Here is a 72,089-nt window from a genome sequence, read left to right as displayed (position 1 = left end):
GGGCAGATAAGGAGCCAGTTCTAGCCTGGCTTAGTAGGTGTTATGATACAGGTGCTCCAGCTCTAACAGTTGGAGACAAGTCAGCAGCTCAGTTAGGAACTCTCTCGAGTGATAATGGAATAGATAGACATCTAGGCAGGGCCCTCGGTAAGGTTAATCTGTGGATACTCCTTTTAATGGCGGTTGCCCTGAGATACCCTTCCCGAGATGTCTGGAAAAATTGAGAATTGCATGAGAGAGTTAAAGGATGAATTTAGAAATTCCATATCCCAATTGGCACAAAGGGATAATTTCAATTCTTCCTCCAGGTGGGTACAAGTTTCATCTGTGAGGAATGCACGTCCTCCAAGGAGATCATTCGAAAACAGACCAAATCAAAACAGACCACCAAGGCAATCACGTAGAACTATTTGGATAACTCTGCGTGATCAGTTTGGTGAGAACATGAACCGCTGGGATGGCCAACCAACTTCTAGTCTTTTCAGGAGACTGAGGGAATTGCAAAATGGCAGAACCCAAGGTAGCAATACCAGAAGGGTAGCTGTTACTTCCACAGTTCCCCAGAACGACTCTTGTGGCTCCAACAGTGGCTCCAGTTATAACATGCAAAGTTATAACCCTGCAAACTATGTGCAATGCACATGTGGGCATGTTCCCCATAACTAGGGGTGCCCTGCCTCCCGCCAGGGGGAGGATAGGGATAACAGAGATAATAGAATCTGTTGGGATGTGTACATCCAGTGGCCTGGCACTTCACAATTTCGGAAGTACAGGGCCTTGGTTGACACAGGAGCTCAGTGCACCATAATGCCAACAAATTATCAGGGATCAGAGTCCATAACTATTCTGGGACTTACTGGTGGATCTCAAGAGTGAAGTAAGGTAGAGGTTAATATAAGTATAACTGGTAAACAATGGAGGAAGCATACAGTTGTGGCCAGACCTGACGCACCTTGTATTTTGGGAATTGATTTTCTGAGAGAAGGGCGTTTCAAAGACCCTAGAGGTTACAAATGGGCTTTTGGAGTAGCTTCAATAGAAATTGATGGACAAAAATTGAAGCTATCTGCCAGACCTGAGCTTTCTGATGAATCTGCAGTTGTGGGACAACACAAGATACAGGACATTAAATTGCCGGTTGCTTCTCAGACTCTGCATCACAGACAATACAGAACCGACTCTTTGTTGCCCATTCATAATCTGTTTTGTCAGTTGGAGAGTCAGAAAGTCGTCAGCAAAACTCATTCACCTTTCAACAGTCCAGTGTGGCCTGTGCGGAAGCAGAATGGAGACTGGCGTCTGACGGTAGACTACCGAGCCCTGAATGAAGTAACACCACCTATGAGTGCAGCAGTACCAGACATGATGGAACTAGAGTATGAGCTGGAATCCAAAGAGGCCAAATGGTATGCTACCATAGACATTATTAATGCATTTTTCTCTATTCCCATAGCAGAGGAATGCAGGCCTCAGTTTGCTTTCACCTGGAGAGGAATCCAGTACACTTTCAACAGATTGCCAATGGGCTGGATCCACAGCTCAAGCATCTGTCATGCAGTGATCCAAGATGCTCTGGAGAAAGGCGGTGCTCCAGAACACATCCAATTCATCAATGATATCATCGTCTGGGGTAAAACTGCTGAGGAAGTCTTCGAGAAAGGTAACAAAATCATTGACATTCTTCTGAATGCAGGTTTTGCCATCAAGCGAGACAAGGTGAAAGGACCTGCCACAGAGATTCAGTTTCTGGGAGTGCGGTGGCAGAATGGACGCCGACACATTCCGGTGGATGTGGTAAATAGAGCCTCTACCATGGCAAATCCCACCAACAAGCAAGAGACCTTGCGTTTCTTGGGGATAGTGGGATTTTGGAGACTGCACATTCCTGGATACAGTCAGATTGTGAAAGCACTGTATGATGTGACTTGAAAGAGAAACCATTTCCACTGGGGACCTGAACAACAAGCAGCCTTTGACCAGATAAAGCAAGAGGTAGTTCAAGCAATGGGTCTGGGACCTGTCCGAGATGGTCCAGACATTAAGAACATTTTGTACACGGCTGCAAGTGACAATGGTCCAACCTGGTGCTTGTGGCAAAAAGTTCCAGGTGAGACACGTGGACGACCTCTTGGTTTCTGGAGTCGAGGTTACAGAGGTTCAGAGGCTAATTATACTCCAACAGAGAAAGAAATTTTAGCTGCCTATGAAGGAGTAAAAGCATCGTCTGAAGTGATTGGAACTGAATCACAACTTCTCTTAGCTCCCAGATTACCAGTTTTGAATTGGATGTTCAAAGGCAAAGGCTCCACACCACATCATGCCACAGACTCAACATGATCTAAGTGGATGGCTCTGATAACACAGAGAGCTCGAATGGGAAATCTTGAAAGACCTGGTCTAGTGGAGGTGATCTCAAGTTAGCCTGAAAGTATCAACTGTGCTAAACCTCCAGAGGAGAAAGTAACTCATGCTGAGGAAGCTCCTCCTTACAATGACCTTTCTGATGATGAAAAGAAATATGCTTTGTTCACAGACGGTTCCTGTCGTCTTGTTGGAAACAAGCGAAGGTGGAAGTCTGCAGTGTGGAGTCCAACATGCCGAGTTGCAGAGGTGAAAGGTGGAGAAGGAGAATCCAGTCAGTTCGCAGAGGTAAAAGCTTTCCAGCTAGCTCTAGACGTGGCTGAACATGAGAGATGGCCAAAGCTTTATCTCTACACCGACTCATAGATGGTGGCCAATGCTCTATGGGGTTGGCTAAAGAACTGGAAGAAGAGTGGTTGGCAGAGGAAAGGAAAACCCATTTGGGCAGCAGACCTGTGGCAGGACATTGCTGATCGAGTCGAGAGAATTCCAGTGAAAGTGAGACACATTGATGCTCACATTCCTAAGAGCAAAGCTACTGAGGAACAGCAACACAACCATCAGGCAGATCTTGCTGCAAGAGTTTCTCAAGTAGACATGGACTCTAATCTTGATCTCGACTGGAAACACCAAGGTGAGATATTCTTAACTCAGTGGGCTCATGATTCGTCAGGACATCAAGGCAGAGATGCAACATACCAATGGGCTCGTGACAGATCCATAGACATTTCCATGGATGCTATCAGACAAGTCATCCATGACTGTGACTTTTGTGCTGCTATTAAGCAGGCAAAACGACTTAAGCCCTTGTGGTATGGTGACAGATAGTCCAAGTACAAGTATGGTGAAGCTTGGCAGATTGACTACATCACTCTACCACGTTCTCGTTCTGGTAAGCAAGATGTGCTTACTATGGTAGAGGCAAACACTGGATGGTTGGAAACTTATCCAGTTCCACATGCAACTGCACGCAACACCATTCTCGGTCTGGAGAGACAAATCCTGTGGAGACACGTAACTCCAGAGAGGATTGAGTCAGACAAGGGAACTCATTTCAAGAACAACCTTGTAAAGAGCTGGGCAAAAGAGCACGGTATTGAGTGGATATTCCACATTCCCTACTATGCACCAGCTTCAGGGAAGATTGAACGCTCCAATGGTTTGTTGAAGACCACTCTTAAAGCCATGGGGGGTGGATCTTTGAAAAACTGGGAAAAACATTTAGCACAAGCAACCTGGCTGGTAAATAGTAGAGGTTCAGTGAACCGAGCTGGACCTGCACATTCAGATTTGCTATGGAAAGTAGAAGGTGATAGAGTTCCTGTTGTTAGAGAAAAGAATCTGTTAGGTAAAACTGTTTGGGTATTTTCACCCTCAGGAGAGGCTAAACCTGTCCAAAGGGGTGGTTTCAGCTGAAGGTCCGGGTCACACTTATTGGGTAATGCAAGAGTATGGTGAAATTCAGTGTATTCCTCAAAGAAATTTATCTCTAGCTGGAAGAGGTTAATTTCGAACTGCTGTACAGCTACATTGCATCCAAAGGAAGAATCAACGAGGAAACCTACGGTGCACGAACCCTGAGATCCCTGAGAGCCCTGAGTCGACTAAGAGACCCTGAGATTCCCTGTTTCCCTTTTCTTCGCTTCGTCGGCAAAGAAATGAACTGTTTTCAATTTTTCTCAGTTTCTGATTTTCTTGGACTTTTGAATCATCTACATCTGGGCATAGCCGGAATGGACTGTGAACTTTACTCACGAAATGTAAATATCATTTTGGATTGGATGGACAGTATGAACAGCCAATGAAATTGTTTAGAAGGGGTGGACTGTGACCGTTTGAGGCTGTGCCTTTAAGAAAGGGAATATGGTGGACAGAAGTTGGTAAACAGAAAGAAAGATCTAAACTAATTTCATTGGTAGAGTGGGAGGAAGCACCTTCTGAACTGGGAGTGCAGGAGGGTATCCTGGGCATTCCGGCACTTTATCTTCAGTCTTTCTTCTGCTTCTCCTTCGGGCAGCAGCTTGCAGCTCCTGTGCTTTCAGCCAAGGCTTTGGCCTTGAAAACTGATAAGGCCTGTATTAACTGCTTTCCAATTAACACAACTGCTTCTAACTTTTTTTTTCCTCTTTCTCTCTCTTTCTAACCCGCTCTGGGGAAAAGGGGGAGAGAGGGGGAGAGCGGAGGTGGGGAACCCCCTCAGCAGAGGGGGGAACTCTCATTTCTGTGCTACTCTGTTGTATATCTTTGTATATATTGTAAATATTGTAATTTTGTATATATTTCCCTGCATATCCTATATTGCTTTGTAAATATACAGCACCCCTTGCTTTGCTAATTCAGCTGTGAGTTTTTTTCTTTCCCTTCAATTTTCTTTCCCTTTACTTTCCAGCGGGGAGGGAGAAGGCTTTTTGGCCTTACCCTTCCAACCCTCGAGAAATGGGAACAATTTTACTCAGACATATTGATGGGACAGTTATAATGCTGAGTTTACTTTGTTAGGCAAAATTCATGGAAGCATGAACAGCAAATGCAAAAATATCACAAACAATACACTATTCATGTTCATCAGTAGACTGAAAGAAAGACTTGTTTTTTTGTGGGATTGTCTGTGATAAAAATTAAGACCTACCAACTTGGTGAGAAATTTATGATTACAATTTAAAATCAATGATTGTCACCTGCAGGTTAACCGCACGCTTGTGAAAGGTGGCTTGAACAGGCACACAGCACTTTATTTCAGAATGTGAACTATGTAAGAGCTACATGAAATTTGTAATCTAACACTTGTAGGTTGTCTCTTACCCAGACTATCAATGCATTTTATAATTATTAAATTGAACTGAAGGTTGTACCCAAGTATAACTTCATTTAGCACTGAGATGAAGCACAGTTTCTATTAGCAGCATGCAGCAATTCCACACATCAGTGCTAGGACATGGGGGAGGAAGAAATGAGCAGATACTGATGAAGAGGTTCATTGGATGAAAAGCAACAGCCTGAGCTGAAATGTAATCACAGCAATTGAAAAATAGGTCCCTTCACATACACCCATCTTCTGCTGTGCAGCTCAACTAGAAATAGTCAATACTGAGCCTTTAATGCAATTTTCATGGCTATTGGAATCTCGCAAGATTTACTGAGTTGGGCAAAATTCATCATGCTGCAAAATGAACTATTCAGAGCACAGGTCATAAAAGCCCATGGTAATAGCAGAAAAGCAAGAGTACAAACCCTTGCATGCTATCCTAATTTTTTCAAAAGCCCTGTGAAACCACTATCATGAAAGGCAGAAACAATCAAGTTGTTCATGGGGAGAGTAAGAGAAACTCATGGAAATTAACTATATTGTGCTGAACGTATGCTGGTAGAAAAGGAGGCATAGCTGAAGATCTTGAAATATTTGCAGTAAGTAACCCTCCACTTCTCCCATAAAGAGAATTTCATTACAGCAGACAAAACTTTTTAAAACCAAATGTGAAAGCTGATACAATTAAGCTGCACTAATCAATAAGCAAGTAGTCCTACTAGAGCAGCTTCTATTATTTTAATAATATCTGTGACTTCTCAATTTCCGAGCAAAATAAACCTTGTTAGGCTCCCATTCCATTCCCAGATTTGCCCTTTCCTTCTGGCTGAAGTAGCCAGTAGACATTAAAGACCAACCACATAGCAGAATCTCCTTTCAACTTCTGTTAACAGGGGTATTAAAAAGGCATTCCTAAATATCAGCTGAAAAAAACTAGGTAATAAACTCCCTACTTAAAAGGTGGGTAGGTGTAAATTCCACACATAGGCCTTTTCATCTGGGAAGCCAGTTGCTTGGAGATCAGATGTTTCAAATGAATTGCAGAGCTGATGTCACGTGACAGTTGATGGAGACTGCCACTATTTGGAGGATCAAATACTTACATTTTAGAACATAAAGCAAATAGATAGGTTCTGATCCCAACAAGGCAATGTCAAAGAGATGCTTGTTACTTTGCAAAGCCCCAGTGAAATCAGTGGTATTTGACTGTTTCCACTCCATGAACGGGCTCTTAGTTTGGCATCTTGGAGTTGCACCCTTGATGATATTGAAGGTTTTAGATGTTTAAGTCAGGATTTTTTAACAGCACTAGAACTAACCTAATTCTAGTTTTACAACAAACAAATAACAATGTTCTCTGTTATGCCAACCACAGGTTTGGGACTGCACTCAGATTAAACCTGCTGCCACAAGTAGAAAAAGAGCAGTGAAGCCAACCAATTTAAAAAACAAAACAAAACTGTACAAATTGAGAGAAAGAACAGAAGCAAAGTCTAGTGGCTAACGTGACTCTGGATAACAAATGTGGTGGATCCTTTTCTTCCTTTATTGCCAGTTTGGGTGTAAACCAAGGCGTTCACACTTCTGAAAAATAGTGTTGAACACCTGCTGCGTCTGCTGCAGTTACTGAGACCTGCAGCTGCTTGCTCCACTTTTTATATGAGTCAGTCACCCTCCATGTCTCTGTAAAGCAGGATGGCAACAGCCACCTCCCCACCTAATACTCAGGAAACCTCTTGTTAAAGAAGAGATGAAGTGCTTTTAAAAGTTGTTGGGAGATAGAGGGACCTGGGGGTACTGGTCGATGGTAGGCTGAACATGAGCATGCAGTGTGCACAGGCAGCCAAGAGGGCCAATGGCATCCTGGCCTGCATCAGGAACAGTGTAGCCAGCAGGAGCAGGGAGGTCATTCTGCCCCTGTACACTGCACTGGTTAGGCCGCACCTCGAGTACTGTGTCCAGTTCTGGGCCCCTCAGTTTAGGAAGGATGTTGACTTGCTGGAACGAGTCCAGAGAAGAGCAACAAAGTTGGTGAGGGGTTTGGAACACAAGCCCTATGAGGAGAGACTGAGCGAGCCGGGGTTGCTTAGCCTGGAGAAGAGGAGACTCAGGGGTGACCTTATCACTCTCTACAACTACCTGAAGGGAGGTTGTAGACAGGCGGATGATGGTTTCTTCTCCCAGGCACCCAGTACCAGAACAAGAGGACACAGTCTCAGGCTGCACCAGGGGAGGTTCAGGTTGGATGTTAGGAAGAAGTTCTATACAGAGAGAGTGATTGCCCATTGGAATGGGCTGCCCGGGGAGGTGGTGGAGTCGCCGTCATTGAAGGTGTTCAGGAGGAGACTTGATGGGTCTTCCTTGCCTAATCTCATTCAAATCCCTGTATGTAAGAATGCAGAGATTAAATCTGTGTTCACCTAACATTTACAGCCGTGACATCTTGGACATGCACAAAATCTTATTCCCCTTGGTGTCTTAACAGTGCTTTCTATGATTTACCTGTAAATTAGGGCTATTAAGTAAATGGCAACCTATAGATTAGGGGTACAAATTAAATTGCAACATACATTGTTTATAGTCAGCAAACAAGTGACTTGGTGAAATTTTTACTTATAAATTTGACTGTAATTGATTAATATTTTACTGTACTGAATCAATATCTGGTCCAAAATAAAAACTTTTGAGCAGAACAGTTATACATATATATAAAAAAATATATATATATACAGACACACATATATGCTTAATGCATATATTTAATATATTTGTATATTCACACACACACATACAAGTATTTGCAAGCTCCTATCTCCTGGCACATCCTGACAGAAGCCCTTCCTCTTCCATCTCTTTCCTGATTTTTGCCCAGCTGTAGACTTTTAATTGTCTAATAAAATTGTCTAAATAAAAGCAGAGAATGTGTTGAATGGAAAAGCTACTATAACCAGAAATATGAGGAGGAAAAGAGAAAATGAATGAGAGAGATTTTAAATGGGACAAAAAATGTAATGGGACATTTATGCTAAATTAGACCTTGTGTCTAACTTGTGGCCTTATGACCTTTGTCTTGTGTTTAATGAAGCTCATTTAGTAAACTAAAGACATAGAAAATACTGTTGTTTTAATTTTAAGTACACATTTGTAATTCTGAGGAATGTTTCAGCACCTTTTCTTTAAGGAAGGAGTAAAGAAGAGCTTAGAATAAAACATGGTGACCATAAAACCCAAAGCAATCCTGACTGTGGGGAGCTGTGCCTCAAGTTTCTGTGTGGGGGAGAAGCCATCATGCTCAAACTGTTAGCCTGACTTAAAATGCAAAAATCTTTCACTTTTTGTGCCTTTTATTTTTTTTATTTATCCCAGCATAAAATCAGTAAAACTCCCACAATATATTCCAAACACTTTGATTCCAAATTCACAAAAATTCACAAAAGCCTACCCAATGACTACAGTGAGTACTGGATTGTTTTTTGTTTGTTTGTTTTTTCTGAGTGATTGTAGTGAGGATTTCACAATCTGAAAGAAACGGTGTATTTCAGAAAGCCTCAACTTGCTTTGGCTAGATGACATTCAGAGGCATTCCTCTTCTTTTTTTTTCAGCCTGGATTATGGTGCATGCAGAAATCACTGTACATAAGGAATCTTTAAAATAAATCCTGCTTTTCTTTTTCTTCTACCTTATCACCTTTTAATCATATATTATGCTTTGGGTTTACTATAGATTGATACAAAGTCATAGATGACAGTTGAGCTCCTTAGCAGATCTGCTTAGTAGAGCTGCAGAGCTCAGTAGTTTGGGCAGTTTTCCTGGCTCTCCTAATGAATTCATGGAATCATTTGGGCAACTTAATCCTTGCCTCTGCATATTCATTTCCCTAGAGTAATAGAGATCATTAATTATCACTATAAGCAGTTCTGAAGCCTAGGGGTGAACAGTGGTCATTAATAATGCCATTCATTTATAGGATGCGCATTTTCATCTGAACTGCTTAACAAATTACTTCACTGTTGCATTGAGTCAGGGATGGGAAAGGCTGTTTTTTTAGGCAGAAGACTAGATTCCTAGAGGCAGACAATTTTACAGAAGTATCTTCTAGCCTTCCCTTACACACATCTAATCTGTATATTACTCTGAATTAAATGTATATGTTAAATGTTTGTCTGAACCCTAAGGTTATATACAGCTTATTTTATATCCTACAGTCATTTTTCTTTTAATACACACTTTTCTCTTTCTTTTTCTTTCTTTTTTTTTTTTCAATAGGACTTTGTTTAGTATTATAGATTTCCTTCTTGATTTCCCAGGCATGATTTAAAATACCAAATGAATCCATACATTGCAGGGAATTCATTGCTGTTTTTCCCTCCTTTCTATTATTGAAAACCAAAGTCACTCAAGAGAAGTTATAATTTACTGAGAAGAGAAATCCACAGAGCCCTAAAACACACAACTCCTAAAAAAGTATCTTTGGCTTTCACAAGTAAGATGCAGATAATGAGAGACTACATCAGCGGCAGTCAGAAAGGGTCAAATCATCACTGCTGTAGATCCATTGCCTTCATACAGTTACACAGAAATCAGAGTTTGGGAGCTTAAATTCAGCATTTGTTTTAGTGATCATTATCTTTAAATCCTACATCTGTAAATTGTTTTGTAAAATTGTGAATTTTCTAATTTTCTTTTTCCTCTCTCAACACTTATCCCCCCAGTGCAACGTTACATGTAGATGCACAGCCTTAATTGGTTTAGTTGCAAGAAGATAATTTTTTTTTCTTCCTTTCTCACTGTTGCCTGTTAGCTTAAAGACTTTTTAGCTGAAGGTTGGTAATTATCATTGAGAAGAAACTAGCACATCAGGAGTTCATTTTCCATCTTGGCACTTGTGCCTCTCCTTTGAACTCCTCTCACCAAACCCACGTTCCCACTCTGTCACTTTCCTCTCTCCATCATAAAAAGGTCCCAGCAGTCGGCAGTTCCAGCCTTTGCTGGCAGGCAGAGGACGTTGCTGCTCCTGAGTGCTCCTCCAGCATGGAGAAACTACATGACACGCTGATAAACATGGAAGATACTTTGGGTTCAGAGCACCCCATCTGCTTATCATCCTGGGACTGGAAAACCGCTGCAGGAGCTTTTGAGCTTCACCCTGTCTCATCTCCACACAGCTTATCCCCAACGCCCTCCTTTGAATCCTACTCATCATCCCCTTGCCCGGTAGCAGCAGAGGCCCCCTACGGCAGTAGCAGCAGCAGCCTGGTGGGCTATGGCCTGGTGGACTTCCCCCCTGCCTACCTGCCCAGCCCCGGGCAAGCTCAGCTGCCCAAGGGCACCAAGGTGCGGATGTCTGCTCAACGCAGGAGGAAGGCCAGCGAGAGGGAGAAGCTGCGGATGAGGACCCTGGCTGATGCGCTCCACACGCTACGCAACTACCTGCCACCGATCTACAGCCAGAGGGGACAGCCTCTCACCAAAATACAAACCTTGAAGTACACCATTAAGTACATCAGTGAACTGACTGAGCTCCTCAACAGCATCAAGCGGGCATAGACCTCACCTGGAGCACCTGGCGTGGCACCCTCAGGGTCTTTACAAATGAAAAATCAGCAAAATTTCTTCCTCAAAGTATGATGGTGTGGGATGTGAGTGAAGGACACAGCAAGGGGAGGAGAACAAGGGTCACCGTTATACAGTGGACATGAAGTTGGAAGGTGATGTAGGATTGCCTAAACAAGCTGAGCTGAAGGTTGCCAAGACAGAATCTTGCTTTTCAGTTTTTAAATGCTTTTTTTGTTTTGGGTTTGTGGGGTTTTTTGTTGGTTTTGTTGTTGGTTGTTTGTTTTAAATAATAATTTTCTGAGAAACATTAAAACTAGTGTGATACAAAAGTTAAAAAAAAGAGGCCATCTGATCATCCTCAGATTTATGTATCACCCTTCTGACTGATCTTCTGTTTAATAAGGACAATGGTCAATCCGTAGGTTTTTAAAGTGAAATTTTGGAAGGAAAATGACAACAACACTGTAAGAATACTGAGTGTATTGATTTGTAGGCACTTTAACACTACAATGGTGAAGAACATACATGTATATTTAGTTCAAGTATTGTCTATTTATCCATGTTTCCACTGTACCTAATAATCAAGAAGCTAAGTAATAAGTGAGAACATCTTTGCTTGTAAACAAATAAATACCAGTGTCATAGTCTGTATCTTGTATTATATATCTGACTAATAAGTATGTAAAGTCTAGCAATGATCACTAAATATTAGAAATTAAATATAAGCAAACTGACATTTTGTATAGATAAATTGCTGTTAAATCCTATCTTCTTTATTAATATATACAGAAACAGATGCTGCTTCAGTAGTTAATATATAGAACTCCCTTGCTTCAATACCTGATAAATAATGGAAGACATTTTAACAACAATTGCTATAACAAATATGATTAGGCTGAATTGTCTTCCTTCTCTGACATGAAATAAATCAATTCATGTATCATAATGATGCAAAGTTTTATCCTCAAAGTGTAGTGAAACCTAGGAGGGCTCTTGTAACTGTAATATCTCATTAAAAGATGAAAGACCACTCTTTTCTTACAGGTACTAACAGTCCTGTAAAATACACATATGAAACCCTTAAGAAAAAATCCCAAACAAAAAACCCCCAAACACACCTACCCAAAATCCAACAAAAACAAAGAATAGTCTTCATCTTTAATTTCCTTGAATTTCTTCTGACAGGTATTACATGGGCCTCACCACGTTACCAAAAAATATGGGCTGCTTTGTAAAATCTCATTGCAGACTGATTCAGAAGGCTTGGTTGTACACAGAGGGGAACAAAACCCTGGGCTGAGTTGCACAGAGCTGATTAAGTGAGTGTGCTGGGTTGAGGCAGCCCCCTTCCCCACCCCTGGCAACAATCAACACTCAGACAAACGGATTGCAAAAGTGATGGAAAGTTTAAATAGAAAGCCGTGAACTTTTACAGAAAGCCAAAAAGCGCAGTGACAAAGAAAGATCCCAAAACAGACCCAGAGAGATCCCATCCCCACCTGAGGGTACACCCAAGACCCCCAGGGCTCCTTCTTCCCCCTCCCACTGCTAGGCTAGTCTCAGCTGGCCAGATCTGAGACTGCCCATCCCCCCGTGGCCTTCGGCCTAGCCAGGCCCAAAGCTAGGAGACATCTCCCCCAGTTCCCGGCTGACGGAGGAGGAAGAAAAGAGAGTGCGCTAGACTCCGCACTGGATCTTATAGTGGTGCCAAGGATTGTGGTATGAAATACTACATAATTTCCTGTGTCCACCCCTCTGGGCTGGACTTCTGGACACAGGAAGTAAACATTGCAGGGGGGCACCCAGCTCAAACTGTAACAGTGAGATTAACCTTTTCCTTATGTAAGGCACAGACAGAGCAACATCCAGGAGGTAACAGGCTTGTCTCACCAGGATGGATATATCAGCATGCCTGTGTGGAGCAGTTGATCTAAGTTTGTGGAAAGATCCTGTAACAGATCACCTATTTTAGAAAAGCTAAAAAAGTAATTTGATTTATTTTTTGTTTGATTTTTTCCTCCTCCCCCTCCCTTTCTTTTTCTCCCCCCCTGTTTCTGTTCATTTGGAAGGAAATACAATTGTCTTTGTACAATCTAAGCTGACTCAATGCTCTTCACACATGGTACATGTATACTGGTGCAATCAGTGTGATTATCGGTGTTTCACAAAGTCAGCAACATTCAACCTTATGCAGGTAGCAATGTCACTCAAGATGTAACCACATTTAAGCATATCCCACATGCTTGTGTTTGATTTTTACCCATGTTAAATTACTCACAAGCTTTAGAGTTTCAGCAAGAATAAGTAGAAAAAAAAATAAAGCCCTATAAAATTGTTACAGTAGAAAAAAATTATGCATATATGAGATAGCAGCACTAATGTCAGCATAGCATTCCTCAGAATAAGCCTGTACAGCTGATTCAGATTTTTGCAGATGAAAAGCCACACAGACAAGGTCAGTGTAGACTATATTTGGCAAGGGAGCACAACAGAAAGGAGGAACCCTAGCTTGAGGAGACCTGCATGGCTTCACTCGTTCCACCTGAATTCAGGAGACTGACGACTTCTCTGCCCACCTTATAAAAATGGTGTAAGGTGGTGCCTGGCAGCAGCAGTAATACCTAGATATACACCCTGAAGATGACAAGGAGGCCACATTCCCTCATGATAAGAGGATTAAGTACCTCAGAGAGAATATTTGCCAGTGGTTGAAGTTCACACATGGAAGAAACTCCACAGGCAAGCCCTAGCTCTTCTAATCATAGAGCTCACCCCCACCCCCTAACAAAGCAGAGGGGAGCCTGGGGCTGCCCTCCCACACACAAAGCTTTGAAATTCTATGCTAAGGAGCACCATGTAGGTGTCAAGAGGTTTTATGGTTACACATTTGGGCTGCACATAGGTGTGCTTGTGGGGAAAGAAAGCCTCCTGTTAAAGGACTTCAGCCAGTTCCTCAGGAGAGTTGTTTATCCACTAACTATCCCAGCTCTACAACCCCTCTTCCAAGGGGTGCAAGGAGACATCCCTCCAGCTTCGCATGGCAGTAGCTAAAAAAACTCCCACAGCACTATACATACAACTCCAGCTAAGGAGCAAGCATCTGACTGAGTTTTATTCTCCAACTTATTTGCCACACAATCACAAACATTATTGGGAGCTGGGATTTCTTTTCACAACTGTTCTCCCATCTGTTCAATGCAGTAAAGAAGTTTGTGTTAATGAGCTCTAGAATACACATCCATCTAAAACTTCTCCCTGATCAAGCCCCTGATTTTTTGTTACTTTATGCAACAGCATGAACCTATGTTTGCTCTGCTTATTACTATACCGAGTACTTTAAGAAGACAGAGTCAACTCATGCTTTCAAGCATTTCTTGCTAAACACACATTTGTCTGGGATTTGGGAAATCTAGCAGATGCTTTTTAGGTGTTTCCGGGCTTGAATGCACAAGTGAAAGTGTGACTGTTTTAGGCTGTGCCTTTAAGAAAGGGACACTGCTGGAACACTCTGGCTGAATATTTTTAAAACATTCAGATATTCCAAACAAATTTCATTGATAGATAGGTAGAATGCGACTTTAAGCTTTAGTTCAGTTTGAGTCTCATTCTGTTCCAGTCTGTTCTGCCTTTCCAGCCTGTCTGCTTCTGAGCAACTAGCTGGAGTTGACCTTGAGATAAGAAAACTAATCCCTGCATGCGCTTTTGAAGCCTAACAATATTTCATCCTTATTAATTACTTTTTCTCTCTCTTTAGCCCTCCTTGGGAAAAAGGGAGGTAGGGGGAGAGAGGGGGGTACAGAGGGGGAGCCCTCCTCTGTCTGGTGGAGGGAGTCCTGTTCTGTACCACTTACTTTGCTGTGTATTTCTGTATATATTGTAAATACTGTATATATTGTGTATATACAACCTGCATTTCTTCTTGCTTGTGAATACAGCTCTACCCTTTGCTTCTCTGACTGAGTCAGCCATGGTTTCTTTCTTTGTGGGGGAGGGAGAGCTGGGCCTTCACTCACCACCACATTTTTATATTGGCGCCCAACGTGGGGCAAATTAGCTTGATTTATTGTCTGCTCGAGTCGGAGTAGCAAACATGAAAGTGTTTTGGATTTTAGAGTATCTAGTCTTTTCAATATGTTCTGTATTGATCTACAAGTACTGTTTAGGTTTGCTTCTTGATCAAATAGGGAAATATCTAATGCAAAAATTATATTTATGGTTTAAATATAAGATGCAGCTTCTTTATTACCGCTGTCTGGGATTTTTTTGGCTTAATAGATACGGAAATATAACATCTAGCACTCTGCCAATTGAGATAAGGGAGTTTAGGATTCCAGTAGGTGAAAGAGTAATTTTAAGTGATGGCTGGGATCCAAAGCTGATTTTTTCGATGTGTGTAGTCCTGCTATCGGTGATAATTAATGTGTGCTTGTTCATAGCACTGTACCGGGAGAGAAAGGTATCTCAGGCCTGTTTCATTATTAAGCATAGATCAAAAAGAAAGAAGCATAGCTCTGGCTCTACTCCAGAGACTTCTAATGATGAAGAGAGTGAAGAATTTGTATCAGTTAAGGATAAAGCTAAAAAGTCTATCAGAAAGGCTGCTTTGAACGGTGCTGTTGGTGAGTCTGGCAATCAGCCAGGGGCAGCGGCAACTCCCAACATGGCGGCTCCCCCGTCTTCAGCAGCCATTAATGAGGCAAAGCCATTTCCTCTTTCTTTCTCGGCAGGACTGAAGTGTCCTCCACAGCAGCTGGTCCATCTCAAAACCTGTCAGCTTCTACTAAGGCGGCTGTAAATTCAAACACAGCTCCAATTAAGCAAGTAGCAGTTTTAAAGACTAGAAGTGGAAAGGCCAAAGCTGATCCAGGAGCTGATGGTGGAGAACAGCGAGATACTGATACTGGTGAGGGAACTTCTGCTAGGAAAGATCCTGCTGAGAAAGAAAAGGTTTCTCTTAAAGATATAGCTGAGTTATTGAGATCAACACAGGATGGAGATGGAGGTCCTGCTAGGACAGCAGCTAGTGGTGGTGCTTCTCAGCTTAAAGAGATCCTTAGGAGAGTGACAGCAGGATTATGGGGACAACAAGGTGAGGAAGAAGGGGCAAAGGAGGAAGAAGAACATGACATTATTGAATGTTCATCACCTCACAAAGAGCTTCGAAACGTCCATAAAGATTACATCAGAGCAGATAAGGAACCAGTTTTAGCTTGGCTAGGTAGATGTTCTGATACAGGTGCTCCAGCTCTAATGGTTGGAGACAAGTCAGCAGCTCAGTGAGGAACTCTATCAAGGGATAATGGAATAGATAGACATCTAGCAAAGGCTCTCGGTAAGGTTAATCTGTGGATACGCCTTTTAATGGCGGTTGCCCTGAGATACCCTTCCCGAGGTGATCTTCCATGGAATCCTAAATCCTGGACTACCATAGATGAGGGAATTAAGCGCTTGAGAGAATTTGCTGTTAGAGAGCTACTCTATGGTGAACATGAAACTCTGAATCCTGATGACATTCCTGTGGGTATTGGTCTTGCTAAAAAGATCATCAAACTTGCTCCTTCTAATTATGCAAACATTCTGGCAAGCAGAATTGTGTCAAGAAATTATGGTGGAGCTTCTCCTACAGTTGTCCAATTCAGTGATCAAATGAGACAATTGGAGGATAGCATGACACGTGTTTCTTTGGTTTCAGCCATTAAAACTATGTCTGGTGATATACAAAATTGCATAAGAGAGTTAAAGGATGAATTTAGAAATTCCATATCCCAATTGGCACAAAGGGATAATTTCAATTCTTCCTCCAGGTGGATACAAGTTTCATCTGTGAGGAATGCACGTCCTCCAAGGAGATCATTCCAAAGCAGGTCATTCCAAAACAGACCACCAAGGCAATCACGTAGAACTATTTGGATAACTCTGTGTGATCAGTTTGGTGAGAACATGAACCGCTGGGATGGCCAACCAACTTCTAATCTTTCCAGGAGACTGAGAGAACTGCAAAGTGGCAGAATCCGAGGTAGCAATACCAGGAGGGTAGCTGTTACTTCCACTGTTCCCCAGGACAACCCTAGTAGCTCCAACAGTGGCTCCAGTTATAACATGCAAAGTTATAACCCTGCAAACTATGTGCAATGCACATGTGCGCATGTTCCCCATAACTAGGGGTGCCCTGCCTCCCGCCAGGGGGAGAAGAGGGATTACAGAGATAATAGAATCTATTGGGATGTGTACATCCAGTGGCCTGGCACTTCATAATTTCGGAAGTACAGGGCTTTGTATGACACAGGAGCTCGGTCCACCATAATGCCATCAAATTATCAGGGATCAGAGTCTATAACTATTCTGGGAGTCACTGGTGGATCTCAAGAGTTAAGTAAGGTAGAGGTTAATATAAGTCTAACTGGTAAACAATGGAGGAAGCATACAGTTGTGACCGGACCTGACGCACCTTGTATTTTGGGAATTGATTTTCTGAGAGAAGGGCGTTTCAAAGACCCTAGAGGTTACAAATGGGCTTTTGGAGTAGCTTCTGCAGAAATTGATGGACAAAAATTAAAGCTATCTGCTAGACCTGAGCTTTCTGATGAATCTGCAGTTGTGGGACAACACAAGATACAGGACATTAAATTGCCGGTTGCTTCTCAGACTGTGCATCCCAGACAATACAGAACCAACCGTGACTCTTTGTTGCCCATTCAGAATCTGATTCGTCAGTTGGAGAGTCAGAAAGTCGTCAGCAAAACTCATTCACCTTTCAACAGTCTAGTGTGGCCTGTGTGGAAGCAGAATGGAGACTGGCGTCTGACAGAAGACTAACGAGCCCTAAATGGAGTAACACCACCTATGAGTGCAGCAATGCCAGACATCATGGAAGTACAGTATGAGCTGGAATCCAAAGAGGCCAAATGGTATGCTACCATAGACATTGCTAATGCATTTTTCTCTATTCCCATAGCAGAGGAATGCAGGCCTCAGTTTGCTTTCACCTGGAGAGGAATCCAGTACACTTTCAACAGTCTGCCAATGGGCTGGATCCACAGCTCAAGCATCTGTCATGCAGTGATCCACGATGCTCTGGAGAAAGGCAGTGCTCCAGAACACATCCAGTTCATCAATGATATCATCGTCTGGGGTAAAACTGCTGAGGAAGTCTTCGAGAAAGGTAACAAAATCATTGACATTCTTCTGAGTGGAGGTTTTGCCATCAAGCGAGACAAGGTGAAAGGACCTACCACCACGGTTCAATTTCTGGGAGTGCAGTGGCAGGATGGACGCCGACACATTCCAGTGGATGTGGTAAATAGAGTCTCTACCATGGCAAATCCCACAAACAAGCAAGAGACCCTACGTTTCTTGGGGATGGTGGGATTTTGGAGACTGCACATTCCTGGATACAGTCAGATTGTGAAACCTCTGTATGGTGTGACTCGAAAGAGAAACCATTTCCACTGGGAACCTGAACCACAAGCAGCCTTTGACCAGATAAAGCAAGAGGTAGTTCAAGCAATGGGTCTGGGACCTGTCCGCGATGGTCCAGACATTAAGAACATTTTATACACGGCTGCAAGTGACAATGGTCCAACCTGGTGCTTGTGGCAAAAAGCTCCAGGTGAGACACGTGGACGACCTCTTGGTTTCTGGAGTCGAGGTTACAGAGGTTCAGAGGCTAATTATACTCCAACAGAGAAAGAAATTTTAGCTGCCTATGAAGGAGTAAAAGCATCTTCTGAAGTGATTGGAACTGAATCACAACTTCTTCTAGCTCCCAGATTACCAGTTTTGAATTGGATGTTCAAAGGCAAAGGATCCACACCACATCATGCCACAGACTCAACATGGTCTAAGTGGATGGCTCTGATAACACAGAGAGCTCAAATGGGAAATCTTGAAAGACCTGGTCTAGTGGAGGTGATCTCAAGTTGGCCTGAAGGCATCAACTGTGCCAAGCCTCCAGAGGAGAAAGTAACTCGTGCTGAGGAAGCTCCTCCTTACAATGACCTTTCTGATGATGAAAAGAAATATGCTTTGTCCACAGACGGTTCCTGTCGTCTTGTTGGGAACAAGCGAAGGTGGAAGTCTGCAGTGTGGAGTCCAACATGCCGAGTTGCAGAGGCAAAAGATGGAGAAGGAGAATCCAGTCAGTTCGCAGAGGTAAAAGCTGTCCAGCTAGCTCTCGACGTAGCTGAACGTGAGAGATGGCCAAAGCTTTATCTCTACACCGACTCATGGATGGTAGCCAATGCTCTATGGGGTTGGCTAAAGAACTGGAAGAAGAGTGGTTGGCAGAGAAAAGGAAAACCCATTTGGGCAGCCAACCTATGGCAGGACATTGCTGATCGAATCAAGAGAATTCCAGTGAAAGTGAGACACATCGATGCTCACATTCCTAAGAGCAAAGCTACTGAGGAACAGCAACACAACCATCAGGCAGATCTAGCTGCAAGAGTTTCTCAAGTAGACATGGACTCTAATCTTGATCTCGACTGGAAACACCGAGGTGAGATATTCTTAGCTCGGTGGGCTCATGATTCGTCAGGACATCAAGGCAGAGATGCAACATACCAATGGGCTCGTGACAGATCCATAGACATTTCCATGGATGCTATCACACAAGTCATCCATGACTGTGACATTTGTGCTGCTATTAAGCAGGCAAAACGACTTAAGCCCTTGTGGTATGGTGACAGATGGTCCAAGTACAAGTATGGTGAAGCTTGGCAGATTGACTACATCACTCTACCACGTTCTCGTTCTGGTAAGCAGTACGTGCTTACTATGGTAGAGGCAAACACTGGATGGTTGGAAACTTATCCAGTTCCACATGCAACTGCACGCAACACCATTCTCGGTCTGGAGAGACAAATCCTGTGGAGACACGTAACTCCAGAGAGGATTGAGTCAGACAAGGGAACTCATTTCAAGAACAACCTTGTAAAGAACTGGGCAAAAGAGCATGGTATTGAGTGGATATTCCATATTCCCTACTATGCACCAGCTTCAGGGAAGATTGAACCCTACAACGGTTTGTTGAAGACCACTCTTAAAGCCATGGGGGGTGGATCTTTGAAAAATTGGGAAAAACATTTAGCAGAAGCAACCTGGCTGGTAAATAGTAGAGGTTCAGTGAACCGAGCTGGACCTGCACATTCAGATTTGCTACGGAAAGTAGAAGGTGATAGAGTTCCTGTTGTTAGAGAAAAGAATCTGTTAGGTAAAACTTTTTGGGTATTTTCACCCTCAGGAGAGGCTAAACCTATCCGAGGGGTGGTTTCAGCTGAAGGTCCGGGTCACACTTATTGGGTAATGCAGGAGAATGGTGAAATTCAGTGTATTCCACAAAGAAATTTAACTTTAGCTGAAAGAGGTTAATTTCAAACTGTTGTAAAGCTACACCGCGTCCAAAGGAAGAGTCAACGAGGCATCTACGGTGCACGAACCCTGAGAGCCCTGAGTCAACTAAGAGACCCTGAGATTCTCTGTTTCCCTTTTCTTTGCTTCGTCGGCGAAGAAGTGAACTGTTTTCTGTTTTTTCTCATTTTCTGATTTTCTTGGACTTTTGAATCATCTACATCTGAGCATAGCCGGAATATCCTATGAACTTTACTCACAAACTGTAAATATCGTTTTGGATTGGATGGACAGTATGAACGGCCAATGAAATTGTTTAGAAGGGGTGGACTGTCACCGTTTGAGGCTGTGCCTTTAAGAAAGGGAATATGGTGGACGGAATTTGGTGAATGAAAAGAACAATCTAAACTAATTTCATTGGTAGAGTGGGAGGAAGCACCTTCTGAACTGGGAGTGCAGGAGGGTATCCTGGGCACTCCTGTACTTTATCTTCAGTCTTGCTTCCTTTTCTCCTTCGGGCAGCAGCTTGCATCTCCTTGGCTTTCGGCCAAGGCTTTAGCCTTGAAAACTGATAAGCTATAAGGCCTGTATTAACTGCTTTCCAATTAACACAAAACTGCTTCTAACTTTTTTTCTCTTTTCTCCCTCTTTCTAACCTGCTCTGGGGAAAGGGGGGAGAGAGGGAGAGCGGAGGTGGGGAACCCCCTCAGCAGAGTGGGGAACTCTCATTCCTGTGCTATTCTGTTGTATATCTTTGTATATATTGTAAATATTGTAAATTTGTATATATTCCCCTGCATATCCTACATTGCTTTGTATATATACAGCTCCACTGTTTTGCTAATTCAGCTGTGAGTTTTTTTTCTCCTTCCCTTCAATTTTCTTTCCCTTTAATTTACAGGGGGGAGGGAGGAGGCTTCTGGGCCTCACCCTTCCAACCCTACGACAGTAGCCCAGCAGTCAGCCAGGTTTAGTTCCAATCTCATATCTTTAGGCTGAAGCAGTTCAACTTCAAAATACAATGCTTCCTTCAGGTATTTCACCACAGGGTATTCCAATTCCTGGTAGGGCTCTGCATAAGATTTCTCTAGAAGAGAGTGTTGCTGTTAGAGTTTTCCTTTTTTCAGGGAAAGTATTTACAAGCTTTCTGCTTCACTCTTCTTACCGCCACTATTGACTTTAGCACAGTAATACTAAAACCTAGGAAAGCATATCAATGTAGAAAAATGGGGATAGGATGGCATTAAAATAAGAATAGACAATGAAAGCAAAGATCTTAGCTCTGAGAACCCCAAAGTAAGACATTCCTCCCCCTACAAAAACCATTGGAGCAAGACACTCACTCAGAATTGTCTCTATAAAGGTACTGAGGGATAAAAACAAAACGTGAAAAATTCATTCATGACACTCCAGTCAGGGGGAGGGTTTGGTTTAGGCTTCAGTTATCCCTTTTTGTTAGTGTAGTTAACATTTTACAGCATGTAGTTTCTCTCTGACATAAGTTCAAGTTTTCGGTTTTTTTTTTCAGGGATAACTCTGCTCAGCAGCACGTTGGAGGTTGATTGGAGAGAGAAATTTGCATCACACTGTGCTGGGTTGTGGCAGCCCCCTTTCACCACCCCTGGCAACAATAAACACTCAGACAAATGGATTGCAAAAGTGATGGAAAGTTTAAATAGAAAGCAGTGAACTTTTACAGAAAGCCAAAAGCACAGTGACAAAGAAAGATCCCAGAACAGACCCAGAGAGATCCCATCCCCACTTGAGGGTACACCCGAGACCCCCAGGGCTCCTTCTTCCCCCTCCCACTGCTACGCTAGTCTCAGCTGGCCAGATCTGAGACTGCCCATCGCCCCATGGCCTTGGGCCTAGCCAGGCCCAAAGCCAGGAGACATCTCCCCAGTTACCGGCTGTCGGAGGAGGAAGAAAAGAGAAGAGGGCGTACTAGACTCCGCACTGGATCTTATAGTGGGTGCAAAGAATTGTGGTAGGAAATACTACATAATTTCCTGTGTCCACCCCTCTGGGCTGGACTTCTGGACACAGGAAGTAAACATTGCAGGGGGGCACCCAGCTCAAACTGCAACACGCCACCCCTTATTTCATACCACAATCTTTGCACCCAAATTCATCATTAAATCAGAAATCTTCCGATGACGTTTGGCGAAGTCCATATCTTCATCTGGGTGTCCACCCAAACAGTCTCTCATTCAGGCTCAAGTGTCAGTCCATTCCAGTTCTTCTTCCCTCATCTAGTAGAACCTCAGTGATGCAGAGTTCACTCTTCTGCAGTGTAAGCTCTTCATGGATCCGTTGGACATCCTGGTCACCTGGAAAGAACCTCACAGCTTCTCAACCAAACCTTTATTCCCATCTCTATTTACTCAGCGGCATATTTCCACCCCTGGGGCAAGCCAGTCAGAACAATCAGGCTGTAACCGCTTCTTCACCCCTCCAGGAAAACAGCACGCTGAGCCTTTCACAACCCTGCATGGACCTATCCCAAGCCCAGTGCTGACCGCTTCCAGCCACGGCCCAAAGCTCTACAGATGCATGTCACAGTACACCGCCTTCCCACTAGGCGTTCGCGTACCAAGACGTGACAGCATCCAACAACACAACCCTCCCCCGAAAGAGGGAGGGGCTGCACCACAACCTACTGAGAAGAAGAGAGATGGAGCCAGGTGCTCGGCGCCATTTTTGGAACTCGTCCAAAACAAGTCGGGGAAGAGACTAGGGCTGGCCCCACCACAGCCTGAGCGCATGGCCAGGACCGCCGTCGCCGCTCCAAGCGCACGGCCGGGCCCGCCACCACCGCAGCCCAAGTGGACAGACGGGGCCCGCCGTCACCGCTCCGAGCGCACGGCCGGGCCCGCCGCCGCCCGAGCACACAGCAGGGCTCCGGTCTCCTCTATCGCCGCGGTACAGAATCAAAATCGCCTCCACCCCTCGGGCATTCAAACGCCTCCTCCAGCGAAAGCCATGAGCATGTCCTCAGGGCCCTTGAGAACAGCTTTCCAGCTGGAGTCCCCATTCGCCCATAGGGAGCCAAGCTCGCCCGCTCCGCCGTAGCTGGCCCTGCCATGCAGCGAGAACGGACCTGACTTTGATCTGCTCACCGCTGCTCCTCCCCCACTTCACTCCCCGCCGCTTTCTGCTGCTCCGCAGAGAATAAAGGTGGAGGAAGGGCAGGTCCCGCATTCTCAAGTGGTGCCCCAATTCCTATGGTTAAGAACCACCCCTGCTTGAAACAGCAGGAAGGGCTCTCTGCCACCGGCCACGCACCAGGAGTCCCCCTGCATCCACAAGAACTCACTCAATTGCCCCAACAACACCACTTGAGCCCCAACTGCCAAAAAACCAGAACGACGTCCAGAACTAAATTTAAACTCTCTTATCTTTTGCAATCCGATCTGCAGAGTAGCCACAATAACCAACTCCTACTCCTGCCTGGCTCGCCAAGAATGTAAGGGTTGGGGGGCAGACCCTCTGCCCACTTAACCATCCTCTGCTACCAAGAATGTGCTGGGTTGAGGCAGCCCCCTTCCCCACCCCTGGCAACAATAAACACTCAGACAAACGGATTGCAAAAGTGATGGAAAGTTTAAATAGAAAGCAGTGAACTTTTACAGAAAGCCAAAAGCACAGTGACAAAGAAAGATCCCAAAACAGACCCAGAGAGATCCCATCCCCACCTGAGGGTACACCCGAGACCCCCAGGGCTCCTTCTCCCCCCTTCCACTACTAGGCTAGTCTCAGCTGGCCAGATCTGAGACTGCCCATCCCCCCATGGCCTTGGGCCTAGCCAGGCGACATCTCCCCCAGTTACCGGCTGACGGAGGAGGAAGAAAAGAGAAGAGGGCGTGCTATACTCCACACTGGATCTTATAGTGGGTGCAAAGAATTGTGGTAGGAAATACTACATAATTTCCTGTGTCCACCCCTCTGGGCTAGACTTCTGGACAGGAAGTAAACATTGCAGGGGGGCACCCAGCTCAAACTGCAATACACACTCATCACACAAAACCTTCAGCATGCCTAGGCCAAGCAGGAAAATCACACATCAATAGTGGTAAATCTGATCTACAGATACTTGACTATTTATGTTGCATTCTAGAATGGATAACTTCTAGTAGAGGCATTAAAGTAGGTTTCCACTTCATCCTTGGAGATACTTAAAAGTTATCTAGGCATGGTCCTAGGCAACCTGTTCTATATGGTCCTGCTTGAGGAAAGTGGATGAACAAGAGGACATTAAGAAATCCCTTCCAACATCAACAGTTCAGTGACTCTATGGAGTCTAATCATGTTACCTTTGAAAAGCTTCATTGAAAGAGCAAGAGAGCCAAACCCTGGCTTAATATTGGGTGGTGGGTGGTTCTTAGATTCATATTTGACATCAACAGCTTGCTTGATTGCATACCAGCATGCAAATCTCAGTCTGAGGGAAAAAGTTTAGCATTAGTTTTTTCAGATACCAAAATACCTTGAACAATGTTTTTCTAGGGAATAACACTTACTGGTATAGTGGTGTATTGGTGCCAGGTCTGAAATAGAGTACTTCATTTTCATATTTCATAGTTGTGCTGTTGAAGTGAAAGATACACGTCATTGCAAACAGGATAGGTTAGAGATTACTTTGGTTTTGACAATATCCACACCCCTTCACTTGAATGACAGATTGCACTGAACAAAGTACACTTAGGAATGACCAGAAATCAATGGCCGGGAGCCCTGTGCCTGCTGAACTAGACCAGATGATAGGATCAGTGCTGGGCCCTGTGCTCTTTAACATCTTTATTGATGATCTGGATGAGGGCATTGAGTCCATCATCAGTAAATTTGCAGACGACACCAAGCTTGAGGTAGGAGTTGGTCCGCTGGAGGGTAGAGAGGCTCTGCAGAGGGACCTCGACAGGCTGGACAGATGGGCAGAATCCAACGGCATGAGATTTAACACATCCAAGTGCCAGGTTCTGCACATTGGCCACAACAACCCCATGCAGTGCTACAGGCTAGGGTCAGAGTGGCTGGAGAGCAGCCAGGCAGAGAGGGACCTGGGGGTACTTTTCGATGGTAGGCTGAACATGAGCCTGCAGTGTGCCCAGGCAGCCAAGAGGGCCAATGGCATCCTGGCCTGCATCAGGAACAGTGTAGCCAGCAGGAGCAGGGAGGTCATTCTGCCCCTGTACACTGCACTGGTTGGGCCGCACCTCGAGTACTGTGTCCAGTTCTGGGCACCTCAGTTTAGGAAGGATGTTGACTTGCTAGAACGTGTCCAGAGAAGAGCAACAAAGTTGGTGAGGGGTTTGGAACACAAGCCCTATGAGGAAAGACTGAGGGAGCTGGGGTTGCTCAGCCTGGAGAAGAGGAGACTCAGGGGTGACCTTATCACTCTCTACAACTACCTGAAGGGAGGTTGTAGATAGGCGGATGATGGTCTCTTCTCCCAGGCACCCAGTACCAGAACAACAGGACACAGTCTCAGGCTGCACCAGGGGAGGTTCAGGTTGGATGTTAGGAAGAAGTTCTATACAGAAAGAGTGATTGCCCATTGGAATGGGCTGCCTGGGGAGGTGGTGGAGTCGCCGTCATTGGAGGTGTTCAGGAGGAGACTTGATGGGGTACTTGGTGCCATGGGTTAGCTGTTTGGGTGGGTTGGATTGGTTGATGGGTTGGACACAATGATCCTGAAGGTCTCTTCCAACCTGGTTTGGTTTATTCTAATAAAGGTTATTCTAACAGCTCTGCCATAGCCAGGAAGAAACAGTTTATTGGCTAGCAATACCTTCAATATGACAGAACACCTCAGGAAGGGAGTGCACTGGGCCTAAGAAAAAGATCAGCTGATAATAGAATCAATGTATAGCATGAGATGTAACACTCACATAAACAAGCTGCACTTGTGTTGACCTGAGTTTGAGTATCATCTGATCCCTTTACTATTTGGTGTGTTTTCTGTTTATGCAGTGTGTAGACAACAGGAACAGGACCCACTCTAGTCTTGGGCCAGGTAGTCATTAGCAACAGTTAACCAGATTCTGCAAGGCATCAGCATCTCAACAGCATACACTCACATTCAAGGCCATTACCAAATTCAGGTGTCAAACTGAAGGCTAGTTTCACAAAGCACCTCGGTGTGACCGTTCGAGGCTGTGCCTTTAAGAAAGGGAATATGGTGGACGGAAGTTGGTAAATGAAAAGAACGATCTAAACTAATTTCATTGGTGAAGTGGGAGGAAGCACCTTCTGAACTGGGAGTGAACTGGGCATTCCAGCACTTTTCTATCAGTCTTGCTTGCGCTTGTCCTTCGGGCAGCATCTTGCAGCTCCTGGGCTTTCTGCCAAGGCTTCAGCCTTGAAACCGATAAGATATAAGGCCTGTATTAACTGCTTTCCGATTAACACAAAACTGCTTTTAACTTCTTTCTTTCTCTTTCTTTCTCTTTCTATCCCACTCTGGGGAAAGGGGGAAAGAGGGGAGAGCGGAGGTGGGGAACCCCCTCTGCTGAGGGGGGAATTCTCATTTCTGTGATACTCTATTGTATATCTTTGTATATATTGTACATATTGTAAATTTGTATATATTCCCCTGCATATCCTACATTGCTTTGTAAATATACAGCTCCACTGCTTTGCTAATTCAGCTGTGAGTTTTTTTTCTTTTCCCTTCAATTTTCCTTCCCTTTGCTTTACAAGGGGGAAGGGAGGAGGCTTCTTGGCCTTACTCTTCCAACCCCACCACATTTTTTTTTTTATTGTCGCCCAACGTGGGGCAGATAATTAGTTTAATTTATTACTTGATTGATTTAGTGTTTTCTAGCTGAATTAGCAAACATGAAGGTATTGTGGTTTGTGGAGCGATTATTCTTTTCAATTTTTGGAGCTCTGGTTTACAGATATTGTTTGGGTTTGATTTTGGATTACCTGGGTAAATATTTGGTGCGGACAATTCATATGTGGGTTATGTATAGAGTTAGATTATGGTATGGAAAATGCATGAATTTCTTACGGCCAGTGAGATACAGGAATGTTACCTCCACCACTCTCCCAATTGAGATAAAGGGTTTTAGGATTCCGCCTGAGGAGAGAGTAACTTTAGGTGATGCCTGGGACCCAAAGGTGATTTATGTGATGTGTATAATTCTGCTGCTAGTGATAACTAATGTATTTTCTCTGTATTCTTTGTGGCGAGAGAGACAGGTGTCCAGAGCTTGTTTTGTTATTAAAACTAGATCAAAACGAAAACGCTGTGGCTCTGGATCAGCCCCAGAGTCATCTAGTGATGAGGAGTGTGGAGACTCTCTGTCAGTTAAAAAGAGGGCTAAAAAGTTAATTGGTAAAGCAGCTCTAAATGAATTTGTTGCTGATTCCGGCAAGCTGCCAAGGGCGGCAACTGGTATCAACATGGCGCCTACCCCTTCTCCTCCTTCTTTTCTCCGTTGGCCATTAACGGAGCAACGTCACTTCCGCCCACTCCCTCGGTGGGACCAGAAGTCACTGCCCCAGCAGCTGATTTATCTCAGGACCTGTCAGCTTCCATTAGGGTGTCTGTAAATTCAAACACAGCTCCAGTTAAGGTGGATGTTTTAAAGACTAGAGGTGGAAAGGGCAAAGATCGAGAAGAAGAGCTGGAGACTGATCCTGGTGAGGGGCCCTCTACTCTAAAAGATCCCGCTGAGGAGGAAGAGAAGGTTTGTTTTAAAGATCTAGCTAACCTAGTGAGATCAAAGCAGGATAGAGATGAAGTTAGGAAAGCAGCTGGCAAAGGTGGTTCTCAGCTTAAAGAGATCCTTAGGAGAGTGACAGCAGGATTATATGGGCAAAAAAATTCAGGGAGACGAAGGGCAAGATGATATTTCAGAGTGTTCGTCACCCCGTGAGGAATTGCGAAATGTCCGTAAAGATTTCACCAGGGCAGATAAGGAGCCAGTTCTAGCTTGGCTTAGTAGGTGTTATGAAACAGGTGCTCCAGCTCTAACAGTTGGAGACAAGTCAGCAGCTCAGTTAGGAACTCTCTCAAGGGACAATGGAATAGATAGACATCTAGGCAGGGCTCTCGGTAAGGTTAATCTGTGGATATGCCTTTTAATGGCGGTTGCCCTGAGATACCCTTCCCGAGATGATCTTCCATGGAATCCTAAACCCTGGACTACCATTGATGAGGGAATTAAGCGCTTGAGAGAATTTGCTGTTAGAGAGCTACTCTATGGTGAACATGAAACTCTGAATCCTGACGACATTCCTGTGGGTATTGGTCTTGCTAAAAAGATCATCAAACTTGCTCCTTCTAATTATGCAAACATTCTGGCAAGCAGAATTGTGTCAAGAAGTTATGGTGGAGCTTCTCCTATGGTTGTCCAATTCAGTGATCAAATGAGACAATTGGAGGATAGCATGACACGTGGTTCTTTGGTTTCAGCCATTGAAACTCTGTCTGGAAAAACTGAGAGTTGCATGAAGGATCTGAAAGATTCCATATACCAATTGGCACAGAAGGATAATTTCAGTTCTTCCTCCAGGTGGGTACAAGTTTCATCTGTGAGGAATACACGTCCTCCAAGGAGGTCATTCCAAAACAGGTCATTCCAAAACAGGTCGTTCCAAAACAGACCACCAAGGCAATCACGTAGAACTATTTGGATAACTCGGCATGATCAGTTTGGTGAGAACATGAACCACTGGGATGGCCAACCAACTTCTAATCTTTTCAGGAGACTGAGGGAATTGCAAAGTGGCAGAACCCAAGGTAGCAATACCAGAAGGGTAGCTGTTACTTCCACAGTTCCCCAGAACGACTCTTGTGGCTCCAACAGTGGCTCCAGTTATAACATGCAAAGTTATAACCCTGCAAACTATGTGCAATGCACATGTGCGCATGTTCCCCATAACTAGGGGTGCCCTGCCTCCCGCCAGGGGGAGGAGAGGGATAACAGAGATAACAGAATCTATTGGGATGTGTACATCCAGTGGCCTGGCACTTCACAATTTCGGAAGTACAGGGCCTTGTATGACACAGGAGCTCAGTGCACCATAATGCCATCAAATTATCAGGGATCAGAGTCTATAACTATTCTGGGAGTCACTGCTGGATCCCAAGAGTTAAGGAAGGTGGAGGTTAATATAAGTCTAACTGGTAAACAATGGAGGAAGCATACAGTTGTGACCGGACCTGATGCACCTTGTATTTTGGGAATTGATTTTCTGAGAGAAGGGCATTTCAAAGACCCTAGAGGTTACAAATGGGCTTTTGGAGTAGCTTCTATGGAAATTGATGGACAAAAAATGAAGCTATCTGCCAGACCTGAGCTTTCTGATGAATCTGCAGTTGTGGGACAACATAAGATACAGGACATTAAGTTGCCGGTTGCTTCTCAGACTGTGCATCACAGACAATACAGTACCAACTGTGACTCTTTGTTGCCCATTCAGAATCTGATTCGTCAGTTGGAGAGTCAGAAAGTTGTCAGCAAAACTCATTCACCTTTCAACAGTCCAGTGTGGCCTGTGCGGAAGCAGAATGGAGACTGGCGTCTGACAGTAGACTACCGAGCCCTAAATGAAGTGACACCACCTATGAGTGCAGCAGTGCCAGACATGATGGAGCTACAGTATGAGCTGGAATCCAAAGAGGCCAAATGGTATGCTACCATAGACATTGCTAATGCATTTTTCTCTATTCCCATAGCAGAGGAATGCAGGCCTCAGTTTGCTTTCACCTGGAGAGGAATCCAGTACACTTTCAACAGACTGCCAATGGGCTGGATCCACAGCTCAAGCATCTGTCATGCAGTGATCCACGATGCTCTGGAGAAAGGAGGTGCTCCAGAATACATCCAGTTCATCGATGATATCATCGTCTGGGGTAAAACTGCTGAGGAAGTCTTCGAGAAAGGTAACAAAATCATTGACATTCTTCTGAGTGGAGGTTTTGCCATCAAGCGAGACAAGGTGAAAGGACCTACCACAGAGATTCAGTTTCTGGGAGTGCGGTGGCAGGATGGACGCCGACACATTCCAGTGGATGTGGTAAATAGAGTGTTGCAGTTTGAGCTGGGTGCCCCCCTGCAATGTTTACTTCCTGTGTCCAGAAGTACAGCCCAGAGGGGTGGACACAGGAAATTATGTAGTATTTCATACCACAATCCTTGGCACCACTATAAGATCCAGTGCGGAGTCTTGCACTCTCTCTTTTCTTCCTCCTCCGTCAGCCGGGAACTGGGGAGATGTCTCCTGGCTTTGGGCCTGGCTAGGCCCAAGGCCACGGGGGGATGGGCAGTCTCAGATCTGGCCAGTTGAGACTAGCGTAGCAGTGGGAGGGGGAAGAAGGAGCCCTGGGGGTCTCGGGTGTACCCTCAGTTAGGGATGGGATCTCTCTGGGTCTGCTGTGGGATTTTTCTTTATCACTGTGCATTTGCTTTTCTGTAAAAGTTCACTGCTTTCTATTTAAACTTTCCATCACTTTTGCAGTCTGTTTGTCTGAGTGTTTATTGTTTGCCAGGGGTGGGGAAGGGGGCTGCCTCAACCCAGCACATAGAGCCTCCACCATGGCAAATCCCACCAACAAGCAAGAGACCCTACATTTCTTGGGGATAGTGGGATTTTGGAGACTGCACATTCCTGGATACAGTCAGATTGTGAAACCTCTGTATGGTGTGACTCGAAAGAGAAACCATTTCCACTGGGGACCTGAACAACAAGCAGCATTTGACCAGATAAAGCAAGAGGTAGTTCAAGCAATGGGTCTGGGACCTGTCCTAGATGGTCCAGACATTAAGAACATTTTGTACACGGCTGCAAGTGACAATGGTCCAACCTGGTGCTTGTGGCAAAAAGCTCCAGGTGAGACACGTGGACGACCTCTTGGTTTCTGGAGTCGAGGTTACAGAGGTTCAGAGGCTAATTATACTCCAAGAGAGAAAGAAATTTTAGCTGCCTATGAAGGAGTGAAAGCATCTTCTGAAGTGATTGGAACTGAATCACAACTTCTCTTAGCTCCCAGATTACCAGTTTTGAATTGGATGTTCAAAGGCAAAGGCTCCACACCACATCATGCCACAGACTCAACATGGTCTAAGTGGATGGCTCTGATAACACAGAGAGCTCGAATGGGAAATCTTGAAAGACCTGGTCTAGTGGAGGTGATCTCAAGTAGGCCTGAAGGTACCAACTCTGCTAAACCTCCAGAGGAGAAAGTATCTCGTGCTGAGGAAGCTCCTCCTTACAATGACCTTTCTGATGATGAAAAGAAATATGCTTTGTCCACAGACGGTTCCTGTCGTCTTGTTGGAAACAAGCGAAGGTGGAAGTCTGCAGTGTGGAGTCCAACACGCCGAGTTGCAGAGGCGAAAGATGGAGAAGGAGAATCCAGTCCACTCTCATGGTGAAGAACCTCCTCCTCACATCCAGCCTGAATCTCCCCACCTCCAGCTTCATTCCATTCCCCCTAGTCCTATCACTACCTGATATCCTGAGAAGTCCTTCCCCAGCCTTCCTGTAGGCCCCCTTCAGATACTGGAAGGCGACAATTAGGTCTCCTCAGAGCCTTCTCTTCTGCAGACTGTACAGCCCCAACTCCTTCAGTCTGTCCTCATAGGAGAGGTGCTCCAGCCCTCTGATCATCCTCGTGGCCCTTCTCTGGACACGCTCCAGCACCTCCACATCCCTCTTGTAATAAGGGCTCCAGAACTGGACACAGTACTCCAGGTGGGGTCTCACCAGGGCTGAGTAGAGGGGGAGGATCACCTCCCTCGACCTGCTAGCCACACTTCTCCTGATGCAGCCCAGGATCTGATTGGCTTTGCGGGCTGCAAGTGCACACTGAGAGCTCATGTTGAGCTTTTTGTCCACCAGCACCCCCAAGTCTCTCTCTCCAGGGCTACTTTCCAGCCAGTCACTGCCCAGCCTGTATTTGTGCCTGGGATTGCCTCGACCCAGATGCAGGACCCTGCACTTGCTCTTATTGAACTTCATGAGGTTGGCCTGTGCCCACCTCTCCAGCCTGTCAAGGTCCCTCTGGATGGCCTCCCTTCCCTCCAGCGTGTCTGCTGCACCACACAGCTTGGTGTCATCAGCAAACTTGCTGAGGGTGCACTCAATGCCACTGTCCATGTTCCCCACAAAGATGTTGAATAAGACAGGTCCCAGGACTGATCCCTGAGGGACTCCACTTGTCACTGGCCTCCACTGGGACATGGAGCCATTGACAGCCACTCTTTGGGTGCGGCCTTCCAGTATCTGAAGGGGGCCTACAGGAAGGCTGGGGAAGGACTTCTCAGGATATCATGTAGTGACAGGACTAGGGGGAATGGAATGAAGCTGGAGGTGGGGAGATTCAGGCTAGATGTGAAGAGGAGGTTCTTCACCATGAGAGTGGTGAGACCCTGGAATGGGTTGTCCAGGGAGGTGGTCGAGGCCCCGTCCCTGGGGGTGTTTAAGAGCAGGCTGGATGAGGCTCTGTCCAACCTGATCTAGTGTGGGGTGTCCCTGCCCATGGCAGGGGGGTTGGAACTAGATGATCCTTGTGGTCCCTTCCAACCCTGAATGAAACTATGAAACTATGAAACTATGAAAAACAACCCCAACCACCTTTGAAGCCTCTTGAAATTTTATTTCAGCTTCAAAGGACATAGTGTAACATGTTCATATTTCACAGCTAGAGCATGCCTTTTAATTGCTACTTGCTGGCATCTTTACCTCATAGTTCATATGGGAAGAAAGAAAAGGGACAGAGATTGCCAAGTGTGTGCCATTGTCCCTCAGGCTGTAGTTGTACTTTGTCACAGTGTCTGGGGTCAGGTGCCAGTCTGAGATGAAAGGTTGCCAGTTTTGTTGCACATTTCCATGGGTAATAATGAGATGAAGGTTCCTCCCATCACAAAATCCTGTTGAGCTGGGCAGAACTGTAATATAGTCCAGAGTCAGCCAGCATGTTACATGCTGGTTTAAAACTGACAGTATCACTGGCTAAAGTTAGCCCAGTTAACAGCTAAGTTTGCAGCCAAGCTGGTATTGTTTTGCCCAAGTTCCACTAGTTTACCTGCATCTTCAACAGCTGACACCATTATGACTGGGACTGCAAATGTCTCACTTGTTGGATAGATTATGAACACAAGTGTGACATTCAGGATGTATGCTCTCTTGTTTGCTCCCATGTACTAGGAAAATCACCAAGGTTATCTCCTGTATAGAATGATGTGCTCCAGTGTCTTAGTACACACCTTTTTCTTAACACTTATTGAATCAAGTGGGACTCGTATTATGTAGGCTTTGCTTCCATTAGGATGTCTGATCTCATCTGTTAAGTATCCATGCTGAACAGCTCCAGGTACAGCAACAGTTGCCTCCTCAATGGTTAAGTTCACAAGCTCCACATCTGGGAGGAATGTTCCCACTGTCACATTCATTAGCCTTGCAGTCAGATTTGAATCTGAAAAGAAACAACAACATTAAGCTCTTAACAATACCAACATCTCCAGTAAATTCAACATTAGGCTACTTACTGTTGGTTATAGTAAGTTCTACTTGTTCAAATGGTGTTTCTATTTCTTTGATGATGGTATGTTTGGTTAGGCCCCCTTTACCATCTTCCCACTGATGTTCTAAGAACATGTTGATGGTGTATTTTACCCCATGCTGTCCACTGCTCACAGAAGTCTAGAATTTCAAATCAACGGTCTTTAGCAGCACAACAGTTGTATTGTAGCTTCTTCACTGTGAGGGCAGTGTGGGTCTGGAACAGGTTTCCCAGATCAGTTGTGGATGCACCATCCCTGGAAGTTTAAGGCTCAGTTGAATGGGGCCTTGAGAAACCTGGTCTAGGGGAAGATTATCTTACTCATGGCCAGGGGGAGTGGGAATATGGAACAAGATGATCTTTAAGGTCCCTTCCAAGCCAAATCATTCTATAATCTCAAGGTCATCTAGAGCTATAGTGCCAGATAATTCTCTCAGTTTAGGAAGCATGAACTCTTAAGCGCCCCTTGCTGTATCCCTGCAAGTTTAGATTCTCTCGAAATACCCAGAGCACTTACTATGGAAATGAGGAACAATTTTCCAAGTTTAAAGCAGCAGGGGACTATTTCACCAGCAAAAGGACTCCTCCTGCACCTTCCTTTGAAGTTCATTTGTAACAACATTTGCCCAGGATTCAGGTCACTCCAAGCAACCAGATTTGAATATACAGTCTCAGTCCACCCCAGTACCACATGATCTGGTAGACAAATGGGTTGTTCCCATGCTCTTAAATGGTCTGTGTAAAACAACAACTGCATGCTTTACAGTCCAGTTAGTGTTGTCTCCAATGAGTAGGACATCAGAGCTAAGAGGCAAAAGCTCCATATTAACCTCAGGCTGGAGACAAATCAATAGTTCTGTGCAGTATTTTATCCATCTCTGCTTGTAATGAAAGAAGTTCTTCACAAAGCAGTGCTTACAAGAGCTTTTCTTCCCTCTCATCCCAGTATGAACAATGATTCCTACTCATAATAAAAGCATAGGTCTAACAAGTCACTAACCTTGTAGTAGCCACCTACTGCACCTATTGATATCTTCATTGTAATTGCATTTAAATAATTTACTAACACGTATTTCCTGGAATCCATTTCTTTGGCAGAGAGTTTGCGTAGATCCACACCAGCTTCAACCAAGACGTCCTTAAAACCAGTTGCTCCAGCAGAGAGCAGTTGAATATATTTTGGAACAGTCCAGATGATTGTGTTATTAGTGTAGTCCACACCATCTTAGGGACAAGATACAACAGCTGTTAGCTCATTACTCTAGTTGTAATTTGGTCACTGTGCAGTTAAGCATTGGAGTAAGCTGTTGCTTTCCTCACCTACAGGGCATGCCACAGCAGTATCCACCATCAGGATCATCCATAGTTGTTTGTAAAATGTACTTGATCTCACTGCAAAAAAGGTAATTCCTTGATCCTGTAGGAAGAGATCCAGTTAGACCTACATAGCCTGGCATCTTGCTGGGGCAGAATGAGCATACCAACCTCAACCAACTGAATTTGTCCAGCAGTGTATGGTAGTCACAGCAGAACCCTGGTGTCTGTGGTGTTGAGTCCATAGCCTGCACTCTGAGCATCACTCACAAGCAGAGCCTTTTTTTCTTCTGGCTGATGAAAGACTATTTGCCATATTGAGGCTTCCCCAGCTTTTGCCTACCCAGAGGAATTAATGAACAGTTTAGGCATGTTCCAAGTAACAGATTCACTATTCTGAAACATTTATTATATTGAACTGCATGGTATTTTTGTTGCCTTATTTTAAGTACTGCTAGTGGGATAGTTCACTACCCACACATACAGAAAATTATCTATTCTAAGTAGCACTAGCTTTTACTAGTAAGAAAATCTGTAGTTGGCTGAGGGACTTAAAGCTTTTTAACCTACAGAAGACTGAGTGGGATCTTACCAATCCTTGTGAAGATTTCAAGTGTGGGTATCAGGAGGATGGGGCCAGTCATTCTTCAGTGTTTCCCACTGACAGGATGAGAGGTAACAGGCACAAGCTTGAACATAGTTCTATCTACACATGAGGAGGAAGTTCTTTACTTGGAGAGTGGTAGAGGACCAGAACAGCTGCCCACAAAGGTGGTGAAGTCATCATTTCTGTAGTCATTCAAAACCCATCTAGATGCCATCTTGTGCAACCTGATTTATATGAACCTGCTTGGCAGAGGGGTTGGACTAGATGATCTTCAGAGGTCCTTTCCAACATCTATCACTCTGCAATTGTGATTTACCTCTGGAAAGGCAGAAGTCCAGTCTGCAAGTTATCACAGTATCACAGTATCGCTTAGGTTGGAAAGGACCTCGAGGATCATCGAGTCCAACCTATCAACACAGACCCCATGACTAGATCATGGCACCAAGTGCCACGTCCAATCTCCCCTTGAACACCTCCAGGGTCGATGACTCAACCACCTCCCTGGGCAACCCGTTCCAATGACGAATGACTCGCTCGGTGAAGAACTTCCTCCTCACCTCGAGTCTAAACCTCCCCTGGCGCAGCCTGAGACTGTGTCCCCTTGTTCTGGTGCTGGTTGCATTCATCTTGAATGAATTCTTTCACAATCTGTGGAACCTCCCTCCTGACAGAAACCTGAAGGCAAAAAAGCCTCTGTAAGAGGATTGTTTGTAGCACTCATTTCCTTATCGTGAACACTCTTCAAGTCTTTTCCTATAGAGAATATTCCTTCTAACAAATACTAAATTACAGCAGAAGATGCCATCATGAGCAGTGCATTATCTATACTCCTCCTGATTTCAGCTTCTTTTTATTTTCCACCTATCTCTCCTTTTCTACTTCTGGTTAAGGCCAGGAATTACTTATTGACTCCCACAGTTTGTTGTTTCCCCCCTCCCAGAGCAGTCTCTTTCCTCTCGTCTCTGCATTTCTCCCCAGCAAATTAAGTAGGAAAACTTCCTTCAAAAACTATACATTTCTGCTATATCCAATAAGATGTGTGGAGACAGCATTTACTGAGTTAAATCCATTAGCTTAACTTTTTGAATACTCACAGCTTTATTGGTTATTAATGGTGGCAGGTAGGCTATATAAGCCCAATATTAATGCATCACTAAACTCAAGATGCATGCTGTGCATTCACTAGCAAACTGTTGATAGTGGGGCTTTCAAAATCTGTTTCCAATACACATTCCTAGCATCTAATCAGCTCCAAAGAGAGCATCCTCCAGTACTTGCCTCCTTACATTAATTACCTTACCATAAATACTTCCAGTACTTACCTCCATGTAGTTACTTTCACATACTAACTCTCTTGGATTCCAAGGACCATAACGACAACTTGCACTTTTCAGATGAACTGTAGCATTTTTTATATTAGGAGTAGGAGATGCTTTGATTTGTATAGTTACTATGAAAACATCTTTTTGCACAGAGTGAACATTTGCTGGTTAGAATTATTTTCCCTAGTTAGGCACAAACTATCCTTGTGAACTAAGTAAATCGCAAAACCCACATGCCAGCCTCTGCACAGAAGAGCAATTCCATACTGAAGCATTATTGCTTTCTACTTGATTAACTACATGAGTTTCATAGTTTCATAGTTTCATTCAGGGTTGGAAGGGACCACAAGGATCATCTAGTTCCAACCCCCCTGCCATGGGCAGGGACACCCCACACTAGATCAGGCTGGACAGAGCCTCATCCAGCCTGCTCTTAAACACCCCCAGGGACGGGGCCTCGACCACCTCCCTGGACAACACATTCCAGGGTTTCACCACTCTCATGGTGAAGAACCTCCTCCTCACATCTAGCCTGAATCTCCCCACCTCCAGCTTCATTCCATTCCCCCTAGTCCTATCACTACCTGATATCCTGAGAAGTCCTTCCCCAGCCTTCCTGTAGGCCCCTTTCAGATACTGGAAGGCCACAATTAGGTCACCTCGGAGCCTTCTCTTCTGCAGACCGAACAGCCCCAACTCCTTCAGTCTGTCCTCATAGGAGAGGTGCTCCAGCCCTCTGATCATCCTTGTGGCCCTTCTCTGGACACGTTCCAGCACCTCCACATCCCTCTTGTAATAAGGGCTCCAGAACTGGACACAGTACTCCAGGTGGGGTCTCACCAGGGCTGAGTAGAGGGGGAGGATCACCTCCCTCGACCTGCTAGCCACACTTCTCCTGATGCAGCCCAGGATCTGATTGGCTTTGCGGGCTGCAAGTGCACACTGAGAGCTCATGTTGAGCTTTTTGTCCACCAGCACCCCCAAGTCTCTCTCTCCAGGGCTACTTTCCAGCCAGTCACTGCCCAGCCTGTATTTGTGCCTGGGATTGCCTCGACCCAGATGCAGGACCCTGCACTTGCTCTTATTGAACTTCATGAGGTTGGCCTGTGCCCACCTCTCCAGCCTGTCAAGGTCCCTCTGGATGGCCTCCCTTCCCTCCAGCGTGTCTGCTGCACCACACAGCTTGGTGTCATCAGCAAACTTGCTGAGGGTGCACTCAATGCCACTGTCCATGTCCCCCACAAAGATGTTGAATAAGACAGGTCCCAGGACTGATCCCTGAGGGACTCCGCTTGTCACTGGCCTCCACTGGGACATGGAGCCATTGACAGCCACTCTTTGGGTGCAGCCATCAAGCCAGTTCCTTATCCATCTAGTGGTCCACCCATCAAACCCATGTGTCACCAGTTTGGAGACCAGGATGTGGTGTGGGACAGTGTCGAAGGCTTTGCTCAGGTCCAGGTAAATGACATCAGTTGCTCGCCCCTCATCTATTAATTTTGTCACCTGCTCATAGAAGGCCACCAGGTTGGTCAGGCAGGATTTGCCCTTGGCAAAGCCATGCTGACTGCTCCCAATCACCTCTTCACTATTCTTTTGAGCGAGTAGTGACTCCAGGAGGATCTGCTCCATGATCTTTCCAGGCACAGAGGTGAGACTGACTGGCCTGTAGTTCCCTGGTTCCTCCTTCTTGCCCTTTTTGAAGATGGGGGCAATGTTTCCCCTTTTCCAGTCTGTGGGGACTTCACCAGATTGCCATGACTTTTGAAATATAATAGAGAGGGGTTTAGCAACCTCATCTGCCAGTTCTCTCAGTACCCGTGGGTGTAACCCGTCGGTCCCATGGACTTGAACACTTTCAGGTTCTTCAGATGATCACGAACCTGATCTGCACTTACAATGGGCAGTTCTTCCTCCCCGTCCCTGGCTTTGACTTCCATAACATCAGGAGTGTGGCTAGAGGCCCTTGCAGTGAAGACTGAGGTAAAGAAGTTATTAAGTACCTCAGCCTTTTCCTCATGCATATACATGCATATAGGTGTGTAAGTACACAGAAACAAATTATTTGGGAAGAACACTGGACAAAAAAGCTCCCCAAGATACAGCAAATCTTGCCTTTTTATGACATGCAGCAGTGACCAATTAACACAAGTAGCCAAAGGTTTTAAGCTTTTGCCCTTACGCATCTCTGACACTAAGTATTAGAGCAGAATGCAATACAGCTGTCACACAGAACTCCCTATTCTTAGCCAAAAGAAAACAGTTGCCATTTAAAAGCATATGTGGTATGCTTCTTCATGTGTTCATCTGTAGGCCATTGAAATGTCAATACCATGGAGTATTTTCTGACCTCTGGATATGTTTAAGAAGAACAAAATAGTTTTCTGCTAGTAGATTTTCTAGATGTGACCTCAGTTAACACCTATCAATAGTTTTGTGACCTATTGCATAAAGGTCATAAAACAGCACTACAGTCAAAATGTCTATAACAGACTTACCTCTAAGTGAGAATGACAGCTTAGTGCAGAAGCATGAAACTCAATGTTATTCCAGTTGCTGTAAGTTACTGTATAGCCACATTGTGATGCCATGGCCTCATCCAGCTCCCAGGCTATGCCAGATTGATCTATGGGTAATTAGTGAACAGCTATATTAATGAGTGTAACTCTTGTTTTGCAGACTTCCTGCTTTAGAACACCACTTGTTGGCTAAGCCCACAGAGAGGGGCCAACTAACTCTTCTAAAAGTTCATTCAGTATCTATATGCCACCACCAAGTGTCTTAACTGCAGGCAAAGAAGACTGAGAGCCACAAGTACAAAATCAGTAAAGTAGTGCCAGCTTCAACTCGTGAATTTTCCAAACAGTCTGTGCTATTATTGGGGAACATTTTTACCAGGAGGATAATGTTATTGAACAGTACAAGGCAGTTTCTAGGCATGGAAGTACAACTTCAATCCAAAGATAGCAATATCAAGTGAAGATATGGCTATGTTATCACAAAACAAGTCTGAAGGACTCCATGCAAAAATAAAGGAAGCATTTGACTGCAGCTACAGTGAGGTCCAATATATTAAGATCTAGGATTTTAGAATAATCCAGGGAATGCTAACATGGGAGGGCTTCAGAGAATTTTAAGCATTTCACCACATACAATTCCCTCCACAAGTTTTTCTAGATCAACTTACCAACAACAAAAAAAGATAAGTATTTGTCTTCAAAGTATTCTGTACTCATTGTTATACGCAAAATATTCCCCAAGCACTCTGAATTCATGGGTCCTGTGTTGAACATATTAAAAGGCTAGTAAGAAGGGGATTAAGAGTAACATACAAACTGTGACCGGTTGAGGCTGTGCCCTTAAGAAAGGCAATATGGTGGACAGAAGTTGGTAAACAAAAAGAAGGATCTAAACTAATTTCATTGGTAGAGTGGTGTGGCCGGTTGACGTTGCCCCCTTAAGAAAGGGAATATGGTGGACGGAAGTTGGTAAACGGAAGGAATAGTCTAAACTAATTTCATTGGTGAAGTGGGAGGAAGCACCTTCTGAGCTGGGACTATACTGGGTTTTTCCAGCACCCTATCTTCAGTCTTGCTTCCGTCTTTGCTTCGTGCAGCAGCTCTGCCTGTGCTGGGCTTTCTGCCAAGGCCTCGGCCTTGAAGACAGATAAAGGCCGGTATATTAACTCCCTTCCAATTAACACAAACTGCTTCTAACTTTTTTTTCCTCTCTTTTCTTTCTCTTTCTATCCCACTCTGGGAAAGGGGGGGAGAGAGGGGAGAGCGGAGGTGGGGGACCCCTCTGCCGGGGGGGGATTACTCTCATTTCTGTGTTGCTCTGTTGTATATCTTTGTATATATTGTAGATATTGTAAATTTGTAAATATTCCCCTGCATTCCCTACATTGCTTTGTAAATATAGCTCCACTGCTTTGCTAATTCAGCTTGCGAGTTTTTTTTCCTTTCCCTTCAATTTTTTTTCCCTTTTACCTTACAAGGGGGAAGGGAGGAGGCTTCTTGGCCTTACCCCTTCCAAACCCACCACATTTTTTTATTGGCGCCCAACGTGGGGCTCGATAATTAGTTTAATTTATTACTTGATTGATTTAGTGTTTTCTAGCTGAATTAGCAAACATGAAGGTATTGTGGTTTGTGGAGCGATTATTCTTTTCAATTTTTGGGGCTCTGATTTACAGGTATTGTTTGGGTTTGATTTTGGATTACCTGGGTAAATATTTGGTGCGGACAATTTATATGTGGGTTATGTATAGAGTTAAATTATGGTATGGAAAATGTATTAATTTATTATGGCCAGTGAGATACAGGAATGTTACCTCCACCACTCTCCCAATTGAGATAAAGGGTTTTAAGATTCCGCCTGAGGAGACAGTAACTTTAGGTGATGCCTGGGATCCAAAAGTGATTTATTTGATGTGTATAAATCTGTTGATGGTGATGGTAATCGCATATTTACTGTTCTCTTTACGGCGAGAGAAAAAGGTGTCCAGGGCGTGTTTTGTTATTAAAACTAGATCAAAAAGAAAACGCCGTGGCTCTCGATCAGTCCCAGAGTCATCTAGTGACGAGGACTGTGGAGAACCCATGTCAGTTAAAAAGAAGGCTAAAAAGTTAATTGGTAAAGCAGCTCTAAATGACTTTGCTGATTCTGGCAAGCAGCCAAGGGCATCGGCTGGTATCAACATGGCACCTACTCCTTCTCCTACTCCTTCTCCTTCTTCTTCTTCTCCGTCGGCCATTAATGGAGCAACATCACTTCCACCCACTCCCTCAGTGGGACCGGAAGTCACTGCCCCAGCAGCTGATTTATCTCAGGACCTGTCAGCTTCCATTAAGGTGGCTGTAAATTCAAACACAGCTCCAGTTAAGGTGGCTCCTTTAAAGACTAGAGCTGGAAAGGGCAAAGATGGAGAAGAAGAGGAGGAGACTGATCCTGGTGAGGGGCCCTCTACTCTAAAAGATCCTGCTCAGGAGGAAGAGAAGGTTTGTTTTAAAGATCTAGCTAACCTAGTGAGATCAAAGCAGGATAGAGATGAAGTTAGGAAGGCAGCTGGCAAAGGTGGTTCTCAGCTTAAAGAGATCCTTAGGAGAATGACAGCAGGATTTTATGGGCAAAGAATTCAGGGAGATGAAGATGAAGATGATATTACGGACTGTTCTACGCCCCGGGAGGAATTGCGTGATGTCCATAATGATTTCACCAGGGCAGATAAGGAGCCAGTTCTAGCTTGGCTTAGTAGGTGTTATGATACAGGTGCTTCAGCTCTAACAGTTGGAGTCAAGTCAGCAGCTCAGTTAGGAACTCTCTCAAGGGACAATGGAATAGATAGACATCTAGGCGAAGCTCTCGGTAAGGTTAATCTGTGGATACGCCTCTTAATGGCGGTTGCCCTGAGATACCCTTCCCGAGATGATCTTCCCTGGAATCCTAAACCCTGGACTACCATAGATGAGGGAATTAAGCGCTTGAGAGAATTTGCTGTTAGAGAGCTACTCTATGGTGAACATGAAACTCTGAATCCTGATGACATTCCGGTGGGTATTGGTCTTGCTAAAAAGATCATCAAACTTGCTCCTTCTAATTATGCAAACATTCTGGCAAGCAGAATTGTGCCAAGAAGTTATGGTGGAGCTTCTCCTACGGTTGGCCAATTCAGTGATCAAATGAGACAATTGGAGGATAGCATGACACGTGGTTCTTTGGTTTCAGCCATTAAAACTATGTCTGGTGATATACAGAATTGCATAAGAGAGTTAAAAAATGAATTTAGAAATTCCATATCCCAATTGGCACAAAGGGATAGTTTCAATTCTTCCTCCAGGTGGGTACAAGTCTCATCTGTGAGGAATACACGTCCTCCAAGGAGATCATTCCAAAACAGGACATTCCAAAACAGGTCATTCCAAATCAGACCACCAAGGCAATCACGTAGAACTATTTGGATAAATCTGCGTGATCAGTTTGGTGAGAACATGAACCGCTGGGATGGCCAACCAACTTCTAATCTTTTCAGGAGACTGAGGGAATTGCAAAGTGGCAGAACCCGAGGTAGCAATACCAGAAGGGTAGCTGTTACTTCCACAGTTCCCCAAAACGACTCTTATGGCTCCAACAGTGGCTCCAGTTATAACATGCAAAGTTATAACCCTGCACATTATGTGCAATGCACATGTGCGCATGTTCCCCATAACTAGGGGTGCCCAGCCTCCCGCCAGGGGGAGGAGAGGGATAACAGAGATAATAGAATCTGTTGGGATGTGTACATCCAGTGGCCTGGCACTTCACAATTTCGGAAGTACAGGGCCTTGGTTGACACAGGAGCTCAGTGCACCATAATACCATCAAATTATCAGGGATCAGAGTCTATAACTATTCTGGGAGTCACTGGTGGATCTCAAGAGTTAAGTAAGGTAGAGGTTAATATAAGTTTAACTGGTAAACAATGGAGGAAGCATACAGTTGTGACCGGACCTGATGCACCTTGTATTTTGGGAATTGATTTTCTGAGAGAAGGGCGTTTCAAAGACCCCAGAGGTTACAAATGGGCTTTTGGAGTAGCTTCTATAGAAATTGATGGACAAAAGTTGAAGCTGTCTGCCAGACCTGAGCTTTCTGATGAATCTGCAGTTGTGGGACAACATAAGATACAGGACATTAAATTGCCGGTTGCTTCTCAGACTGTGCATCACAGACAATACAGAACCAACCGTGACTCTTTGTTGCCCATTCAGAATCTGATTCGTCAGTTGGAGAGTCAGAAAGTTGTCAGCAAAACTCATTCACCTTTCAACAGTCCAGTGTGGCCTGTGCGGAAGCAGAATGGAGACTGGCGTCTGACAGTAGACTACCGAGCCCTGAATGAAGTAACACCACCTATGAGTGCAGCAGTAACAGACATGATGGAACTACAGTATGAGCTGGAATCCAAAGAGGCCAAATGGTATGCTACCATAGACATTGCTAATGCATTTTTCTCTATTCCCATAGCAGAGGAATGCAGGCCTCAGTTTGCTTTCACCTGGAGAGGAATCCAGTACACTTTCAACAGGCTGCCAATGGGCTGGATCCACAGCTCAAGCATCTGTCATGCAGTGATCCACGATGCTCTGGAGAAAGGCGGTGCTCCAGAACACATCCAGTTCATCGATGATATCATCGTCTGGGGTAAAACTGCTGAGGAAGTCTTCGAGAAAGGTAACAAAATCATTGACATTCTCCTGGATGCAGGTTTTGCCATCAAGCGAGACAAGGTGAAAGGACCTACCACAGAGATTCAGTTTCTGGGAGTGCGATGGCAGGATGGACGCCGACACATTCCAGTGGATGTGGTAAATAGAGTCTCTACCATGGCAAGTCCCACAAACAAGCAAGAGACCCTACGTTTCTTAGGGATAGTGGGATTTTGGAGACTGCACATTCCTGGATACAGTCAGATTATGAAACCTCTGTATGATGTGACTCGAAAGAGAAATCATTTCCACTGGGGACCTGAACAACAAGCAGCCTTTGACCAGATAAAGCAAGAGGTAGTTCAAGCAATGGGTCTGGGACCTGTCCGAGATGGTCCAGACATTAAGAACATTTTGTACACGGCTGCGAGTGACAATGGTCCAACCTGGTGCTTATGGCAAAAAGCTCCAGGGGAGACACGTGGACGACCTCTTGGTTTCTGGAGTCGAGGTTACAGAGGTTCAGAGGCTAATTATACTCCAATGGAGAAAGAAATCTTAGCTGCCTATGAAGGAGTGAAAGCATCTTCTGAAGTGATTGGAACTGAATCACAACTTCTTCTAGCTCCCAGATTACCAGTTTTGAATTGGATGTTCAAAGGCAAAGGATCCACACCACATCATGCCACAGACTCAACCTGGTCTAAGTGGATGGCTCTGATAACACAGAGAGCTCGAATGGGAAATCTTGAAAGACCTGGTCTAGTGGAGGTGATCTCAAGTTGGCCTGAAGGCATCAACTGTGCCAAACCTCCAGAGGAGAAAGTAACTCGTGCTGAGGAAGCTCCTCCTTACAATGACCTCTCTGATGATGAAAAGAAATATGCTTTGTTCACAGACGGTTCCTGTCGTCTTGTTGGAAAGAAGCGAAGGTGGAAGTCTGCAGTGTGGAGTCCAACACGCCGAGTTGCAGAGGTGAAAGATGGAGAAGGAGAGTCCAGTCAATTCGCAGAGGTAAAAGCTGTCCAGCTAGCTCTCGATGTGTCTGAACGTGAGAGATGGCCAAAGCTTTATCTCTACACCGACTCATGGATGGTAGCCAATGCTCTATGGGGTTGGCTAAAGAACTGGAAGAAGAGTGGTTGGCAGAGGAAAGGAAAACCCATTTGGGCAGCCAACCTGTGGCAGGACATTGCTGATCGAATCGAGAGAATTCCAGTGAAAGTGAGACACATCGATGCTCACATTCCTAAGAGCAAAGCTACTGAGGAACAGCAACACAACCATCAGGCAGATCTAGCTGCAAGACTTTCTCAAGTAGACATGGACTCTAATCTTGATCTCGACTGGAAACACCGAGGTGAGATATTCTTAGCTCGGTGGGCTCATGATTCGTCAGGACATCAAGGTAGAGATGCAACATACCAATGGGCTCGTGACAGATCCATAGACATTTCCATGGATGCTATCACACAAGTCATCCATGACTGTGACATTTGTGCTGCTATTAAGCAGGCAAAACGACTTAAGCCCTTGTGGTATGGTGACAGATGGTCCAAGTACAAGTATGGTGAAGCTTGGCAGATTGACTACATCACTCTACCACGTTCTCGTTCTGGTAAGCAATATGTGCTTACTATGGTAGAGGCAAACACTGGATGGTTGGAAACTTATCCAGTTCCACATGCAACTGCACGCAACACCATTCTCGGTCTGGAGAGACAAATCCTGTGGAGACACGGAACTCCAGAGAGGATTGAGTCAGACAAGGGAACTCATTTCAAGAACAACCTTGTAAAGAACTGGGCAAAAGAGCACGGTATTGAGTGGATATTCCACATTCCCTACTATGCACCAGCTTCAGGGAAGATTGAACGCTACAACGGTTTGTTGAAGACCACTCTCAAAGCCATGGGAGGTGGATCTTTGAAAAACTGGGAAAAACATTTAGCACAAGCAACCTGGCTGGTAAATAGTAGAGGTTCAGTGAACCGAGCTGGACCTGCACATTCAGATTTGCTACGGAAAGTAGAAGGTGATAGAGTTCCTGTTGTTAGAGAAAAGAATCTGTTAGGTAAAACTGTTTGGGTATTTTCACCCTCAGGAGAGGCTAAGCCTATCCGAGGGGTGGTTTCAGCTGAAGGTCCGGGTCACACTTATTGGGTAATGCAAGAGAATGGTGAAATTCAGTGTATTCCACAAAGAAATTTAACTTCAGCTGAAAGAGGTTGATTTCAAACTGTTGTACAGCTACTTCGCGTCCAGAGGAAGAGTCAACAAGGAATCTACGGTGCACGAACCCTGAGATCCCTGAGAGCCCTGAGTCAACTAAGAGACCCTGAGAATCCCTGTTCCCCTTTTCTTTGCTTCGTCGGCGAAGAAATGAACTGTTTTCCATTTTTCTCATTTTCTGTTTTTCTTGGACTTTTGAATCATCTACATCTGAGCATAGCCGGAATGGACTATGAACTTTACTCACGAACTGTAAATATCGTTTTGGATTGGATGGACAGTATGAACAGCCAATGAAATTGTTTAGAAGGGGTGGACTGTGGCCGGTTGACGTTGCCCCCTTAAGAAAGGGAATATGGTGGACGGAAGTTGGTAAACGGAAGGAATAGTCTAAACTAATTTCATTGGTGAAGTGGGAGGAAGCACCTTCTGAGCTGGGACTATACTGGGTTTTTCCAGCACCCTATCTTCAGTCTTGCTTCCGTCTTTGCTTCGTGCAGCAGCTCTGCCTGTGCTGGGCTTTCTGCCAAGGCCTCGGCCTTGAAGACAGATAAAGGCCGGTATATTAACTCCCTTCCAATTAACACAAACTGCTTCTAACTTTTTTTTCCTCTCTTTTCTTTCTCTTTCTATCCCACTCTGGGAAAGGGGGGGAGAGAGGGGAGAGCGGAGGTGGGGGACCCCTCTGCCGGGGGGGGATTACTCTCATTTCTGTGTTGCTCTGTTGTATATCTTTGTATATATTGTAGATATTGTAAATTTGTAAATATTCCCCTGCATTCCCTACATTGCTTTGTAAATATAGCTCCACTGCTTTGCTAATTCAGCTTGCGAGTTTTTTTTCCTTTCCCTTCAATTTTTTTTCCCTTTTACCTTACAAGGGGGAAGGGAGGAGGCTTCTTGGCCTTACCCCTTCCAAACCCACCACAAGTGGGAGGAAGCACCTTCTGAACTGGGAGTGCAGGAGGGTATCCTGGGCATTCTGGCACTTTTATCTTCAGTCTTTCTTCCTCTCATCCTTAGGGCAGCAGCTCTCTGTGGTGGGCTCTCGGCCAAGGCTTGACCTTGAAAAACTGATAAACTGCAAGGCCTGTATTAACTGCTTTCCAATTAACACAAAACTGCTTCTGACTTTTTTCTCTTTCTCTCTCTTTCTAACCCGCTCTGGGGAAAAGGGAGAGAGAGGGGGGAAGTGGAGGTGGGGAATCCCATCAGCAGAAGGGGGAACTCTCATTTCTGTGCTACTCTGTTGTATATCTTTTTATATATTGTAAATATTGTAAATTTGTATATTCCCCTGCATTTCCCTGCTTGGTAAATATACAGCTCCCATTGCTTTGCTAATTCAGCTGTGAGTTTTTTTTCCTTTTACTTCAATTTTCCTTCCCTTTACTTTACAGGGGGGAGGGAGGAGGCTTTTTGGCCTCACCCTTCCAACCCTACGACATTTTTTTTTCTTGGCTTACTTAACGTGGGGCAGATAATTAGTTTAATTTATTACTTGAGTGATTTACTGCTTTCTAGCTGAATTAGCAAACATGAAGGTGTTGTGGATTGTAGAGCGGTTATTCTTTTCAATTTTTGGGGCTCTGGTTTACAGATATTGTTTGGGGTATGTATAGAGTTAGATTATGGTATGGAAAATGTATTGATTTATTATGGCCAGCGAGATACAGGAATGTTACCTCCACCACTCTCCCAATTGAGATAAAGGGTTTTAAGATTCCGCCTGAGGAGAGAGTAACTTTAGGTGATGGCTGGGACCCAAAGGTGACTTACTTGGTGTCTGTAATTCTGCTGCTGGAGATAATTATCGTGTATCTCCTGATTTCTTTGCAGAGAGAGAGAAAGGTGTCCAGGGCATGTTTTGTTATTAAAACTAGATCAAAAAGAAAATGCTGTGGCTCTGGATCAGCCCCAGAGTCATCTAGTGATGAGGAGTGTGCAGAATCTCTGTCAGTTAAAAAGAGGGCTAAAAAGTTAATTGGTAAAGCAGCTCTAAATGAATTTGTTGCTGATTCTGGCAAGCTGCCAAGGACGGCAGCTGGTATCACCATGGCGCCTACTCCTTCTCCTCCTTCTTCTTCTCTCCGTCGGCCATTAACGGAGCAACGTCATTTCCGCCCACTCTCTCGGGGGGCGGAAGTCACTGCCCCAGCAGGTGATTTATCTCAGGACCTGTCAGATTCCATCAAGGTGGCTATAAATTCAAACACAGCTCCAGTTAAAGCGGATGTTTTAAAGACGAGAAGTGGAAAGGCCAAAGATGGAGAAGAAGAGCAGGAGACTGAACCTGGTGAGGGGCCCTCTACTCTAAGCAATCCTGCTGAGGAGGAAGAGAAGATTTGTTTTAAAGATCTAGCTGACCTAGTGAGAACAAGGCAGGATAGAGATGAAGTTAGGAAAGGAGCTGGCAAAGGTGGATCTCAGCTTAAAGAGATCCTTGAGAAAATGACAGGAGGATAGTTAGGACAAAAAGTTCAGGGAGAGGAAGATGATATTTTAGAGTGTTCCTCACTGCGTGAGGAATTGCGTGATGTCCGTAAAGATTTCACCAGGGCAGATAAGGAGCCAGTTCTAGCTTGGCTTAGTAGGTGTTATGATACAGGTGCTTCAGCTCTAACAGTTGGAGACACGTCAGCAGCTCAGTTAGGAACTCTCTCGAGGGATAATGGAATAGATAGACATCTAGGCAGGGCTCTCGGTAAGGTTAATCTGTGGATACGCCTTTTAATGGCGGTTGCCCTGAGATACCCTTCCCGAGATGATCTCCCATGGAATCCTAAATCCTGGACTACCATAGATGAGGGAATTAAGCGCTTGAGAGAATTTGCTGTTAGAGAGCTACTCTATGGTTAACATGAAACTCTGAATCCTGATGACATTCCTGTGGGTATTGGTCTTGCTAAAAAGATCATGAAGCTTGCTCCTTCTAATTATGCAAACATTCTGGCAAGCAGAATTGTGTCAAGAAATTATGGTGGAGTTTCTACCACGGTTGGCCAATTCAGTGATCAAATGAGACAATTGAAGGGTAGCATGACACGTGGTTCTTTGGTTTCAGCCATTGAAACTCTGTCTGGTGATATACAGAATTGCATGAGAGAGTTAAAGGATGAATTTAGAAATTCCATATCCCAATTGGCACAAAGGGATAATTTCAATTCTTCCTCCAGGTGGATACAAGTTTCATCTGTGAGGAATACACGTCCTCCAAGGAGGTCATTCCAAAACAGATCAAATCAAAACAGACCACCAAGGCAGTCACGTAGAACTATTTGGATAACTCTGCGTGATCAGTTTGGTGAGAACATGAACCGCTGGGATGGCCAACCAACATCTAATCTTTTCAGGAGACTGAGGGAATTGCAAAGTGGCAGAACCCGAGGTAGCAATACCAGAAGGGTAGCTGTTACTTCCACAGTTCCCCAGAACGACTCTTGTGGCTCCAACAGAGGCTCCAGTTATAACATGCAAAGTTATAACACTGCACACTGTGCGCAATGCACACGTGGGCATGTTCCCTATAACTAGGGGTGCCCTGCCTCCCGCCAGGGGGAGGAGAGGGATTACAGAGATAATAGAATCTATTGGGATGTGTACATCCAGTGGCCTGGCACTTCACAATTTCGGAAGTACAGGGCCTTGTATGACACAGGAGCTCAGTGCACCATAATACCATCAAATTATCAGGGATCAGAATCTATAACTATTCTGGGAGTCACTGGTGGACCTCAAGAGTTAAGTAAGGTGGAGGTTAATATAAGTTTAACTGGTAAACAATGGAGGAAGCATACAGTTGTGACCGGACCTGACGCACCTTGTATTTTGGGAATTGATTTTCTGAGAGAAGGGCGTTTCAAAGACCCTAGAGGTTACAAATGGGCTTTTGGAGTAGCTTCTATAGAAATTGATGGACAACAATTGAAGCTGTCTGCTAGACCTGAGCTTTCTGATGAATCTGCAGTTGTGGGACAACATAAGATACAGGACATTAAATTGCCGGTTCCTTCTCAGACTGTGCATCACAGACAATACAGAACCAACTGTGACTCTTTGTTGCCCATTCAGAATCTGATTCGTCAGTTGGAGAGTCAGAAAGTCGTCAGCAAAACTCATTCACCTTTCAACAGTCCAGTGTGGCCTGTGAGGAAGCAGAACGGAGACTGGCGCCTGACGGTAGACTACCGAGCCCTGAATGAAGTGACACCACCTATGAGTGCAGCAGTGCCTGACATGATGGAGCTACAGTATGAGCTGGAATCCAAAGAGGCCAAATGGTATGCTACCATAGACATTGCTAATGCATTTTTCTCTATTCCCATAGCAGAGGAATGCAGGCCTCAGTTTGCTTTCACCTGGAGAGGAATCCAGTACACTTTCAACAGACTGCCAATGGGCTGGATCCACAGCTCAAGCATCTGACATGCAGTGATCCACGATGCACTGGAGAAAGGTGGTGCTCCAGAACACATCCAGTTCATCGATGATATCGTCTGGGGTAAAACTGCTGAGGAAGTCTTCCGGAAAGGTAACAAAATCATTGACATTCTTCTGAATGCAGGCTTTCCCGTCAAGCGGGACAAGGTGAAAGGACCTACCACGAAGATTCAGTTTCTGGGAGTGCGGTGGCAGGATGGACGCCGACACATTCCAGTGGACGTGGTAAATAGAGTCTCTACCATGGCAAGTCCCACAAACAAGCAAGGGACCCTACGTTTCTTGGGGATAGTGGGATTTTGGAGACTGCACATTCCTGGATACAGTCAGATTGTGAAACCTCTGTATGATGTGTCTCGAAAGAGAAACCATTTCCACTGTGGAGCTGATCAACAAGCAGCCTTTGACCAGATAAAGCAAGAGGTGATTCAAGCAATGGGTCTGGGACCTGTCCGAGATGGTCCAGACATTGCTGATCGAATCGAGAGAATTCCAGTGAAAGTGAGACACATTGATGCTCACATTCCTAAGAGCAAAGCTACTGAGGAACAGCAACACAACCATCAGGCAGATCTAGCTGCAAGACTTTCTCAAGTAGACATGGACTCTGATCTTGATCTCGACTGGAAACACCGAGGTGAGATATTCTTAGCTCGGTGGGCTCATGATTCGTCAGGACATCAAGACAGAGATGCAACATACCAATGGGCTCGTGACAGATCCATAGACATTTCCATGGATGCTATCACACAAGTCATCCATGACTGTGACATTTGTGCTGCTATTAAGCAGGGAAAATGACTTAAGCCCTTGTGGTATGGTGACAGATGGTCCAAGGACAAGTATGGTGAAGCTCGTCAGATTGACTACATCACTCTACCACGTTCTCGTTCTGGTAAGCAATACGTGCTTACTATGGTAGAAGCAAACACTGGATGGTTGGAAACTTATCCAGTTCCACATGCAACTGCACACAACACCATTCTCGGTCTGGAGGGACAGATCCTCTGGAGACACGGAACTCCAGAGAGAATTGAGTCAGACAACGGAACTCATTTCAAGAACAACCTTGTAAAGAACTGGGCAAAAGAGCACGGTATTGAGTGGATATTCCACATTCCCTACTATGCACCAGCTTCAGGGAGGATTGAACGCTACAACGGTTTGTTGAAGACCACTCTTAAAGCCATGGGAGGTGGATCTTTGAAAAACTGGGAAAAACATTTAGCACAAGCAACCTGGCTGGTAAATAGTAGAGGTTCAGTGAACCGAGCTGGACCTGCACATTCAGATTTGCTACGGAAAGTAGAAGGTGATAGAGTTTCTGTTGTTAGAGAAAAGAATCTGTTAGGTAAAACTCTTTGGGTATTTTCGCCCTCAGGAGAGGCTAAACCTGTCCGAGGGGTGGTTTCACCTGAAGGTATGGGTCACACTTATTGGGTAATGCAAGAGAATGGTGAAATTCAGTGTATTCCACAAAGAAATTTAACTTTAGCTGAAAGAGCTTCATTTCAATCTGTTGTGCAGCTACATCGCGTCCAGAGGAAGAATCAAAGGGGAATCTACGGTGCACGAACCCTGAGATCCCTGGGAGTCCTGAGTCAACTAAGAGATCCTGAGAATCCCTGTTTCCCTTTTCTTTGCTTTGTCGGCAAAGAAATGAACTGTTTTCCATTTTTCTCATTTTCTGACTTTCTTGGACTTTTGAATCATCTACATCTGAGTATAGCCAGAATGGACTATGAACTTTACTCACGAACTGTAAATATCATTTTGGATTGGATGGACAGAATGAACGGCCAATGGAATTGTTTAGAAGGGGTGGACTGTGACCGTTTGAGGCTGTCCCTTTAAGAAATGCAATATGGTGGACGGAAGTTGGTAAACGAAAAGAAGGATCTAAACTAATTTCATTGGTAGATTGGGAGGAAGCACCTCCTGAACTGGGAGTGCAGGAGGGTATCCTGGGCATTCCGGCACTTTTATCTTCAGTCTTTCTTCCTCTCATCCTTAGGGCAGCAGCTCTCTGTGCTGGGCTTTCGGCCAAGGCTCGACCTTGAAAACTGATAAAACTGCAAGTCCTGTATTAACTGCTTTCCAATTAACACATAACTGCTTCTGACTTTTTTCTCTTTCTCTCTCTTTCTAACCCGCTCTGGGGAAAGGGGGAGAGAGGGGGGAAGTGGAGGTGGGGAACCCCCTCAGCAGAGGGGGGAACTCTCATTTCTGTGCTACTTTATTGTACATCTTTGTATATATTGTAAATTTGTATATTCCCCTGCGTTTCCCTGCTTTGTAAATATACAGCTCCCATTGCTTTGCTAATTCAGCTGTGAGTTTTTTTTCCTTTTACTTCAATTTTCCTTCCCTTTACTTTACAGGGGGGAGGGAGGAGGCTTTTTGGCCTTACCCTTCCAACCCTACAACAATCTGTTACTTCCAAGATTGCTTCTAAACCACTTATAAACTCGGTGTAGTGACAAGTCGTATTACAGCATCTGTGGTCAGGAGGTGTTACAATTTTTTACCTTGTTTTTATTTTTTTATTTTTAAATTAGGTAATGTTTCCAGGAGAAAAGTCAGCCCTAAAATTAGTATTTCAGTAATGACTGTATCCAGGTAGCATTGTCAGATGATAAGAAACAGGAGTTTGGAGCAGATTCAAAAGATTATTGAATTGGCTGCCCTACTCTGGACACCTTAAATAGAATAAAACAGAACAAGATAGCCCTTGCACCCTCCTGAAAAGAAAAAAAGCAATCCCTAAATCAAAGAAATGCAACCAACCTAACCCCACAGGCAAACCACAAAACCTAGTCTCCATGCACATCTATTTACTAGAGAAGTTGTTTGAGTGAGGAACAGCAACATCAGCTACCCTCTTAATCTGCTCAATCACCAGTCCCAGAAGCCAGTTGTCTTGTGCTGCGAAATGACCACACAGGAGACAAAGAGGATGGCTTGGGAATCTCAAGTCCCAATCTATCATCACAGCATAAACCAAGCTATGGCTGCTAAGCCTCTTTAAGGCAAGTAGGAGGTTCTATGGTCCTACATATAGAAGACATTCTGTTTGGCATACATTTCTAAAAAATTGGGATTTGTTGCTTCAAACAGAAGTTTCTATGGCATAGTGAGCTAATGTCAAGTATACCTTTTATAGTAGTGGTGCACTTCAAGCACTGAGAGGATTTTTCTTCCTAGGGAGTTCAGTGCTACAGCCTTAAATTAACAAGGCATACAACTCCCACCTCAGAGATGGTCATACTAGGGAACATCATACAGATGCTGTTGAACCTGACCTTGTTGGGCCCATATTCCAAGCTACAAACTTGATTTGGTGCAGAAGCCATGTAATTGCTTCAAGAGGAATAAAAGCTCTTCCAGTATCTTTTAACTGTGATCTGTGCTAAATGATAATATGCTTATATAGCACCTACAGTGAGTAGAGCAGACCTAGAAACAGGTCTATGCATCTGCTGTTTTGTCACCTGCTCTGTTTTTTAGTGACTTTAAAGCAGACAGCAATTTTGGTTTTGAAAACCATTTCTTCTCAGGCAAAGCATAATATTTAAAGGACCATTGCATGATCAATAACTATGCTCAAGAGAGCAACAATAAAGTCCTTACTAATTAATCAGTGCTTGTTACCTGAGTGAGGGGGGAAAAAATTGCTTAACATGATGGCACATAAACCTAAAGAGTTGCCACGAGTACTTACACTGTGAACAGTCACCTGCATGTTGGGAGTTTCTCAGAGAAAATTGCAACTATGGCTGCCACAAGAGCTTCAAATTCTTCTGAAATAGATACGCACAGATACTACCTATGAAAAAGCTTAGAAAATATTATCTGAAAGCTGTTCACAGCAGCATTACCTGGTCTCTCTTGGGTCCATATTTTAAAGATCAATATCCCTATTAGTAACAGCCTGTAAGAGAAGACAGGGATTAGCAGAAGTTTCAGCTGTGATACTAGCTTGCTAAAAAATTTCTGTGCTCATAAAGTTCTGGCCTGGATATTAAACTAGTCTTGAGTTTATAGCCTCAGGTTCAGAGTTGAAAGTTACAAAATCGGATTCCCTTTAATCACCACTAGAAAGGTAGGGAAGGTACACCAGAAAAGTTAAAATACTTAATGCCTGAAGTAAAATCATTTATGCTTAGCAGCCACAGAGCTCTCACCTTTGCACCAGACTCTGCTCCATGGTGCCTTTGTTCAGCACCTGTTGTACTTTTTCCTTTATAGTCACACACAAACAAAAAGTCTCCTTCCCCAGTTTTGCATACAAATCAGAGTACTTCTGTTTTCTCAGAGTCTTGGGCTAAATAGAAAGACTGCCACCTTTATACCGATGAAACTAATTTGCAGCTGTTTACTCTCTTGTGAACCTGTGATTTATGTCATCTGTTCATTTGCTTTACTGATTAAATCTGCTCCAAATTAGGTTGGAAAAAACCTCTAAGATCATCGAGTCCGACTATTATCTAACTCTAGCAAGTCTGGTGAGCTAAGTAATATTGGGTTAACGGTTGGACTTGACGATCTTAATGGTTTCTTCCAACCAAAACGATTACGTGATTCTATGGTTTGCACGCGTGAAGGGTGCCGGAGCAGACCTGGAGGATGCATTTGTCATTAACGCGGATGTCCTCGAGAGGGAGCCTGAGACTCTCCTACCGGGCGGCTCAGCCCGGGTTCTCTTGGCCGCGGAACCTTCCCCGGAGCTCGGCCTGGGCAGTCACATTTATTCTCAGCTTGTCCTTAAACCTAACAAAGATTACACAGGGTGTTTTTAGACAGACATATATACTTATGGTGCTTGCCACAGCTAATCTTACGAAACTACTCTGACACCTTCAAGGGTATATTAAAAAAACCCTGAATGCGGGGAAAAAAGTAAAAAGCACAACTTTGACCTGTCCGCTCCAAGATGCTTCATTTTACCCCAGAAAGAAGTGCTATTCCCCAAGTGGTTTGTGCTGCTGTTGTTTCCTTCTGAAATTTCCTATCTGATGATTCTCTTAACTTTACAGGGAGTTTTCCTGAGAAGCACTACACACCAAGGGCACTATAAAAATAATGTATTATGATGATACATAAAACCATGATCAGGCAGTCAGGATTAAATAGTGGATAGCACATTGTGGCTTTATTTCACTGTGCAGTATGTTTTTACAACGTTGCAAAAAGATTATTGCACTTTTCCAGAATTTAGTTTTAGGTACCATTAAGGAAAGGGTTTGAGATTTCCTCTAGCTTGCATCAACTCCACTTGACATTTAAAGCAGATCTACACTGTCAACGAGCACATCACAACAGTTACATGGTTGTGACATTACAATATCAAAGTTGCTCATGTTTTTCTACCCCAAACTGATTCTAGCCAAGTTTGCATTAATCCTTCAACCTGCCATACTCAGCATATGAAGGCAGAGGTTACAGGGCAAAGTAGCATCCTGGGCATGTCTTATTCACTTCTTGTAGTTTAAATAGTATCATGATAACTAACAACAATAGAATAGAATGGGAGGTGAACTGCAGTAATCCTGTTACAAATCAGACTTATCACAGTGGTACTGAATGTGGCAATGCCAGCGACGAGCAGCGTGAGCAATCTGGCAGTGCAGGCCTAGAGCCTGACATGGTGGTAGGCCATGCTCAGCATAAATGCAGAGTCAGCTAGCAGTGGAGCAAAACAGTGCTGTGCCTGCAGCATGTAACTAAAACAAGACACTGGTAGCTATAAACATGGACAGTTATCTTGGGACAACAGGACATGCACCGGCATCAACAACCTCGTTGTGTCATTAGTAGTTGGACCAATAATCTGTAATAGTGCAATGTGTGGTCACTCATAGGGAACCAATGGAGCTATGCCAACGAGGCTCTCCGAGTTTATATAAGTTGTAGCAGTTGCCTTGCTACGCACTTCTTCTTCTGCCTTTCCTGTCTCCTGTTTCTTCTACACTTTACCGTGCTATACTTGCACTACAGGCCTGCTCCATAGGCCTGCACCTCAGGCCTGCACCATCGGCCTGCAACACTGGAACAATAAAGGAACAATACTCGATCACATTGGTCAGCCGTATTGATTCCTATCTCCGTCGTCCTACAACTGAAAGCATTCCCCATCTAACCCATGCAGACATTGTTTCCTCTGATTTCTGCGCTGCCCCCCTCCCCCAAGTCAAGTGCAGATTAATTTCTAGACCCTTCAATGTGTCTAGGTTGTTCTGGAGGTTTGAGTGTTTGGTGGGTTTTGTTGTTGTTTTGTTGCTGTGGTTTCTTTTAGTATGCAGTACATGTTTCCTTGAATCATAATTATGATTCTGGGTGATAAAATAACACAAACAAATCAGAGATTATTTATATCCAGTCAAACTTAAATTATCAGCTGACTTAACTAAAAGGCAAGGAGAAGTCTTGTCTGTCACAATTTTAATTTCTAAAGCATATTGAAATCTAAATGGCTTTACCCAAATTCTATGGCTAAAATGTCCAAGATGACAAAGTTTTTCGTCTGCTTTTCCAGTCAGTGTCAGGGCAAGAAGAAATTATGTAGTATTATGCACACTTTCAGAGCTAACAGCTATGCAGAACCATGTACTGGTATCAGCATATCCTAATGTTAGCAGCCTTTGAGCTGATGACTGATGCTTTTCCCACAGCAAGCAGTGACTGGGCAGTAAGGTCAGTTCATGTAGTGTGTTGACCCTTGGATGAAGGAAAAAGGGAGGTCTGTACAATCTAGCATGGCAATCTGTTAAATGTACCTTGAAAGCTATTTTGACTACAGACAAAACCGCACAACAAATTAAAGTCAAATTGTAGTTCCTCTAGGATTAGGTAATAGATAATTCTGTGATGATGGGAATAATAAACCCTAGAGAGATATTTTGCAGTCTTACCCATACAAAGTGAGCCTTGTAAAATGTCCACCAGGAAATTTACTACTTGTTACCAATGTAAATGTATTATTCGTTACTTACCTTCACCAAGGTGCAGTGCAGAATAATAGCTATTCAATCAATTACTCTGTCTCTGTGTCTGACAGTGTGTAGCATAATTCAAATATTTTCCATGTAAAAAATAAATTGTGACAATAAAAACACACAGTTAATTTCTAAGTGATATCTCCAAGAGTAGACACATTAGATAGAATGAGGCCATTAACTAAAACTCAGAAACTTAGGCTGGGCTGTCTCTATTGCAAGATATCACAGTATCACAGTATCACAGTATCGCTTAGGTTGGAAAGGACCTCGAGGATCATCGAGTCCAACCTATCAACACAGACCCCATGCCTAGACCATGGCACCAAATGCCTCCTCCGGGGATACAAATTATTTCCTAAATCATTACTGACTTGATTTTCTGTTAGGCTCAATTCTGCTACAGGAGTACAGTAGAGATAAGGTCCCCAGAGAATCAGGAAACTATGTGTCTCACAGCTATGGATGGTTTTCTGTGGGCTCCTTCATATGTGAGGTATGATGTTGTCAGCTGACAATTCACAGATTATGTCAGGGAATCAGTACATTTAAAATGGCAAATGTTCTGAGATAAAGCTTTATAAGACATACTGTGAGTTCTTTCTTCTCTGAATAGGGTACAGCAAGACATTTAAAACAAGTCTCCCTTTAAGTGCTGGTCATGACCATACCATCTTGTGAAGCATACTGTATTTTGCACACAGAGATACATGAAGCCATGCCTCCACCCCACCTTCCCCCCACTTGTGCTTTCTGAGTGTCATCTCCTTTAATGTGATGGTGCAAGAGTGGTGGATGCCCTCCCCCAAACCAAGACCATGACCTATGGAATGATGTATGAGATGTCCTATAACTGAGAATACCATTCTCGAATTTTGTCTGCACCAATAAAACTGAGGCAAATTAAGCAAAGTTACACCAGGAAGTAATTTGGCCCTTGAAGTCCAGCAAGGATTTAAGAATAGGATTTTATGTGCAGCAGAAAGCAGTTTGTGGAAAAGTCTGGAACCAAATGCAAAGCAATTTAGATTACTGTGATAGCACAAAAGCGCTTTGTGTCGACAATCTAAGACATCTGCCCATGGTCCAGACATCTGTGTGCAATGAATGCCATTTTTGAGCTAGCTCTTTCTTTATCATTCAGTGATGTCCATTAATAATTGCTGCTCCTGCACAACCCTGTCTTTGTCTATTAGTAGTTATATGTGGTTACTTGACAACTGTAACAAACAAGGAAAGAATTACTTGTTCTTAAATTTCAACTATAGACAAACACATTTTCCTCTTCCCTTCCATTTTCTCTCTTTGTCTCTATTTAAAGATGTGTGGTGAAGAGGTTATTAAATTTATGAATATGAAATATGAATTATGAAAAATATTATTTTATTAATTATCAAACTATTAATAACCGATGAATCACCAACTTATATACATGTTCTAGTGCACATTCGTGAAATAGATTCCACAACTGGCTTAGTGTTATGATTATAACGTAATTGAACTATCTATAAACCCTTTCTGTATTTATATAACAAAGGGTGCAGTTCTGCCACTTGGCCACTAGATGGAGACTCGGCGGGACGCGGGCGGCTTCTGGCTATACACAGCAATATTACAATCTTTCTATGCGTCAGCGCTTACTCTGCTAGACGCGGATACTTTGAACTGAGTGCTAGTGGGTGGAAAGCACGTGGACGATATTAAATCCCCTTCAGACAACAGGGATCGGTCCTGGTCGGGGTCGGTCTGTGGGATCGGCCCTCAGAAGTCGGCTCGCATGGCAGGGCGGGACGACGGTGGCCGGTAGGTGGGCTCGAACGACGGAAGCAGGCGAAGCTATGGGGGTCGGCCCAGCTACGGCGGTTCTCGGGGCTGATGCAAACAGCCTCGGGGAGAGAATGCGGCTGCGTTAAGCGGCGGATTCTCTTTAATGAGGTTAAAGGAGCAACAGGACTCTCGTAGTGGTCCCGGGTCCGGTGCAATATAAGCACGAACAATGCTTTGGTTTTCCCTGGCATTCACAGGGCTCAGAGCGGCACTCGGCGGCTCCTCTCCCGCTACGGCGGGGCTAAGCATACGTGGACTCGGTATTGATCAAGTCCCTTCTCCCCGGCAACTGGGCAGATCTTACCCGCGGGGGTTGGTCCAGTCCTCCGGTGGCACGATGGGGTCTTCCGATCAGCACGACTGGTTGTGGCAATGCTGAGCTCCTCAGGCTAAGCGAAGGTCCTCCCTCTGGGCTTCTTCAACAATGCAGAGGCTTCCAGTATGCGTGCATGTATAACAGAAGCTAACAACAATAAGCTCAATGGCAAAGGCTGCAGCTCGAGAGTTACTCTCTCGAGCAAGCATAGAGACAAAGTAAATGAGGGGGCAACGTGTTCACCAGCTGGGGTGATACTTATAGATTCCTCGAGGCTGGGCTTGACCAATGGGCACTCTCATGAGCAACTAGCTTCAGCCTATAGAAAGCGTGAAGCTAGAATTATGCCCATACTTGGTGTAAGCACAAGCGCTGCATGCGCTGGGTGCGTGCAAGCCTGGCTAATGCCTTGGCTTTTGTCTTCCTCCTGGAGGAGGGGGAACTTGCCCACATGCTGGGACAAGATTCAGTATTGGGGCATAATGTGCCTTCACCACATTACCACCCCCTTGCCCATGGGCATGTATAAGCCTCGAGTATGGATTACCCTTAACAAGGTTTATCCCATATAGGATTAAACTATATCATACCTGTTTGGTAGATTACATTTTCAAATATAGTGACTTACAATACCTTAGCACTATATGAACAGTATACAAACTTTAAACTGTACTCTTAACAGAGCGTGCTGCCTTAGCAGTGTGGAACAACTGTTTGCTCCGAAACCAATATTGGTACTCTCAATTATCTCCCACCACCCCCTTGACTGAGTGATGGGGTTTGATTCCCATATGACACTGGAGCTATCAAAGTGTCTATGGAGTTTGTCAATTTCCCACCCCCTTGATAGGATGGGCTCTGTCACTATGACAGGACTTCCTCAGTATTGAAATGAGGAATAATCTCTTTCCACTGCTTCTTTTATCAATTTAGTGAGTACCGTTTTTGCTACTTTCTTTCTCATCCTTGGTTCCAAGCCAAATACAACTTCCTCGGGACATTCCATTTTGAGGAGTACCCAACACCATGGATCTAGTGAGTCAGGTGAATCTCGTGAATTAGAGCATTCCCTGTCACTCTGCATGTTTTCATTCCCTCTACTGGGGTTGCAGGAACCTCGTGAGTGTTGTTTTCCAGTGCAGTATTCATGTCTGCCTGGGTTGGTGGAAGAGGATGCTTGAGAGCGTTGTTCTTCCCTTCTCTGGCCATGCGGTATCGCTTTACGGCTGGCGGTATATACCTTTTGCCGGTGTCCCTCCTTGCTGGGTCTGTGGTCCCTTCTGGAACTCTCCCTTTCGGAGGTCTTTTCCTGGAGCTTAGCTTTCAGGATGCTGCGGGGTTCAGCCTTATTGGCTTCTATAGCAACTTGGCTCTTCCACAGTTTGTGGTGATGCTGTGGGCTAGACTCACATCCAGAATCTGAGTCTGATGTGGTGCTCTGTGTGTCTCTGGGATCGCAGTAAGCTCTCTTGTTGGGATGCTGTGCAAGCTGTTGTCGACTCAGCTTGGCTGCCTTATTGCAGGAGCTTCTGTTTCCCTGGTTATCCCTTGGTCTGCCATGCTGTGGGAAACTCGGTCCACTGCTGGCTTTGGAGTCATCTCGTGATGCTAAGTTGAATCTCACCTTCTTCTTGGGGATTTGTTGCTGGTTGAAGCTGGTGGCTTCATTGTTATCATCCGGTGGTGTGGAGCCTAGCTTGGCTTGCTGCACCGGTGCTGTAGCTGCTGACCTGTCTGGTGTGGGTGAGCTAACATTGCTCATGCGCTGATGCTGAGCAGCTGCTGAATCAAAATCAGCTAGCTTCTGCCTGTCAGCTGGAACAGACAAAATAGGAGAGCCTGGCTCTCGTGTGTCATGTGCCCTGGCTACTTCATAGGTAGCATGTGATTGCCATTGAGACTTGAAAACAGACATGGTCTCTTTTATGTGCAACTCAAATAAATCATGAAGTCTCTGGCTTTGCGCCTCTGACTTTGCCAGTTCCCTTTCCAATTGGGAAACTTTTTGGTCAAAGAATTTAATTTCCTCCTGCATCTGTATAATACAAGATGCCATCAGGACAGCGTGTTCGCTGCTGGGTTCGCTTAGCTTTGCGAAAATGCCATCTATATTTTTACAATTTAATTTTGCCCATTCCAAGTCTGGGGCTGTAATTTTGTATCCCAAGTTATGGAAATATTTCACAGCTGTGCACCCTGCTCGCTGCGCCATATTGTGGTGAAGAGGTTATTAAATTTATGAATATGAAATATGAATTATGAAAAATATTATTTTATTAATTATCAAACTATTAATAACCGATGAATCACCAACTTATATACATGTTCTAGTGCACATTCGTGAAATAGATTCCACAACTGGCTTAGTGTTATGATTATGATGTAATTGAACTATCTATAAACCCTTTCTGTATTTATATAACGAAGGGTGCAGTTCTGCCGCTTGGCCACTAGATGGAGACTCGGCGGGACGCGGGCGGCTTCTGGCTATACACAGCAATATTACAATCTTTCTATGCGTCAGCGCTTACTCTGCTAGACGCGGATACTTTGAACTGAGTGCTAGTGGGTGGAAAGCACGTGGACGATATTAAATCCCCTTCAGACAACAGGGATCGGTCCTGGTCGGGGTCGGTCCGTGGGATCGGCCCTCAGAAGTCGGCTCGCACGGCAGGGCGGGACGACGGTGGCCGGTAGGTGGGCTCGAACGACGGAAGCAGGCGAAGCTATGGGGGTCGGCCCAGCTACGGCGGTTCTCGGGGCTGATGCAAACAGCCTCGGGGAGAGAATGCGGCTGCGTTAAGCGGCGGATTCTCTTTAATGAGGTTAAAGGAGCAACAGGACTCTCGTAGTGGTCCCGGGTCCGGTGCAATATAAGCACGAACAATGCTTTGGTTTTCCCTGGCATTCACAGGGCTCAGAGCGGCACTCGGCGGCTCCTCTCCCGCTACGGCGGGGCTAAGCATACGTGGACTCGGTATTGATCAAGTCCCTTCTCCCCGGCAACTGGGCAGATCTTACCCGCGGGGGTTGATCCAGTCCTCCGGTGGCACGATGGGGTCTTCCGATCGGCACGACTGGTTGTGGCAATGCTGAGCTCCTCAGGCTAAGCGAAGGTCCTCCCTCTGGGCTTCTTCAACAATGCAGAGGCTTCCAGTATGCGTGCATGTATAACAGAAGCTAACAACAATAAGCTCAATGGCAAAGGCTGCAGCTCGAGAGTTACTCTCTCGAGCAAGCATAGAGACAAAGTAAATGAGGGGGCAACGTGTTCACCAGCTGGGGTGATACTTATAGATTCCTCGAGGCTGGGCTTGACCAATGGGCACTCTCATGAGCAACTAGCTTCAGCCTATAGAAAGCGTGAAGCTAGAATTATGCCCATACTTGGTGTAAGCACAAGCGCTGCATGCGCTGGGTGCGTGCAAGCCTGGCTAATGCCTTGGCTTTTGTCTTCCTCCTGGAGGAGGGGGAACTTGCCCACATGCTGGGACAAGATTCAGTATTGGGGCATAATGTGCCTTCACCACAAGATGCTATTGCACTTTTATATCCATCAAAGTAATGGACAAATAAACTAGCTTCTGTCTTGCAGATGGGTCACACAGATATAATCCTTTTGTATTTTTAGCTCATCTTCAGTTCCAGTCTTCCTGAGATGCTGAAGAACCTGAAATACTCAGGTCCATACTCAGAAGCCAGAACTATTCTCTTCAGATTTATTTCCTTTGGTCAATTCCCATACATATCTGGATTTGTAATCACTATTTCACTGATTTGGAATCTTCTCTTTCCTCTATTTACATAATGCCTTTGAGATCTTGCAACATCATTTACTTATCTAATAAGTTATTCTTTGGTGCTGTAAGAAGGAAGGAAATTTTCTTAGGTGCAAGACCATATACCAGTACTGATTAGACTTTGTAGAGATGGAGATAGCAAATGAAAATGTGTGTAATCAACAGTGAATTAACAAATTTCTTCCATGTGTTCAAGGAATTCCATGTCTTATTAGCTGTCAAAAAGAAGCAATATAGAACCAAGAGAAGAATAACCTTTCCAGAGTATCTTTATAAAAATTAACTTGCAAGTCTAACTGCAATTAGTTTAAATACAGTTGATGCTTGTTTATAGAAGTCTGTAATATTTAATGCTGCTGTCTTAATAATCTGATCCTCTCTGATTTCAGTGAACTTTGGATTAAGCTTTCAAAGTTTGGAGGGTAAGATTGTCTGTGTTCTCATCACAGAAGAAACAGTGAAAAACTTTTTATTTATTGATTGATTTATTTTGAAATTTGGAAGTCTACTCATTTACATCAATGTTTATATGCATTGCTTTGCAGATAGAGCTCCATATTGACTATGAGGAACAAGATAAATTCAAATTCAGATGATATGTCTTCTCTCCCTGGAACTGGCAGCCATTCAGTATTGTTAAAGTCCTCACAGCACTTTTCATAATTGTTAGAGGACAACTTGGTCCTTTTGCCAGATTTCCTTCAGTAGAAACAGATTCTAATGATTAGAAGCCAAATGATGACTGACCTTTATGCAGGGCCACAAAATATATTAATAAGGTCTGGAAATATTTCCATCTTGTACAATGGGTTGTGTAAGGAACCAGTCAATCTCTTGTATATGGAGACTACCCTATGAATAACACCAGAGAGGAAAAATGGACTTAATCTCCACTTTGACTCCACAGCAGTCTGTGGAAGACTATGCTAAGGAAAAACCATGTTGGCTCTTCCAAACTCTCCTTCCTTTCTTTACCTTTTTCATCTTGAGTAATGAGACAAAACATGAATCATTGCACTGAATAAAAATGTTATGCTGAGACTGGGGCAACTTACTTCATCTTTTCTATATGATCATTGTGTGATCATTAGCCATCAGCATCTACATCCATTAATAATGTTTCACAGTACTGTTAGGAAAGATTAAACAAAACAAAAAAAGTTTGTGAACTCTTCATACACTACAAAATGTATATATCAAAAATGCCATATAACAATGGAAGATAATTTGTGGTTAACTGTAGCAGCATTATTTCAAATAATAAATCTAAATTTACGCTGCCTTTGGGTAGCTACAGGGAAAATTGTCCCTAGATTAAATACTTTACAAAAAAGAGAGGCCTGTGGTGGTGAATGGTGCCACATCCAGCTGGCAGCCAGTCACTAGTGGTGTCCCCCAGGGATCAGTGCTGGGCCCCATCCTGTATAATATCTTCCTTAATGATCTGGACGAGGGGATTGAGTCAGTCATCAGCAAATTTGTGGATGACACCAAGCTGGGGGCAGGTGTTGGTCTGTTAGAGGGTGGAAGGGCTCTCCAGAGGGATCTTGACAGGCTGGACAGATGGGCAGAGTCCAACATGATGTCATTTAACAAGTCCAAGTGCCGGGTGCTGCACTTTGGCCACAACAACCCCATGCAGTGCTACAGGCTGGGGTTGGAGTGGGTGGAGAGCTGCCAAACAGAAAGGGACCTGGGGGCACTGATTGTCAGCCAGCTAAACATGAACCAGCAGTGTGCCCAAGTGGCAAAGAAGGCCAATGGCATCCTGGCCTGCATCAAGAATAGTGTAGCCAGAACAAGAGGACACAGTCTCAAGCTGCACCAGGAGAAGTTTAGGCTCAAGGTGAGGAGAAAGTTCTTCACAGAGAGAGTTGTTAGGCATTGGAATGGGCTGCCCAGGGAGGTGGTGGAGTCAATGTCCCTGGGGGTGTTCAAGAGGGGATTAGACGTGGCACTTGGTGCCATGGTTTAGTAGTCATGAGGTCTTGGATGATAGGTTGGACTTGATCTTTGAGGTCCTTTCCAACCTTATTGATTCTATGATTCTATGATTCTAAGGAGACACTGCTTACATCTTTCCTGCATTTCATAGACTCCTATTGATTCCATGGTAAATGTCATTGAGCATTCATCACTTCCAGTAAAAAAAAAAAAAAGGTTTTATGTCCTGGTAATAAGTTTGACATTTGCCATGCATCCAAATACGGATAATGAGCACAAATAATGAAATACTTAGCAAAAGAAAAAGTTCAGAAGAAATGAACTTCAGTTTGGAAAGAAAAAAATTTGAGAAGAAATTCAGTCTGGAAGAATCTAGGGGTTTTACTTCAGCTTGCTTTGATGTTAGGCTTGTTAGGCTAATATTTCTTGAGGTTCTGTGGTATCATTTAGAGGTTATAGACCAAACATCTTTATGGTTGGACTCAATTTTAAAAACTTCTTTTCCAAACAAAATGGTTCTGTGATCTCACTGCTCTCCATAGCAGGCCAAATCCCCCTGCCAGACGTCCCCATATGCAGTGTACTCTGGTGTCTCAATGGTTAAGTCTGTCCCATGTCCTGGAAGATGTCACATGGCAATAGACTTCAGTCTATGGAGAAGAATAGGAGATATTCAACAACTGAACCATCAGTTACCATGGTAGCTGATGACAGTATGCAAATAATAATTACTTCAAAATTAATAGTGTGACAGTAGGATAGGATAGGATAGGATAGGATAGGATAGGATAGGATAGGATAGGATAGGATAGGATAGGATAGGATAGGATAGGATAGGATAGGATAGGATAGGATAGACCAGGTTGGAAGAGACCTTCAAAGTCTCCTCCTGAACACCTCCAATGATGGTGACTCCACCACCTCCCTGGACAGCCCATTCCAAAGGGCAATCACTCTCTCTGTATAGAACTTCTTCCTAACATCCAAACTAAACCTCCCCTGGCACAGCCTGAGACTGTGTCCTCTTGTTCTGGTACTGGGTGCCTGGGAGAAGAGACCAACATCCACCTATCTACAACCTCCCTTCAGGTAGTTGTAGTGAGCAATAAGGTCACCCCTGAGTCTCCTCTTCTCCAGGCTAAGCAATCCCGGCTCCCCCAGTCTCTCCTCATAGGGCTTGTGTTCCAAACCCCTCACCAACTTTGTTGCTCTTCTCTGGACTCGTTCCAGCAAGTCAACATCCTTCCTAAACTGAGGGGCCCAGAACTGGACACAGTACTCGAGGTGCGTCCTAACCAGTGCAGTGTACAGGGGCAGAATGACCTCCCTGCTCCTGCTGGCCACACTGTTCCTGATGCAGGCCAGGATGCCATTGGCCCTCTTGGCTGCCTGGGCACACTGCAGGCTCATGTTAAGCCTACCATCGACCAGTACCCCCAGGTCCCTCTCTACCTGGCTGCTCTCCAGCCACTCTGACCCTAGCCTGTAGCACTGCATGGGGTTGTTGTGGCCAATGTGCAGAACCCGGCACTTGGATGTGTTAAATCTCATGCTGTTGGATTCTGCCCCTCTGTCCAGCCTGTCGAGGTCCCTCTGCAGAGCCTCTCTACCCTCCAGCAGATCAACTCCGGCCCCCAGCTTGGTGTCATCAGCAAATTTACTGATGATGGACTCAATGCCCTCATCCAGATCATCAATAAAGATGTTAAAGAGCAGGGGGCCCAGCACTGATCCTTGGGGCACACCACTACTGACTGGCCACCAGCTGGATGTCGCAGTAAGTAATAGCAAATTTTAATATAGATACTGATGTTATCTTGCCAAAAGGAATTACTGCATAGGAGTTACAACCACTTGGAAGGAGTCACGGTGTTCTTGAAATACAAGGATAGATGAGTGGTGTAGAAGTTACTTTTACCCAGCACTGATCAGAATAGCTATGAGACATTCAGGCATAACAGCATACCCTCCCTGAACCCCATTTTGATTTGGTCTTCACTTAGATGTTAAGTTTTGCTTCTTAAATTCACTTTGCAGACAGATTCTGAAATCACTAAGATTTCAGAATATATTCCAATGAAAAAAAATATAAGTTGACACTCACTAATTTCACTTGAAAGCTCAGTATTTTCTATTGAAAATGCCAACAATTCTTTTGCCTCCATTTCGAAAGAAGCAGCAGAAAGTGTTTCTTAAAAAAACCCAAATCAAACCCGCAATTTATCAAACAATTGCGTGCCTGATTAAGATCTTAGTCTTATCAAGGGAAACTAGGAAAAGTTCTTTCGAAATCAGTGAAGATTAGTCAGGACAACACTGGTGCCTTGTCTAGTTGTGATCTAGTTTTGAACAGGTTCTGGCAGTAATTTCATGTGGCAATGCCAGCGACGAGCAGTGTGAGCAATCTGGCGGTGCAGGCCTAGAGCCTGACATGGTGGTAGGCCATGCTCAGCATAAATGCAGAGTCAGCTAGCAGTGGAGCAAAACAGTGCTGTGCCTGCAGCATGTAACTAAAACAAGACACTGGTAGCTATAAACATGGACAGTTATCTTGGGACAACAGGACATGCACCGGCATCAACAACCTCGTTGTGTCATTAGTAGTTGGACCAATAATCTGTAATAGTGCAATGTGTGGTCACTCATAGGGAACCAATGGAGCTATGCCAACGAGGCTCTCCGAGTTTATATAAGTTGTAGCAGTTGCCTTGCTACGCACTTCTTCTTCTGCCTTTCCTGTCTCCTGTTTCTTCTACACTTTACCATGCTATACTTGCACTACAGGCCTGCACCATCGGCCTGCAACACTGGAACAATAAAGGAACAATACTCGATCACATTGGTCAGCCGTATTGATTCCCAATCTCCGTCGTCTACATCTGGCGCCCGAATAAACCTGAACTCATGGACAAGGGATCCTCGGACTACAATACTGATCGACTCAGCACAAAGAGGTACGTCCGAGCGATACGGAAAGCCGGTCGGACAGCACTGCCCCGGTGCTGGAAAAATTAGCAGCGCGAGCTCTAAAAGGAAGTGAATCTCACCCTGGCCCGGTGAGCGACCGGAGGAGGGGCAAGGGGAAGCACGCCACCACAGAAGAGGCAGTGCTAAACGCCTTCCACCTATCCTCTCCGTGAGAGGTATTACTGGCAATTCTGGGATCGTAAAAGGGCTATTAGCCTGTGCCCAGAGTCATCCCCACGGCAATAAGCTTTTACTTCCGAAGCATGGGACGAAATTGCAGCCCAGCTGTGGGATGAGGTGCTAAATGCTTAAAAAAGCAGCTTTTCGCTATAGCACCGTGTGACGGATCGTCACGGACATTGCAATCGAAAAAAGCAGAGCAGGCTACTCCCGATTCAGCTGCTGCGGCGTTTGGTTCTAACCGAAACGAGAAAGAGAGACTCGGAAGGCACTCCCCGCCCTCCGCCCCCCTCCTCTCTCCCTGCACATCGTCTGCCGCTCCGTCAGCATCCTCCTCAATTTCAATTGCCCGCTACTCTATCTACACGAATAGCAGCTCTCTATTACCGTCCTTTTGCGCGTAAAAATCTGCTCCTGCCACGTCAATAGCGGCAGAAGCGAATCCTGATCGAACTGATAAGGCGCGCAAAATCAAAATGGAGGTCGCTACGCATTAAGAATTAGACAAAGGAGACGCCACCTCCGCCATCTTGGCAAGCACACTGTGTTTATTAACACACCGCCACAGCCGCCCGCGCCCAGCAGAGAAACCCCTTAAAAAAAAAAAAAACAAAAAAAAAAAAAAAAAAAAAAAAAAAAAAAAAAAAAAAAGCGCCAAAACTTGCGGCTCGGCAGTTTCGATCCCCTTCATGAACATCTTCCTGATACCGCCAGCGATGGCTTGGGCTTGGAAGCCGGACAGCGTGAACTCTGCCCTAGAACTCCTGGAGCGCTTGCAGGCTCGCGATCACGGCATTTTTGCACCCCCGCCCCGCCGCGAGCCCCGGCCGCCCCGATGGTGGCCCCCACCACCCCGGCAGCGCTCAGCCCGGCAGCCCTCAGCCCGGCGGCGCCCACCCAACGGCGCCCCACCCTCCGGCAGCTCTCCTGGCGACGCCTCCCGCGATCCCCCATGGCCCCCGCGAGTACCGACGGCTCCGATCAAGCGGCATCAACTGACGCAACGCCGACAACAGCGGGCCCCCCCCGCCTCCTTCATTCCAGTCATTAGCAGAGTATAGCCTCGGACGGAGATTTCAATTGAGTCCTGATGGGGCGATCGGGAGGTGGGAGGGACAGGGAACTGTCCCGCTGCGCTGGTGGAAAGGTATTGTGGGAAATGTAGTCACAGATGGAGAAGGCTAACAATGACTATGGTCATCTGAACTGACTAATGTTCTTTAACAGGAGCTAGACAAGCCATAGCTACCTATGGGCTACAGTCAGGATACACAACTGCTGTAATCAATTAGTTGTTTTCAACACATTTGTTAATCCCTTTTGACACACATATGTCAGCAAATGGTGTTTATTATGAGGTCTGAGAGCGATCATGGAGGAGATGGGTGCCTTACAACCTGGCCTCCCAACTCCCAGTCCCCACAAATTGGGACCTGATTATTATTCATTTGAAGGATCGTTTTCTTTACAATTTTCTCACACTCGGAGGACTTAACAAAGTCTGCATCTACTGAGTCATCGATTAAGGCAGACTCCACCCACCGATATCAATGGGTAGCCTGAAGGCATGCTTGAATCTTCAAGGCACTCTCTTCCCACTTAAACAGACTCATTGTGACATAGACTTGTGACATCTATAAGTCTATGGATGATATTCTGATTGCAACAAAAAAGTTACATTGTAAGACAGTGCTGTCTGAGTTTCAGCAGCAAGCAGACTTGAAAGTCACACCGCCTTAGACCTTGCAACTCCTCAATTAACTGACAATTCACTTGCAAATGCCTGAGAAGCCATGCTTCGGCAGCCAGCAGACTCTACAAGGTGTCACCATTAGCCATCTCATTGGGGCGAGATCTTTGCCAGATCTTATCAGCAAATACAGCTTCCTGAGAAGGCTTTGCAATTAAGTCAGGATGTAGTGATCAAAGGGTGGTCCACCATCCAGGACAATAACTCTGATCCTGTGTTTCTTATTACTGAGCAGGATCTAACAGGGACACTTGGTTCCTTTGTCAATACCATCCCTTACATACGGCATTCAATACTAATTCAGACCTGACTCACGATATGAAGGTAGAAATGTGGATATTGTGGAATTTGACAATGCTAATGAAGAAACTAAACAGGTTCTCAGCATTTTATCAACAGGTGCCACTGCCTCATGACTGCAGGACCACAACGAATGAAGGCATCGACAAGCAGCAATGTATCTAGCCACGGCCATAGAGGCAGTCTTGAAATCATCGTGCCTCTGAGAAACCTAGGTACCTTAAGTGTCTGACTGTTGGACAGACTTGAAAGGGTCACAGATCTAATCATTTTACTCGAAATCGTTGCAGAAGCTGCTCCTGCAGCGTGAATATACCCCGCACGACGACACCAAACCAGGGTCCTTGGACCGCGCCCCTCCCCCTTCCCCCCCCTCCCCCAGCCCCCTCTGGCAGTGCACAGCGGACCTGACAACAGCCGCATATCTCCTTTTGAATCCACAAAGCGCTGTCGAGTTTAACTGGCATGGTCCTTTGGGTCACAGACCCTGTGCTCTGTTAATTGGCAGATGTCTACCTTTAGACAGGGCATCCTTATAATTCCTGGTTCAATACATTCTGATTATGACTGGGCTATGAAAATTATGCTCGATACCATTGCCTCTCCTGTTAGCACTCTTGTTGGGACAGAAATTGCTTAGCTAATACCATCTGAGTCCCGAGTGCCTAAAACTTCTAACAGGATCCAAGGGCAAAAAGGCTCGGGTTCTACCGATATGCCTAATACCTTATTAGCCCTAAAAATCCAAAAGAGAAAACTGGAACAGATTTTATCTGTCAGACACCCTTGTGGACAAATTATACAATTTTCAATTATTATGGATACTGGAGACGATGTCATCATTATACCTAGTCATAAATAGAATGGTCACTAGTCATTGCTCATGGCAAATGTTGAAGTCGTGTTTAAAAGGTATCCAAACAACCTGGGTTAGCAAAGAGCCAGTGCAATTAGCTTTTAACTACAGCAAATCAATCACTGTAAGACCGTACATGTTAACCCTTCCAGTTGCTCTATTGGGCTGATATGCCTTAAGTCAACTAGGAGCAAAACTTGTTACCGTTCCTTCTTTGTAGTGGCTACTAGTCAGCAACCAACCCTCAAATTAAAATGGAAAACACATAATCCAGTATGGGTGGAACAATGGTCGTTCAGACACAACAGGCTGCAAGTCGTTAACACCCCAATACAGAAACAATAGCAACTAGGTCACACCTTGCTAGCCACCCACCCCTACTACCCCCACCCCCAGAAAAAGGAGGATTTTCTAGTAGTTTCATAGTTTCATAGTTTCATTCAGGGTTGGAAGGGACCACAAGG

General features: G+C 44.7%; 2 protein-coding genes across 2 annotated transcripts; one reads left to right on the top strand and one right to left on the bottom strand.

Moving 5' to 3' along the window:
- Window positions 1–9,935: 9,935 nt before the first annotated feature.
- Window positions 9,936–10,974, top strand: MSGN1 (mesogenin 1). Its single transcript, XM_068143275.1, has one exon. It carries the CDS (start codon window positions 10,200–10,202, stop codon window positions 10,713–10,715), a length of 516 nt encoding a protein of 171 aa, XP_067999376.1. The 5' UTR covers window positions 9,936–10,199; the 3' UTR covers window positions 10,716–10,974.
- A 10,024-nt stretch (window positions 10,975–20,998) lies between these two features.
- LOC137443503 (uncharacterized) lies at window positions 20,999–48,307 on the bottom strand. The gene is given in 16 exon segments (XM_068143267.1): window positions 20,999–21,159; window positions 24,386–24,513; window positions 24,593–24,668; window positions 32,753–32,974; window positions 33,112–33,229; window positions 33,293–33,501; window positions 33,575–33,728; window positions 34,589–34,812; window positions 34,909–35,005; window positions 35,074–35,241; window positions 35,826–35,857; window positions 36,133–36,184; window positions 36,832–36,971; window positions 39,326–39,457; window positions 40,019–40,133; window positions 48,266–48,307. Coding segments are annotated over 16 exon segments (2,070 nt in total).
- Between the last annotated feature and the right edge of the window lie 23,782 nt (window positions 48,308–72,089).

This window comes from Melanerpes formicivorus, unplaced genomic scaffold, assembly GCF_026170545.1.
Source record: "Melanerpes formicivorus ecotype bairdi unplaced genomic scaffold, bMelFor1.0.p_v2 SCAF_9, whole genome shotgun sequence".
Taxonomy (NCBI): domain Eukaryota; kingdom Metazoa; phylum Chordata; class Aves; order Piciformes; family Picidae; genus Melanerpes; species Melanerpes formicivorus.
Note: the sequence above shows the minus strand (reverse complement) of the source record. Positions and strands in the feature narration are given on the sequence as shown.

Excerpts from the sequence above, each read along its gene's own strand:
- MSGN1 (XM_068143275.1), top strand. The coding sequence starts at position 10,200 with ATGGAGAAACTACATGACACGCTGATAAACATGGAAGATACTTTGGGT.